Here is a 72,089-nt window from a genome sequence, read left to right on the forward strand (position 1 = left end):
AAGGAGAAATTTCCTGACAGTTAGAACAATTAATCAGTGGAACAACTTGACTCCAGAAGTTGTGAATGCTCCAGCACTGGAAGTTTTTAAGATGATGTTGGGTAACCATTTGTCTGAAATGGTATCCTGCCTAAGCAGGGGGTTGGACTAGAAGACCTTCCAACTCTGTTATTCTATTCTATTCTATGTGAGAGGACACAGGTTATTAGCACCAAGGTAGTTTCAACAACCCTCAGACTGTTGACCGGCTGTTTGAAGAGAGTATAAACGCCTTCCATGCCCCTCAAGTTAGTTAGAATTGAAGAAGCTTCTTGGATGGGAAGTGGAACGTCTTAAAGAGAAACCAGAAAGTCCAGTTGTCTTTAAAATAAAAGCATCTTTGAAGCTTCTCATTTGCTTTGGGTTTTCCTCACTTGTCTGTTGATTTTAGTACTTCTGCCATTCACCAGGTGATTGTTACTATAAATTCCACTGCAGAGAACACTGAATGGATATGGAATCATAGTCTCCCCTGCTTAAATGTTAAGTTAAATGAAGTCTGATAACATTCTTGACAGGAGCTCTTGAGGGGTGCTTCTGTCAAAAAATCAAGGTAGTGACAGGAGTGGTATGATCGAATCCCCATTTCTTTTTATACGCACTTTTTATACGCATTTTATATGCAGTGTGTGAAAAGCTACAGAGCTTCAATCACACAATCGTGGCCCTCCTCTTGACTTTTTTCACATTTACAGACAACCCCACTTTGTGTTTTCCACTGTCCTCAAAGCCAGCAGAGTGCATGTACTGAAATTTAGAATAGTTTTTTTTTTTAAAAAAGGCACACTTTATAAAGCCATGATCAACATTTACAGCATTACCTGTTCAGAAATTTAGTACTTAAAATATTACTGGCAGGATGACACATTGTACTGAGGCAGTCTGGTTTTGCTTTGTGCAATATAATCAACCCCTGGGGTTTGTAATCCTGTAATCCTCCAATTGGTTTATAATTTAGTGGTTATGTGTGAACCCAAACAATTGTACAGGAAATTGTACAGGGTTGTTCAGGAAATGATGCTACTTAAATAGAACATCCCCTTTTTTCTTTTCAGACATATCCAGGGTTCTGCTTCCTCCTCATTCCCAGAAAAAGGGGGGACAAAAAAGAAGTCAGACCAACAAGCATTGAATTTGTCTTAGGAGACTCTTTCCCCCATTTCTTTAATTGCTCAGAGTGGTTAAAAATAAAGCTATAAAAAGAATGGTCCTGTGCACGGACGGTACCCCGTGTGCTCGTTTGGCTTGTTTGTGTAGGCCCTGCAAGTACTTCAGCTCTTAAAACACACGCACAAACACACGGCGGTGGGGGGACGGAGTAAATAGGAGCGGGGTAAAATACTCCTTGCGGAGAAACAGCTTAAATTAGAACGAGGAGCTCCAGAACTTCGGCTGAGCTCCGCGTTCCTCCTCTTCGGGTTCTCAGCTATTTGTTCAAAGCGAAAACAATACGTCTGGAGAAGGGGGGGGGGGGACCGGAGAAGGGGGGGGGAAACCCTCCCTTTCGCGCCGCTGATAGGCTCAGCCAGAATAGCAACAGGCCGGGTCAACGAAAAGGGCAAAGCCTGCGGTAGCGGAAAGAAAAGTTACTCGCGGATCGCTGTAGTAACTTTCAGATTTCATCCTGCTGCCATGAGCAGGGAGGCGAGACTCATCGCGGTCTGGAGCGCCTGGCGAAGGCGGCCCTCCTGTAAAGGCGTCTGAGTCTCGAAGGGCCCCTGAGCTTTTTCAGGCTCCAGCCATGTTACTCGGGCAGAACAAGGAGGACCTCAGTCCGAAAAGCCAGAGCGAGACAGAAGAGGGTACCGCATGCACGAGCCTTCACGAACCTCCAGCTCAAACAGGTAAAACAGCCGAATCCGGATTGCGGTCATGTCTGCAGAACTGAACAGATGCAGATAAATGCGCGCCTGTAACTTTCCAGTTTCAAGAAACAGAACAACGAGGGGCAAAACAAAATATCTCGGAAACTTTGCAATCGTTTTGTCAACTCCACTTTCTCATTCCTGTTTTTCTTTAGAAAGGTGCTGGGCGTTTACACTATAGGTATATGTACATTTGGCGATCAGAGGAGGCAGAAGGAGAAGAATTCTGCTTGTTCTATTTTAGTTTGGTAGCATTTCTGTATGGTGTGTATAAAAACTAAGCAAAGAGAGGCAGGGTGTGCGCCTTGGAATCAGTCTTGATTTCTAATGATTTCCAGAAAAATCCCTGCGGTTTTCTTGGCATGATTTCAAAAGTAGTTTGCCATTGCCTCCTGCCTCTGGTTGAAGGAGAGTGACTGGCTGAAGTTCACCAGCTGGCTTAGTGCCTGAGGCAGCACTAGAACGCAAGCCCCCCAATTTCTAGCCTAAAGTCTTAATCGCTATGTATATCAACTCGCTCTCATTTAAACAATAGGTTTTAATACAGTTTTTTAATACAGTTTTAATACAGTTTTTCCTGGTCCAATTAAGTCTCCTTCTGCTACAGCACTTTGATCCTTGAACAATGAATCGCCTTTGCATCAGTTTACAAGTGAGGGGCGGGTTATTTTTTCTTGCACTTATTTTATTTCCTGGTTTAATTGAACAGGCAAGGTGCCCAAACTTATTGCAAGATTTATTATAACCTAGAATGACTGTTGTGCTCTTTGCAATACACCATGAAAACAACACCTGCCTCTCTTGGAGCTTCAATTCTTCATCTGACTATGGTTGTCTTTCCAAATGTTTGATGATGATTTTGGCTCTGATTTCAGAGCACAGCAAGACTGGTATTATGTGTGTTTTCAAAAACCCTTAAGATTGCAATGTCATTATTGTTCCATTTTGTTTATGCCTACTTGGGTCTTTTGCAGATTTCCAAAAGTAACACAAAAGAGCGACATGGGGTGGATTCACAATGTGCTGATGCTAAGGATTTAACTTTCACATGACAGCTGAGATACTTGGAATGGCTTGTGCAGATGACTGTTTTCAATACATAGACAAATCCTTTTAGGAAGCACTTCAGTTCTAGCCAGTGAATTCATCAAATGCCCTCTCTTAAAAGCCTGCAGCAAGGAATGTGGGAGGTTGGAAGAGAACTTGTGTTAGTATGAGATAAGGACTAATGGGTATGGTTGATTAACCTTGACCACTTGCTAGATTAGTTAATTAAGGAAAGAACATGGGCAGGATCAGCTCCCTCCTTTTAAGTAAGCAGGGAGTAGAATTTCATGGAAAATGGCATAGGAGATTAACAGAAGCAGCAAGTACACAGGTAGTCCTTGACATACGAGGACAATTGAGTTCCAGATTTCTACTGTTAAGCAAGACAGTTCTTAAGTGAGTTTTGCCCCATTTTACGACTTTTCTTGCCACTGTTGTTAAGTTAGTGACAATATTATTAAGTGAATCTGGCTCCCCCATTGACTTTCCTTGACAGAAGATCACAGAAAATGATCCCATGACCTCAGAATATAAATATGAGTCAGTTGTCCAGTATCTTAATTTTGATCGTATGATCATGGAGATGCTGCAACCGTCGTTAAGTGTGAGGAATAAGCCACTATTTTCAATGCCATTGTGACTTTGAACGGTCACTAAATGAATGGTTGTAAGTCGAGAACTAACTGTAATTAGCACCAAAAAACCCCCACCCCCAATCTCCCCCAACTGGATTCTGGGTTACGTCGGCTTAGAGGACAGAATGAGGTTGGAAGTAATAGTCGGAGGGGATTATTGGGAGCTAGAACAACTGCCCCATCAAGGCAGCCTCCTCAAAGAGGTCGAGGGGTGTTTACCTGCTTCCGTTGTAAACAACCCAGACACAGAGCTGCCGAATGTCCTATACCTCCTTTGATTGTTGCCAGACCAACACAGAAGTCACCTAACAGAGGGAGTACTCGCTCTAATCTTAAACAAAGTCAGGAACGTTCCAGGGGCGTGATTCAATTGGTGGCAAATATGGAACCAAAGCGCTCCCCTGAAGAAGTGCCACCTATTCCTGTGAAGCCTTTACTTTTGGTGTTAGTGACCATCTCCAGAGTTCAGGGATCCCTACCTGAAAAGGTCCCATGTCTTCATTGCCTCCATCTCTTAACATCTCTTAACGTACTTCCCATCCCACCTCAAACCCTGAAGCTGCCAAGCTCGCTTCCCTAGCAAGTGTTTTTGATGGGGGCCATGTCAGTCCTTTGCTTTGTTTGATAACAGCATTCTGGTAATGGGAGGGAATGGGACTCATATATTGAATGGGTCAGGTTTGTTGTGGCTTATGGTATTCTTTCATTAGACCAGTGTTTCTCAACCAGCTCGAGAGCCAGTTTGGCCTAGTGGTTAAGGAGACTGTAAGTACAAGTCCTGCCTTAGGCATAAATTAATGATCTTTTGGCCAGTCACATACTCTCAACCAAGCTCACTACCGCAGGGTGGTTGTTGTGAGGAAAATAGATGGAGGAAGGAATGTTGGATATGTTATCTGCCCTGAGGTATTTGTAAAAATAATAAAGGTGAGAAATAAGTAAAGCAAACCTTGGCGAACCTAGGCTGTGTGGACTTCAACTCCCAGAATTCCACAGCCAGCATATTGTTGCTAAGGTTGAGAAACATTGTATTAGACAACTGGCAGGTATCCGTTGCTCTCACTTAAAGAGACATCACACAGTCAACACAATGGATATTGACCGTTCTGAATTTGAGGGCCGCAGCATCTGTCCCAGAATGACATTCTCAGATGGTAGGTTTGGGTAGAGGTAAAAAATCTGTTGGTTGATAATGGTCTAAATGTGGCTTAGATTTAGATTATTCAGTACCTTATATCCTGTTATACGTAAAATAACTGGTTCCCCCCCCAAAAAAATCCCCCATTGATAATGTAATAAAATGATGTTCCGATAATGGCTTCTTTCATATATCTGCAACATTAATTGGCTAGATTTTGGATCATTTCAAAGGCTCCTCATCCCCAGTGACCATATATGGCTGCAGAAAGAAGCAATGTAGATATTAATTATGCAAATAGTTGGATGTACATACATACACACATATGCATACATAGATACATACACATACATATAATGCATGCACACATATGCACATATACACATGAATGTGAATATTTTGTAAAAACTATCTTTTAAATTTGCTGCATCTACTATAAAAAACACTGTTATGTTGTTCATAATTTATATTAGGAAAGAATGCCTAGAAAGGATTTACAGTGTAATTAAATCAGATTTTTTAGACTTTTCATCAATGACTTATATTTTGATTAAAAGAATGTCAATGTTTGTAGATCTTCAAAGTGAAAGTTGATTGGATTGGATTACATTGCATCCATTGCATTCCATTTCTTCCTAGTATTTCTTTTTGTGCTGTTTTCTACTTCTTCCTTCTCATTCATTTTGCTCTATTTCTGCTGTCTTCCTTTTGTCGACCATTAATTCAAATCTCTGAGTTCAAATGCACCTGTCTATACTGCCTGCCTGAGACTGCTAATATTATATTGATATGAGAAGACGTAATGTACACACAGTATATTGTTGATATATGTGTGCTATTCAGGTTAGCAAGTTAGAAGTTAATCAACATTAAAGTTCTGTAAATTTCCTTTATTTATGATATTTAAGAACCACCCAGCTCTCTCACAGAGGGACTTTGGGTGGTGTACAGTAAAATATTAAAAGCATAACATGGTATATAAAATTTAAAAGAGGCAAGGAATGTTAAAAGTTAGGGAGCACTTTCAGGGAGCTAACCCGCCCTATGGCTGAAGGTTCCTCTACACACCTGAAGCAAGGGCATAGAGCCATGTTTTTACACCTTTACGGAAGGTCAAGAAAGTGGGGGCCTGCATCACCTCTGGAGGGTGCGGGAGTGTTCCATAGGGTGAGGGCACAGCAGAGAAGGATTTCTTCCTAGACCCCACCAGTCAGAATTCTTTGGTTGACAAGATCCACAGAATACTTTCCCTGTCTGAGTGGGTGGGATAGGCTGATGTGACGAGATGAAGATGGTTCCATAGGTAACCCTGCCCCATACCATATACAGGTTTAAGGGCTATAACCAACACCTTGAATTGAACCTGGAAGCAGACTGGTACCCAGTGCATCTCAGGTAGCAGAGGGGTTATATATACCATTCTTTGGGAACTCAAGTTTGCCTGCAAATCAAATCAAACATTTGTTGCCAATGTACAACATGTGTACAATGAAATTGCAATGTAAAATGTACAAATTGACCACACTTTTTTTTACCAGTTGAAGCTCTTGGATACTTTTCATAGTAGCCCCATGTAGTTTTTTTTCTTCTTCTGAAAGCCATTTGTATAATGTAGTGAACAGGAGTAGGTAGGACAAAAACAAGAAGTAGATGCCACAGTTTATTGAGTTCTCCCTCTTCATTGGAATGTTGGAACAGCAGGTGGAGTAGAAGCATTCTAGCCTCACTGGGAAGTGAAGCAAGATGTTATCTTAGGAGCATGTTGTTCATTAACCTGAATTCATTGGCAGTAATGCAGCCGAGTAATTTAAGGTTGACGTCTCTACATCCCCCTCTTTCTTCATATGTTATATGCATTTCTTCACTGTGAAATATACAAGAAAAGCTTCTTCTCAGTGTCATTCATGTAGTGGTGAACATGTGGGACAGGCACTAAAGAGATCCAGTCTTCTGTCAGCCATGAAAGCTCATTGAGTGACATTGGTCAGCCAGGAATTGGGTACGTCTAGTTTAATGAAAAGAAGGACTAGGGGTGACGTGATAGCGGTGTTCCAGTATTTCATGGGTTGCCACAAAGAAGAGGGAGTCAAGCTATTCCACAAAGCACCTGAGGGCAGGACAAGAAGCAATGGATGGAAACTAATCAAGGAGAGAAGCAACCTAGAACTAAGAAGAAATTTAATTTGACAGAACAATTAATCAGTGGAACAACTTGCCTCCAGAAGTTATGAATGCTCCAAACTTTTTAAGAAGGGATTGGACAACCATTTATCTATTCTGTTCGTTTTGTTCTGTTCTGTTCTGTTCCATTCCGTTCTACTCCACTCCACTCTATTCTGTCTTTCTTAGCCCAACCAACCTCATAGGATTGTGGGGGGAAAGGAAAGGAGATGGCTCAGGTCCTTTATAATTAAGCTGTCCTAAGAACATGTGTCAAACAGTTCTTGTAATGTTAATTAGTACAGCACTTGGAGTCAGTGTTGAATTGGGCAGAAATTTAAATTATAAATAAATAATCAATTTTCTTTGCACTTACTTAATTTCTAAGTGCTTAATTCTGTAGTACCAGATAAGAAGTTATCATTTTGAGTAAAGTCTGCTGGAGTTGGCAGCTGTAATGCATTTAATGAAAGAAATAAAATGTGCTAATTGTAATGAACTAACATGTATGGGAAACTGGAACCATACCAGATTATGTTTTTCTTATTTGCATCGTAGCCTTTTAGACATCATCCCTTTCAGTTTCTTCTCCCATGAATTTCCAAAGTTTTGTCATTTGCCTATAACTCTCACACCTAAGAAGAACTACTGTTAGAACTACTTGCTGAGTAGTGTGCCCCAGATGCTATACATTCATTCTTTTTATGCTACTTTTATGCTACAAGAAATGCTTATTCTCAGTGTCATTCCTGTAGTCATTCCTGAACATGTTGGGACAGGCACTAAAGAAATCCAGTCTTTTGTCACCCATGAAAGCTCATTGAGTGACATTGACCAGTCAGTCTTTCTTAACCCAACCAATCTCACAGGTTTGTGGAGAAACATTGAGTGTTCTGTGACCATTGCTTTTCTCTCCTGCAGGGAGAAATAACAAACTACCCAAGTGCTTTTGTAGTTCTTATATAAAAATACATGGGTAAACAGCCCACAGCCCCTGAACCAAAGATAATATACCAGCTCTGATTTGTTAAAGAACATGTTTAATTCTACCTTTGAAACTTTCTTAAACTAACTCTTGAAAATACCTGTGTCCTGGGGAAGAGAGAGCAAAAAAGGGAGGAATAGTATTAATAGTGTAAGCAGCACAACAGTTGGGACAATTATGTTGTTGTGTGTTTAAGAAATTTAGATTTAGATCATGTCCAGGAAAACCTTTTCACACTTGGGTCTCTAAAGCAGTGGTCACCAACTGGTGGGCCGGGGACCACTGGTGGTCCATGAGAAAATTTTGGTGGTCCGCAGAGAAATGTCCCCCCCCCCAAAGCACCCCCCCAAAGCAATTAATCCAGGCTGCACCACCCACATGGCCCACCCACCCGCTGGCCCCCACCCTTTGGCCGAGCGCAAATCTTACCTTGAGTAGAGCCACGCGAGCTGGAACGGGAAGGTAAGACCAACAGCGGGGGAGGGAAATCTACCCCGGGATGGCTTGCTGATGTTGGTGGCAAAGTCAGTCCCATATTCCACAGCTGCAGTGGTCACGACTGGCCCTTTGGTCATCCCGGAGCAGTTCCTCCAGTCCATGGCAGGCCGGTGCACCCAGGTGGAGGAGCAGCTGCTCCAGGATGACCAAAGGGCCAGTCCTGTGACTACTGCAGTTCTGGAATATGGGACCGACTTTCCCATCAACGTCAGCAAGCCACCATCAGTCAAAATTCATATTAGTGGTCTGCGGGATTTAAAATTATGAGTTTGGTGGTCCCTCAAGTCAAAAAGATTGGCGACCCCTGGTCTAAAGTGTATATTTTCAGAAAGCTATTCAGTAAGTATAGGTGTATTGGGGAAGGTTAAGTTCTAAATGTAAAAGGTAAATCTAAATGTAAAATCCAAGCTAGTGCAAGTCAGCCTAGGCAACTAAACATGCTTGTGCAAGAACAAATTCAAGTGCCTTCATATTTAAATTTATTGTTTAGATGTTAGTAAACTGCTAAAAAATTTAGAAAAGCTTCCGCTTGTACAAAAGTTGGAAGAACCAGAATTCTACCTCTGATCATTCAAACCACAAATGTCCTTGAAATTACCTGTGTCCTGGAGAAAGAGAAAGCAAATAGGGGAGGAATAGTATAAACAGTGTAAGCAACACAATATTTGGGACAATTCTGTTGCTGTGCGTTTAAGACATTTAGATTTAGATCATGTCCTGGAGAACCTTTTGCCATTTTGGTCTCTAAAGTGCATACTTTTAGAAAGCTATGCAGTAGGTATTTGTGCGTTGGGGAAGGCCGAATTCTAAATGTAAAATGGAAATCTAAACGTAAAATCCAAGCCTGGGCATGTAAACATGCTTGTACAAGAACAAATGCATGTACCTTCATTTAAAATTTATTGCTTAGATATTAGTAAACTTCTAATAATGCTACTAAAAGAAGCAGGCATTAAATCTTGTGATGAATCATACAGTGGTAGGATTCAAAAATTTTTACTACTGGTTCTGTGGATGTGGCTTGGTCGGCATGGTGTGGATTGGTGGGCATGGCAGGGGAAGGATACTGCAAAATCTCCATTCCCACCCCGCTCCACTCCAGGGGAAGGATACTGTAAAATCCCCATTCTCTCCCCACCCCACTAACCTGCTTTCCAGCTCCGTTCTCCTGTGCAGGGCAACAAAAAAAGACCCAGCCAATCAGCTGGGACTCGGGAGGCAGAGAATAGATGGGGGCGGGGCTAGTCAGAGATTGCCGGTTCTCCGAACTACTCAAAATTTCTGCTACCGGTTCTCCAGAACTGGTCAGAACCTGCTGAATACCACCTCTGGAATCATAAGGCTTCATATAATTCTAAGAAGATGATGTTGTTTTCCATCAAGAATCTGCTTGTAAAGGAAAGGTCCTTTGTAACTCAGCTATCCTAAAAAAGAGCGACAAAGAGTATGAGTAGTGTGCTGGAAATGGCAGCTATAATGCATTTAATGAAAGAAATAAATTGCATTATGTGTGGATTTTAATAAAGTAACATGTATGGGAAACTGGAATCATGCCAGATTATGTTTTTCTTATTTTCATAGTAGCATTTGAGACATCATCACCTTCACTTTCTTCTCATATGAGTTTCCAAATGTTTGTCATTCGCCTATACTTCCCACTCCTAAATATTAGAATCACTTGGAGAATAGTATACTGCATGCCCTAATCTGGATGCTATAGATTGATTATTCTTATGCTACTTTGAAATATAAATTTAATTTCATTTTCTTGATTACCTTGACTGAAATATGTGCCAGTTATCCATCATTAATTTTTCATTTACCTGACTAAGCCAAAAAACAAAAGTCTCTGGTGATCTTGTTCTCCATTAGTTATTCACGGTCTCATTAGACTGAGTAGGCAATTACAATTAGCCACCCTGTTTCCTGATTGGTGGCTTTTCTTATCCCAGAGCATGATTCACCTAGCCAAATCATATGCTTTCCCATCTATGATGAAATAGTTGGCAGCAGCAAGCAGAGAGGTGAGAAAGAGCATCCAGACAATACATTGCTACACCAGCAACTTTTTCTTATACCATAGAACTTTTTAGAACTTCTAACAGAACTTCTGCTTTTTTTTTTTTCTTCCTGGTATTTTCCAGCAAGTGCAGGATCTACTTTTTTCAGTGGAATGTTGATCCATTGGTTGTAACAAGAATTGACTAACCAGCTTGTCACCTGAGCCTGATATCATGGGCTGAGAGAGAGGGATTGGCCCAAAGTTACCCTGCCTAAGATGGGTCTAGAACTTACAGTGTCTTGGTTTGTAGTCTGGGGCCATAAGTTCCAGATCAAACCAGAGATCTCTTGCTCATAGAATTTTGAATGCCATAGAGCAGGGCTGTCAAACTTGCAGTGCATGGTCCGGATGCGTCACATGCTGGCCATACCCATGCCTGGTTTTGCGAAGGGAAAATAGTCGTGACAATGCAGTGACGATGCAAGTGAGACACCCCTGCCATAGAGCATTGCTACACCAGCAACTTTTCTAATGTTGTAGTTCCATTAAGGACCATCTATGAAAAAGGTTTCATGCAGTGATTTGGCAGTTTTGGGTGTTTTGGAATATGCTCATTAAGAACCCCCAAAACTGTGTTGGCTTCCATTGGGTTTCTGAGTACAATTAAAAGGTGTTGTCATCACTTATATAGCTCTACATGGCACCAGGGTCATGTTATTTGCATGACAATCAGGTTCCATCTTTCTTTGTTCTACTAGGACCGGGGAGACATGATAGCAGTCTTCCAATATTTGAAGGGCTGCCACAGAGAGGAAGGGGTCAACCTGTTTTCTAAAGTGCCTGTAGGCCAGACAAGGCATAATGGATGGAAACTGAACAAGGAGAGATTTTACCTGGAAATAAGGGGAAACTTTCTGACAGTGAGAACAATCAACCAATGGAACAGCTTGCCCTCAGAAGTTGTGGGAGCGCCATCACTTGAGACTTTTAAGAAGAGATTGGACTGCCATTTGTCAGAAATGGTGTAGGACCTCCCGCTTGGGCTGGGGGTTGGATTAGATGACCTATAAGGTCTCTTCCAACTCTGATTATCTGTTATCTGTTCTTTATTTGACTGGAAAATGGAATGATTTTTAGATATTGGGCATGTGTTATATTATTGGGGTGTTATTTCTGTAAACTATTTTTTAATCACTATGAATCGCTATGGTGACATGAACAGCATATAACTTATTTAATAAATAAATAAGCCATTTCAGAATAGTGTCAAATGTTGAATTTATAGCTAATAAAATATGCAATTATAATAACAGGTAGCATAAGAAATAAAAAAGTAATTTGTTTTTAGTGTAATGGATACACACTTAAAAATGATTCGCAATATTAAGTAAAAATACTTTTTGCAATTACTGTTCAGGTTTATGTATTGACTGTTAGTTTTTTATGACTAACAAAAATAAAGTGAAATGTAGCATGAAATAATTTAAAAAGACCAAGTAAAAGGAAATCTAAGGAAATTAATCATTAAAATAGACTTGGGAGCCAATGTCTTTGTAACACATCTTAGCAAAGAATGCCTAGCAAAGAGTACAGACTCTGTCTTAAATAACTACCTACTTAAAAATAAATTGTAATGGTGCATGGAAAGCTAATCAACTTCTATTACCTGTTTTCAGCCATTATTTTGAAAATAATGAGTGTCTCAATCTCTTCCTTCTCCTTAATGATGAACATGGTGATCTGTATCTGTTCCTGGGCGCACTGTTAAATTATTAAATTATTAAATTATTAAATTTAAATTTACATTTTAAATTATTAAAATGTGGATATTAAAATGTGTCTTAGGGGAAACTTAAGGGAAAAATTTAAATCATAAATAATACAAACCTAAGACTTACAAGACAGTGCATGAGTTAAACTTTACACGTACACACACAGATACAATGTGTGTGTGTGTATAGATAGATATAGAATGAATGAATATATATATATATATATATATATATATATATATATATATATATATATATATATATATATATGGATCTTTGGTTATTCAGATTTTCTCCCGCGTAAAATTGGAAGTATCTAGGCGACGTATCTAGTATCTAGCCTGAAGATGATGAATGAGACTTCATCGAAACGTCGTCTAGATACTTCCAATTTTACGCGGGAGAAAACCCGAATAACCAAAGATCCACATACAAATACCCGCGAGAACCTCAGAAAACACACACACACACAGACACACAGACACAGACACACACACACACATATATATATAGACACACAGACACACACACAGAGAGAGAGAGAGAGAGAGAGAGAGATGGAATAATAATCTGCAATCTCTCGTGTGGATAGGTTTTATGCAATGTGTTTGTATGCCTCACCTATGATGTCTTTTCTGCGATATGTTGTGATTTCCTTGTTAAAAAACCAAAACCAAATGCAAATAAATAGTATGGGAGTTATTATCTGAACAATTTTACATTGCTACATTATTTCAATTGGAACTTCATGTGAATTCATGTTGCAGTTTAGCAATTCTAGTATAGTTAACCTAGGTTCTTTCCTAAATCTTAAATCTAAAGGATGAAAAAAACCTTGTGGAAAATTCTTTAAAAAAAATTAATTATGGAGATCAAAGATGTTATGTTGTGAATACTTCCTGTAGATACACCACTTCAACTCCTAACCAGCACATTCTGTCATGGAATTGTGACAAAATTATATGATACTTGGTAGGACTCCACTCATTTTGATGACAAAAATATATGATGCTTGGTAGGACTCCACTCATCAGCAGACCTTGGTTCCATTCGGGATTCAGAAAACTGCCACAGCTTGCCCATGACTAACTATTTCCTTAGTCAATTCTTAATTATCTGGGCTCCTACAGCAGCAGAGGTGGTATTCAGCAGATTCTGACCAGTTCTGGAGAACTGATAGCGGGAATTTTGAGTAGTTTGGAGAACCAGCAAATAACACCTCTGACTGGAGTTTACAGTATCCTTCCCACATAACCAGTAGTAAAAAAAAAATGAATCCCACCACTGTACAGCAGCATTCTGATTTTTGAAATAAAAATGGTTAATCTATTTAAAACTCTTTTTATATAATTCTCCATCTTAACTGCTGGAGCATCATAGAAAAGTATGGTTTCTAAGATATATTTACTGATGCAAAAAAACTAAATTGATTTTTCTCATATCCTTTAATTCCAGGTTGTGGAATGCTCACTCTCCTGTCAGCTATCATTGCTGCCATCAGTGGATTTTTGATGGGATATGAGCTTGCAGTTATCTCTGGAGCTCTTCTTCAGCTAACTAGCATCCTAACACTTTCGTGCCGACAACAAGAAATTATTGTAAGCATAGTTCTTGTTGGTGCCTTATTAGCTTCAGTAACTAGTGGAATCCTGATAGACAAATATGGGAGGCGATTTACCATTATGTTGTCATCTGCTTTACTAGTTGTGGGCAGTCTAATTCTGATCATTTTTGCCTCCTTCGGACTACTTATAGCAGGACGGATTGTGATAGGGGTTTCTGTTTCCCTTTCTTCAACTGCGACATGTGTGTATATCGCAGAGATTGCCCCGCAGCACAGAAGAGGTTTGCTTGTGTCTTTAAATGAATTCATGATTGTTATGGGCATTCTCTTTGCCTACATTTCCAATTATGCCTTTGCTAATGTTTCTCATGGCTGGAAGTACATGTTCGGCCTTGTTATTCCACTGGGGGTTTTACAGATAGTTGCTTTATATTTTCTTCTGCCCAGTCCTCGTTTTCTGGTTATGAAAGGTTTCGATGAAGCTGCTAGTAAAGTACTTGGAAAACTCAGGGCAACCGAAGACACTACAGAAGAACTCACCATGATCAAATCTTCCTTGAAAGATGAACACCAATATCATTTTCTGGATTTGTTTTATTCCAAAGACAACATGAGAACGCGGCTCCTGATAGGGGTCACTCTCGTTTTTTTTGTACAAGTAACTGGGCAACCCAACATCTTGTTTTATGCATCCACTGTTTTGAAATCAGTTGGATTCCAGAGCAATGCAGCGGCTACTTTGGCCTCAACCGGGGTTGGAGTAGTTAAAGTGATCAGTACGGTACCAGCTATTCTTTTTGTGGACCACTTAGGAAGCAAGACATTTCTCTGTATTGGCTCATCCCTCATGTCGGTGTCATTGATCACCTTAGGATTAGTGATGCAAAATATACATGTGAATGTCACCGCTGTCTGTAAAAACCAGTCTATGGAGGAGATTCTGTTTCAGGGAGCAGGAACCTTCACTAATGAAACTTTTAAGGAACGTTTTGCTGGCACGACTTTACCTGTTAAAAGTCCCTCGTGGTGGAAGGATGAAATTGCTGACCCCGAGGATCAGAACGGGACAACATTAGTAGGAGACAAAACGTTTGTCAGAATGCATACAGAATCCCAGGTTGCAGTTGAATCGGCCAAGGTGCAACCCTTTCTGAAATGGCTCTCCTTGGCTAGCTTGCTGGTTTATGTTGCAGCTTTCTCCATAGGACTTGGACCAAGTAAGTATTACATATATTGCTTTGTATATTTTTCTCTCATATTTTGGTGCAGTGTTAAGATGCTTGGGTTGAAGTCACTAGAATAGAACAGAACAGAACAGAATTCTTTATTGGCCAAGTGTGATTGGACACACAAGGAATTTGTCTTTGGTGCATATGCTCTGCCAAGACAGTATGATGTCTAGGACAGTGGTGATGCATAGACCCCGGGGTGTGTGTGCAATGTCATAGGGCTGTGATGGTGAACCTATGGCACAGGTGGCACGCAGAGCCATTTGTGCCGTCACGTGAGCCCCAGCCAAACTTACCTCACTGTGTATGCGTGCACCTCCCAGCTGATTTTCGGCCTGTTTGAAGCCTTTTTCAGCCTCCCAGAGGCTCGAGGGAAGCCTCCGCAGCCTTTGGAGGCTGAAAAACAGGCCCATTTCATCACTTTCTGTATTTCCGGAAATACTGGAAGTGATGAAATGGGCCTATTATTCAGCCTGAAGAGGCTTTCCTCAAGCTTCTGGGAGGCCGAAAAAGGCCTCAAACTGGCCCAAAATCAGCTGAAAGGCACAGTGCAGGTAAGGGAGTGGTGTGGTGGGAGGGATTGCTCAAGTGCGTGAGTAGCTTTTGGCACAGGAGCCCAAAAAGGTTAGCCACCACTGTCATAGAGGGTCTGCGAAGGTTTGAAAAAACGTTATGATGTAAGTCTTGAGTTAAGTCTAGGTTGTTCATGACTACAAAAGGTATTTAAAAGGGGTCTATGTTGAACAAAAGATTGAGAACCCCTGCTGTAGGAAATAGATTTGTTTGCAGGCAGTTGGATTCACCAGGTCAATGTTTCCCAGCCTGACTGGCTGGGGAATTCTGGGAGATGAAGTCACACATCTTAGAGTTGTCAAAGCTCCAAAGCTTATTCTACAGTGTCTGTCTCGTTAGTAAACAATACTTTTAGGTAGGAGGATACATTTTATTTTATAGTTTAAGAATATGTTTTGAGTGGTTACCTTGGATCAATTCAGAGAATGGTTGCCATCATGAACATAGCTGGTCACAAAACATCCATTTATTTGAAAACAGGCTGGTGATATCGTACCCCATTATTTCCTCTAACTCCTGGAGGATGTGCTTAACCTCAGTGTACCATTGCTTTGTCTCAGGTTAAGGAGATAAGCTTCTAATCAAAGATTGGGCTGCAGCCATTTACCTTTTATTGACCTAGGGATGGGCTATGTTGTGCCAAAGGCATTTTGGAAAAAAAGGCATCAAATGAATTGATGCTGTGTATTATATAGCATTATTATATTTTTTATTTAAAATATATCAACCAAAATAAATAGAATTTAGATAGGGCAGGGAACTAGGCTGACTTCAAGGAAGATTGTGGAGAACAAGGTGAAAAAATGATACCGGTGGCTAGTGCACACATCATAATAAGCCATTATGGGATCTATTTGAAAATAATGTAACACTAAAATATTGTGGTTTGTAGTTTATGGTTTATGATTCAGGGTTATGCATGAAGCCAACTAGGCTTTTAAAAAGACATTGACTGTTTGTAATAGAAAGCTCTTTTTGCCTTGTAAAAACCATGATAAACAAATGGGCAGCTGACCAGTTTTGTTCTTGTTTGTATTACGTAGAAAGTAAAAGGAATAAGAGGGCTTTTAAAATCGGTTTTGCATTCTTAAATGTGATTAAATTAAATCCAGCAGCTCTTTTCTGCTTTTTATTTTAGGCTAGGTTATTCTAAATTATTAGCAGCTAACAAATGCATACATCAGTACTCTCAAAAATGAAGAATTCCCTTTGTAATTGTTAGTAATTTTTTGGCCTCTGTGGCTCAGATTTCCTAAAATCCCAAGAAACCTTTTGCTTCATTTATCTTTTGATTCCATTGTAGTATTTCAGAGCTTCAGGTGGGATGAAAACTTAAATTGTCTGTCTGTTATTTCTTCAGAACCTTTAGCAGATTAGATGTAATGAATAGGATGGTAGCTTGAATATCCAACATTGATTAAACCCTTCCTTTCACTTTTTACATGAATTCTATTTTGAGAAATGCCTGAATCACAATTATTAATAATTCTATCAATGTGAAAGAAACAGTCTCCATCTCCAAGGAAGGCTGTTGAAAACCAGACAAGAACAGGCTTGCCCTATTCTGAATAATAGATGTGAAAAAGTGTACTAACATCAACTTTGCTGCTTTTAGTACGTGATGTTGGTAGGATTACTTGCTTCAAATGCTCAGTGACAATGAATCAAAGCCACAGAGCAGGATGGGCCATTGTTGTAGTCTACTTTCTTTTTATAATATTGCCTCATTCCAAACCAAAGCCATACTTGAATTTCTAGAGACCTGGACTGTGCTTATGGCTACTGTATGGGGCCTCTCACTTTTTCATGTCCCCTCTTTCTGCACAAGAACTTTTCCTCAGAACAGAGCAAGGAGGAGAAGCCTCAAAAGTGGTAGAACGGTATGGGAGCAAGAGCAAGTGAATGGATCTTGGCTGCCTTCTTAAGGTTGAGATCTTTATTTGGCAACTACCTATGTGTCAAGGCTCCGACTAATGAACCCAATCAAATCAGAACTCTGAGAGTTGGCTTCTTCTCAAATGTCCTGTTTATTGAATACATCATATCAGCACAGCTTCGATGGAAAACTAAGTCTTTCCCGCGGTTTCAGTATAATTAAAGTAGGAAATAACCTCATCCCCAAATGTCACATGTCACACTGGTCAGTTGGGTTAATTGGCGGGCTCTCCGGGCACCCCTTCCCCAACCTTATCGGTTGCCAGTAGAGATGACCTCACTTCTCATGAGAAAGCTCTTTGTTGTGTCTAGTAATGCATCCCAACCTCCTCCCCCCACTTCCCCACTGTGTGACAACTGAGGAAGAGAAAGATGGCTGTGGCCAGGTTCGGTTCGAAGTTGACATTATGCCATTTAGGAGCTTAACTTAAAGGTAGCTAATTTTGAGATGTTACTGTTCCTCAGTTAAGGAAAATTAGATAATAATGATTTCTAAAAATCTGGAGGACTATTTGAACACAATTGGCATTGACAAAATCACCATCAATTGCAGAAGGCAGCTTTACTTGGAACAGCTTGTGTCCTAAGTTTAATAAACAACAACATCTACCTATCCTGGTCCTTGGGAAGGACTTGATAGGTAGAAGTTAGGGAAGTAGGACTTGATAGGTAGAAGAAAATACCAGATCTAGTCTAAATATCTGGCCGACTATGTGACCAACCATATCAATTTGTTATGGCCACCCATCCCATCTAAGTGACCCTGGGTGACTCAAAACAGGTAAAAACAATGGAAATGGGGAAGAGGGTAATCATTTATTTAGATTGCAACTAAGCAACCAAGCATTATGATGGCAGTGTTTAACATCCGAAATAAAATTAAATGGGTGTCCCAGATACATGTTTAGAAAAGAATTATTGTTCCTAATCAGCAGATATAACTAATTCAGTTAAGTCAACAGAGACGATAAATCAGAATGCTTTCATTTGGTCTCCATGCCTACATGGGAAGTCCTTCAAGGTCATTTTATGTAAGTCAGCTTAGAATGGAGTTTCAAGGCCCAAACAGGAGAAAGTCAGGTTGTTGTTTAAGACCTAGAACAAAAAACCCATTGTTTATTACATGGAGGCTATAAGCTGCTTTATTTTTATATTTTAATCACATTATCCAAGCATTTTGTGTTTGGATGGAATGCTGTTTGTTTTTTGTAATGGATCATTTATGTGACTTTTTTATTTTATTTTTCTAAAATAAACCTTCCATTTTTATTATCTATGGGTCTCGTCCTTCTGCTGCTTCTAGAACCTCTGCTATAGTTGACAATCCAGAATTTAATGGAACTATGAAATGTGAAGTGTGAAACTTGACTAGCTAACTGATTTTTTTTTTATTTCAGTGTCGTGGTTGGTGTTAAGTGAAATATTTCCTGGAGGGATCAGAGGAAGAGCAATTGCTTTCACATCAAGCATCAATTGGGGGGTTAATCTCCTTATCTCATCAACATTTTTGACTATAACAAGTAAGTCCGCTGTGGCTGGGGAATTACATAATCAGCCCTTTTTCTCCTCTTGGTGTAATCCTTTAAACATATAGTGAATTGATGCATATTTGAGCAGAATTCCAGGAAACTGGGAAAGTCCAAACAGTTGTGGATGCTTCATTGCTGGAGGTTTTCAAGCAAAGTGTGGACAACCACTTGTCTGAGATAGGATGAGGATTCGTTGAAAATGAAACTTCTACAATGTTTGTTGAGCATTTTTCAATGTTGAGCTGGTTTCGTTGTTGCGCTTATTCTGTGTACTAAGATGTGTATGTTACAGCAAATTTTGAGTGACCTCAGATTGCTTGTCTAAGAATTTGTGTCCCTAAAGTATCTGAGTCAAACAATTTTTATTCTTTTTAGATTTACTTGGCTTACCCTGGATATGTTTCATTTATGCCCTGATGAGCCTAGCATCATTAGCTTTTTTCATTATCTGTATACCAGAGACAAAAGGATATTCTTTAGAGCAAATATCCATGGAACTGGCAAAACAGTAAGTACAAAGCAATCTGCACATATATTGCTTATATGCAAGTGTATTACAGGTAGTTCTTGACTTAATGATCACAATTGGCCCCAAAATTTCATTTGTTGAGTGTGCAGCAATAGGAAATAATGTCAGATTAAGAGTAACAGAGTTGCCAGCTACCCCCACAAGTTATGCAAGCATGCCGTCACTGCCCAAATTTCCAAACCTGGGAGTTCTCCATTGTGCTCATAACTTTTCTGTCCATGTTTATAAAACAATATGAGAGAAGGTGCCATTCAAATAGGCCTCTTTGAAAACCTAGGACAATGTCTTAATAGCAGCATTGATGCAAAGATATTATTATTATAGCTGCTATTTTTGATGGATTGTTTTTTTAGGTTTGTAGTTTTAACATTTGTAGAAAGCAGGGTTGCGTGAGACACTCTTAATTTCTTTCAACAGTGCAAGTTATGTTGTGGAAGCAGCATATTTGGCCTTCAGAGATAGCAGAAGTCATTTTGTTTGCAGGAAGCCTACTTCAATACTTTCAGAAAGCTTCTGTAGACATAATATTCAGTGTTTGAAAATTATGTGTACAGAAGCCTCGATTGGACATGTCATAAAAGATACTTAGATCAGCATATCACAAAACAATATGATTGCTTTAATTTCAACTGGAAGCTAGGGAAATAACAGCTGCAGTGGTGTGACTAGCCCTGCTTTAAGCAAGAAATATAAGCACTGAACTTAAAGAATTTGATGCTCTTCATCAGCCTGGCAGTGTGCATGGCAGTGAGTCCCTTACAAAAACTTAAATACAAAGTCTTCACAAGTTTAAAAGGAGTAGAGAGCAAACAGTTTTATGTTAGTCAAACAAAGCATGTGAATATGTATACTAGCGATTTTACAATTTACTTGCATAGATAAAAATGATTTTTTTAGATCTTCTATTTAAAATCTTAAACGTATCAAGAAGTATTCTGTACAAAGATGGTGCTAACTAGATATTTTGGAAATTGAAATACCCAATATCAACATGTACCAGCTTGAGGAAAGTTGTTGGGTATACAGTATATCAATATTCTTTTGAAAAGGAATGTGAAGCTTATCATGACAGAAATATTCCATTTAATAACTTCTGAGCTGTTGACATAGCATGGGAAAGAACAAAAAAACAAAGCTAATCCCAACTGCTACCCAACATTTTTGGCCCATTGAACACTTCTGGAATTTTGAAAGCCTGTTTGCACTTTTACAAAATAGTTGGCCTATATACCAGAAAGCAAGCAAAACTAGCCATCCATCATTTTATTTTCTAAGAATTTTTCTGAGATATACGTGGGGTTCAGAAACATTAATGGAAATAAAAGTATTGCTGGAAATTGATTCCTGATGCTTTGGTCCATTCTAGTTCCTGTTGATTTTTTTTTAATATAGAAGAGTCTTAAATAAAATCAGGTAGGACAGAGAGTTTGGTAATATGTACAGGTACATTTTTCCGTCCAAGTTGGAATGTAGGGTCTCAAGGCAAAGCTTCCCAAACTGGGGGTTGCAAGTGAGCTCAGTGTGTGTGTGTGTGTGTGTGTGTGTGTGTGTGTGTCATACTCCCACTCTGGCTGGACCAGACCATGCATGAGACCTCAGTGCTGGGCTCCTCTTCTTTGACTTCATACCAGCAGCTCTTGCAAGATCTGAACCTACTGTTGACCACTGCTCAAGGCAACTTGGCAGAGTCTTCATTTCTATCCTCTTCCAGGGACAGAATGGGACAACTTGCCACAGCCAACTCGCTGTGGCCAATTGGCCACTGCTAACTCACCATGGCCAACTCGCCACAGCCAACTTGCCATGGGACAACTCACTGTGGGACAATTTAACAATTTTATTTAATTATTTAAAGTAAATTAAAAAATATTTTAATTTTTGTCATTCACATTTCATTCAGCCCCTCCTTCTGCATCCTTTCTTTAATGATTCTATTCCACCATTTCTTTGGTATTAGTGTAACTCTTGTCCTGCAGCGAGATGGCCATGGTGAGTTGTCCTGTAGTGAGCCAGATGCGGCCAGTGGGTCATGGCAAGTAAGCTGTGGTGAGTTCGTTGTGGCAAGTTGGCCACAGCGAACTGCCATAGATCCTCCAGGGACAACTTTTCCTGGATTTGATGTTGTATCCTGGTAGTGAATGTATGTATTCACTCCAGGCAGCCTGGGCATTGAACTTCTTGCAGAAAACAACTTTGCAATGGGGAGCCAGTTTGACATCCCCTAGGAAAAAGCTGCTTTAGAACAAAGGGAAGGGAAGACTGTAAAAGAGTGTCACACAAATTCATTTAAGTATTTTAGAGGGTCACAATATCCCAAAGTTTGAGAACTTGCGTGTTTAGGAGTAAATGCCGAACCTTATGTTAAAGATTGTGCTGAAAATGTTTCCTCTTTTTCAGAAAGCATGCCAAGAATCCTTTTTGTTGGATGGGCCAGCGGCAAGACCAACTGATCGGTTCAGCTATAGAACTTTCTAATAAAGGCACCAATGAACAGTTCTTCTAGGCAGAAGCAGAGGCAGATGCTTGAGTCACTTAAGACCAGAAGAATTGGTTTTCGTAATGGGCAACATGGTAGAATTCATAGAAATCCTGCTGCTACATCTGAATCCTTTAGCATCTTACTCTAAATTAGCTTTCTCTGATTTTTGTTTTCGAGGACTTTTTGGTCAGTGAACGTTACAGAATAATGAATTTGCACATTTTAAACACAGAGCTGTCAAACTGTAAGGATATTTCTATGGAAATAAATAATAATAAAAAAACCATGAACACCATGCAGCCAATCATACAAACATGAGAAATGTGTGCAAACTTCTCTTTTAAGAGAGTAAAATATTTTAGTCATGTTCAGCATGTTTGTGCAATTGTAGTCATCCTTTCTAGGCCCAGTAGCTAAGCTCTTTAAAAGGTAGGACACTTGACTATTGCTTCATGCTAAGTCATGAACACACAAACTGCATCACAGGTAGTACTTCGGGTATGTCCGCTTGTTCAGCAACCATTCAAAGTTATGACGGCACGGAACTTGTGAAGTTGTGGCTGTTGCAGCATTTCCATGGTCATGTGATCTTGATTGCAACCAGCTTGCAATTAAATCAGTTGCAGCATCTTACAAGCTTGCAGCTTCCTACAAAGTCAACAGGGAAACCGACAGGGAAAATCACAAATTGCTCCCACAGCACCTGTGCAGCACCTTCCTACCCTCCTGTACCTGCCCAGGACACCCACCTGCCAATGCTCAATACTGTCTGCCCACGCTACCTATCCACCCGTAGCTCTCACCTGCCGGCCTGCTTGCCTCTCCTGTTCCTGTGTTGTAATCATGTGAGATCCTTGTTTAATAACCTGTGTCATTCTGGGGTTAAGACAGCAGTTGGGACTACAGAGATTGCCATTACTTAGCAATGCAGTCACATGACTTCACACTTTGACCACATTACTAGTGATAGAAATGCCAGTCCCATTGTTCTGAACAAGGCTTCACAAAAATCACAAAACAGACTACTTGTCCTGACAAAACCTCTTTTTATTAGGCTAATGTGAATTCCTATCATTCACATATAGCAAGTCCCGGCAAACAGTCTTTCAAGGGTGAATTACAACCACAGACCTTATCAGGCTTGGAGAGTTGATAGGCTGATAGCTTCCAAGTGCCACGTTGTCCAAGAAAATACTTGGCAAGGAGTCTCTTGAGTCACAAATAAATCTTCACACTAATTAAATGAACTAATTGTCTCCTGCAAACACCATTCCCCTTTTGCTCTTCTTTATTCTCTATGGGAGGGGCCATTCACCATCCACCTATGCCTTTACTTTCAAGTCAACCCTTGTTCCTTAACTGTTCCCTTCTCCTGGCAGCTCTGCGCATGCGCACATCAGGAACAGGCTCCAGCTGTTCTTCTGCCTCACTGATCTCTGACTCTGAAGGCAGCTGATAACTGTCGGACAGCCCTGGCCCCATCTCTGCCTGCAACACAGAGCACTCATCGGACTCCAGGACTGGCCCATGTTCCTCCCCAACCTCCTCACTGTCAGTCTTCCGCCAGCTCCACTGGCCACTGTCAGACACAACACCTATTGAGTTAGCATAACCTGAGGACTACCTGCTTGGCAATCTATAATGGCTGCCTAAGAGAATCTACCCTAAGGTCATTAAATCTGGGCAAATGGCAAGATCTGGATATAGGAAGCTATGGTTAAATTTGAATATAGCATTGAATTGTGGTTTAGAGTTACTGCACAAGCTTATCTGAAAACTTCCCTTTCTTTCTGGAGCTGGAAAAAAATCTGATTTTGTGGCTTAAATTAAACATTGTCCTTTATATTTCAAGTGGATTGACCTTATGTTATGGTATTTTTTTAAAGCAAATCACTATTCAAAACCAGATGGTTTAACTTTAAATCATGTTTTGTTGTGATTTGTCTGTTGTAGAACTCAAAAAATTACAGCGCAGGGCAACCAAAAGGAGAAAGGGCCCTGAATGATTCCCCTTAGAGAATCTTTTTACCATATCTTACAATAAAGAGGAGAAAAGATAAAAATCATGATAGATGTTGAGAATATGTTTGCCTGAACTGTGGTATTAGAAATCAAGGCCATCCAATGGAGTTAAATGGCGTGAAGCTTTGCGCTCACTGCTGTGGGTGGCCTTTCCATAGGCATTTGTTGGCTATTGTACAGGAACAGTGGCCTTGCAATGCCATTGATCTGAGTCAACACAGCTCTTCAGTGTTTTGACTAGCAATATGAAGGGCTAGTTTAAGCCAAGCAATAAGGACTTCCAGTTTCCTATTACACCACAGAATGAGCAGAACAGATAAGAACTTGAGGCTTTTCAAGACATATCCTAGTACTGTTGAATTATGGTTTGCTGTTATGCTTGAAAGCAACTTTTCTGTTTTAGATTGTACAGACTACAGGCTAATCAGCCTTTATGACCAGAACCTCTCAGTACTGCCTCACAATTTTAAGCAGATTCAAAGAAAAAGGATACTGTCTTGTTTTAATGGATGCTTAAATGTGGGATGAGTAGTCTTAGCAAGCTTGAAGCCTAGCTGTGACATAAGGCAATTGGAGGCTTTACCCAGTGATATGTACCCTCACACGTGAAAAGACAGCATGTTTTTCCCAGCTGCATTACAATCACCAGAGGGAAATCTGAAAACCTTGATTACTTATCTCCTCCTTTGGAAATGATCCTCTTCCTGAATGGCCCAGCAGTTCTCTGGGTGAACACATTTCTAGATATGGCAAGTGGCAATACGATGGAGGATGGGGGTTCAAGACTTACATTAGTCTACATCAAAGTACCTGCAGGGCTGGTGAATTGCCCACTTTTGTGTTGAGTCCATGAAGACTGAAGCTTTTTCTGCTATTAGATTTCAGATTAAGAAATGAAATTATGGCTATACTAGTCTTTTTTTTTTTTTTTGTAAATTTTATTTGAGTTTTCACAAAGAGAAAAAAAATACAAATAAAACATCTTTTTTGAAAGTAGCGTAATCCCGGGTTACATTTCTTCGTACAGACACAAATTCAGGTTCATGCTCATTTTTATATTCTATTCCATATCTTATTACTATTTTACATTTTCTGCATAGCTTCTCCCCTCTTTTAATTTTCTCAATTTTATTTTAATTATCTCATTTCAATTCAAATCATTGTATTTATATTTTTTGTCTGTCCTGTTTCAATTACCTATTATCTTTTCTCATTAAACAAAATTTCTCCTGTAGTTACTGATTGGAGTATGACGCCTTTATATCTTTTCCCTAAAGTTGTAACATTCAATATAATACATAACTTCCATTCGGATTCTGCTTGGTACATTCTCAAAATACACACTGTATTCTTAAAAAAATTATAAATGTATATAATTAAAACAACATTCCATTCCAATTCAATTCTATCATTAATATTAATATTCATTAAAGTCTTAACATCTTTAACATTACTTTTCAATTAAATATCATACTTCTATGGGAACAATTATAAGCTTTCCATAGTTAATTCCCCCCGTCTTCACTTATATTTTATAAAACATTAATTAAAATGTTCCCATTCCTTCCTAATTCAATTTTCTCATTTATTTTATTTCACTTATTTTATTCACAAACATTTCACTGTTACACTACCTATTTTATCCTTCATTTTAATCATACATTGTTTCCAATTTTCTAAAGTTATTTCTATTACTGATATAACAATACAATCTTATGTACCTTTACAGAATCCCTTTTTCAGTTAGATTTTCACCCATTATCTCTAAATAGGTCCTGTTTCTCTATATCTTGCTCCGGTCCTTTGTAACTTCTTTTCCTTCCCTTCTTCCCTCTCTTCTTCTCTCTCCCCTTTTTACCCCCTTGTCTCTCTACCTCTATTTCTCTCTTCTGTGTTCCCCTTTTCTGTTGCTTTCCAGTATTATACTTATTTTTCAAATTATGTTTTTCTTTGGTTGTTTTTTTAAGTCTTAAATTCTCCATTCTCTTTCCCCCCTTTCCTTTTTCTTCCCCACATAAAATTATTTGTTCATTAAAGATGGCTTCTTCTTTGTCCCAGTCTTCTTGTTTTGCAGACGTTTCTTGTTGTTTCTCATAGTTCCAAATCTCCATTTCTAAGAATTGAAAAACGAAGCCAAAGGAACCCTTCCCTTCTTGTGCATCTTCTTTGTACTTTTTAAGTTCCATTTTCAATTCATCCAGAAGTGGTGCCATCGTATAAATGTTTAAACAACCACCTGATTGATTTTAGTCGTTCAAATATAATAATCAAGAGTCCAAAGATCACCAAATAATCCAAATACACGCAAGCTGTTTCTTTTTTGCTCTTTTTTTTCACTTTCTCTTCCTGGGGTTACTGTTTAGTTACGAAGTTTCAGTTAAAATGTATCTTTTAGAAGTCTTGTTGAAGTTTTACTGTAGATTCTTTTTAATTCCAGGCAGTCTCCTCCCTCTTCCAGATCCTGCCCTTATTCTTTTTCTCTCCCTTCCTGCTTATGAAAAAGAAAAATTTTAATGTCCAGAAATCTTTATTATCCCTTTGGCATTTTGTTTTATTTTCAGCTTAATTGCCAATTGATGTCAAAGCGGATTTTTCCAATTTCTTATTTAAGTCTCTTAGTTGTCAGTATAGGGAAGGAGAGAGAAGAAAAAAAAAGCCAAGCCTTTCCCTTTTCACTTTCCTTTGCTGATTCCGACTCTTCTTTGGGAGCGATGTTATTTTTTGTAAGTTTAAATTCCAGGGTACCTTAGTTGTTGCTTTTACAATTTAACCTGGTCAGCCAAAACTTTCACTTCTTATCTTCCTCCTGCACATTCTTTTCCGGTCGAGTTCTTCTTTGTGGTGGCCATTTCTGACCACCGTTGCAACCGCCTTCAGGAAAGGGAGTAATGGCCAGCTGAGGAGGAGAGATGCGGCTCTCCTCAACCCTGCTGGCGGTCTCCCCCCTCTTCACCACCTCTACGGGGTGGCTTAGCCCCGAAACCAGCCGGCTCAGGGCGCTCCAGCGGCGAGCCCAGACAGAAACCGCGCACGATCGCGGATTTCTGTCTGTCGCCGAAGCCCTTCAAACCGGAAGTCGCTATGCTAGTCTTGAAATCTCTGATTTTAACTTGGGATAGGAAAAAACTGATGTTTTAACATTAGTATATAGGCACTATGAATCAGCTACTGGTAACCTAAAGCAGCTCATAGACCATTACTGCTGCATATCATCTTTGTCCCTTACTAAACTAATAAGCCTTTTCAAATCACTGGCTGCAATCACATATTTTATTGTAAAATTATGTAGTCCATCTTAATTTTTTCTTGGTGTATAACATGAATTGGACAACTGTGGTCTGTAAGAGTTGTATAAACCAGACTACTGTGATTTTAAAAAAAGATTAAAACAAATCATTGCTTAGTATAATGTGGAAGTCCAATCAATGGAGAAATGCTCCTGGTCTTCTGTAATTGTGGGCCAAAAACAATTCCTACCTCATTTTACAAGCCTTTAAATCGGGGGTCTTCTAACTTGACAGCTTTAAGACTTGTGGACTTCAACTCCCAGAATTCTCCTCCAGTCATGTTAGCTCAGGGATTCTGGGAGTTGAAGTCCACAAGTCTTAAACTTGCCAAGTTTGAAGACCCTTGCTTTAAGTGTTCTCTTCAAACTCCTGATTGCCAGCTATCTCGATTTGGACAAATACCAGCTATATTGATCTAGACTTCATTTGTATGGGAATGTTTTCTCTGCTTTTCTGAGTTTCTTTCCATATAGTTATGATGCCCACATGTAACAACTTTTCTGTTTAGCAAAATGCATCGTTGACAATTTTGAACAGCATAGTCCCACTGTCTCACTGCTGTATGAGTCACTTTTGTGCAAATGAATTCATATGAGAAACAGAATACTAATCGTGATTTCATTTTAAGCAATTTACTACATGTATGTAAAACCATGTTTCCTAATTGGAGTAAAAACTTTAAAGGTAGAGTAAAAAATTTAGAAAGCTACATTTTGAGATCGCAGATTAGGTGTTGTTGCTAGATTAATATGAAAATATTTGGGTAGACCAGTTTCCTGCACTTTATTCCTATTTCCTCTAGGTCACAGTTCTCAATCTTGACAACTTTAAAATCTGTGAACTTCAACTTCCAGAATTCCCCAGACAACATGCTTCTGGGAGTTGAAGTTCACAGATCTTAAAGTTGCTCTAGGCCAGGAGTGTCAAACTGGCGGCCCACGCAGGATGGATGCGTCACGCACAGACCACGCCCACCCCAGCTCCGTGAAGGAGAAAAACATCGTGAAACGTCACGTGGCAGCAACATGATGAGTTTGACACCCGTGCTCTAGGCAATCTAATCTCTTTCCCCTCAAGTCAGGTTGATAACATCTAATTTATACAATTTAACTATTTCAACAGTTGCTTCTCTTCTTTAATGGGGCAAAAAAAAAAAAACCTCAAAAATTTTGAGCATCACATACAAATGAATTGATTAATAAAGTGCACCAATAAACACCCAATATACAGTATGTCTGAATACAAAAGATAAATATGTAAATATTTAGTGCTTTTTAACTTGCTGTACTCATTGCAACTTCTATCAGGTCAACCTGAAATTTGGCAAAATTGCATGCCAGCTCATGAGTCTGAGAAGCGTCACTTTTATAAGCAATACACTTTTGAAAAGTAAATTATGACTAATTAAAAGTTCCCTATCATTCTTAAATTATTTATCTCCACACTTTTTCATACACACTACGCAGTTATCTTTCATAAGTTTCCAAAGAAGCAACTAACAAATTATGAACACTACACGATTAGGGGTGACAGCTTGGTGTAGCAGTTAGGAGACCATGACTTCTAGTTCTGCCTTAGACACAAAAACAGCTGGCTAACTTTGGGTGAGTCCTACCCTCTCAGCCCTAGGAAACAGACAATGGCAAACCATTTCCAAAATCTTGCCAAAGAACAAGAAAGGGAAAAGAGAATTTTCTATGCCCTGTAAGGACATGATGAAAGAATTAAACTTAATAGACTTATGGAGAAAACTAAACCCAGAAGAGAAACAGTTCACATATTATTCAAATCCACACAAAATCTGGACTAGAATAGATATGGCCTGGATGGATGGGGAATTGGCCAATGAAATAAAAGAAATTAAAATCCTACCAAATGAATGGGCCGACCACAACCCAATACAACTAATTTGGAGAGATAGGAGAAAAACAAAGAAAAGATGGACACTAAATACTCAGTTAATAAACGAAGAAGAGTACATTAAGAAGCTGAAAGAGGAATTAAATTATTTTCTAAAAGAAAATAATAATGAAGCAACCACGAAACAAAATATTTGGGATACAATGAAGGCAATTATAAGAGGAACAACAATCTCCTATAATGCCATGAGAAATAAAAGAATACATGCCCAACAAAATAAATTCCAACAACAAATTAAAGAATTAGAAATACAACTTCAAAAATCCCCTAAAAACCAGAGAACACAAAATCAGTTAATAACAATTAAACATAAATTGAACTTACTTGAACAAGATAAAATAGAAATTAACTTGAAAAGGTCCAAACAAAATTATTTTGAGCATGCAAATAAACCAGGAAGATGGCTATCCCATAAACTTAAAAAATGGAAGAAAAGAGATTGATACACCAACTAATGGATGAGAAAGATGTCTTACAACATGAGATAGAGAAGAAAAAGATATCATTTACAACTATTTTCAAAGATTATATAAAAAGGAGGAAGTTAATGAAGATAAAATAAGAACTTATTTAGAGGAGACGAATGACAAGGTAATTGGAGAGGAATGGATAGAGTTATTGAATAAAGATATTACATGGTCTGAATTGAAGTCAGCAATGGAGAATCAAAGTAATAACAAATCTCCAGGACCAGATGGGATTCCGGCAGAACTATATAAAGCAATATTGGAACTAGTAGGACCACTGATGCTGGAAGTGTTTAATGAGGTACTTCTGGCAGCCAAGATGCCGGACTCGTGGGGGGGCGCTGATTTCGCTAATCCCGAAGGAGGATGCAGATCATAGATACATCAACAACTATAGACCGATTTCACTTTTAAATGCCGATTATAAATTGTTTACTTCTATCATAGCTAATAGAGTAAAACAAGCTTTAAATCCACATATACATGAAGATCAAAATGGATTTCTTCCGTCCCGACAAATAAAGAACAATTTAAGAACCGTTATCGATGTCCTAGAATATTATGAAGCCCACCCGGAGAAACAATCCGCACTCATGTTTTTTAGATGCTGAGAAAGCATTTGATAACTTAAATTGGCACTTTTAATTCAAAAATTTACAATATGAGTCTTGGTACCAAATTTGAAAACATTATAACAACTATTTACAACACACAACAGGCTAATATACTAATCAATGGCGAACAAACAGATCCAATAAATATAGAAAAAAGGTGTCAGACAGGGCTGCCCTCTCTCACCTCTTCTTTTCATTTTTGCCCTAGAATCACTCTTAACACGGGTTAGACAAAACTCTGAAATTAGAGGAGTGAGGGTCAAATCAGAAGAATATAAACTACAAGCGTTTGCTGACGATATGGTTTTCTTTTTGGAGGAACCCATGGAAAAAGGTTATAATCTAATAAAAGAATTAGAACAATTTGGCACAGTGGCAGGATTAAAAATTAATAGAAAAAAGACGAAATTAATGACCAAAAATTTAACAGAAAACCAGAAGGAAGAATTAGAAACAATGATGGGGATACAGGTAACAAAAAGGGTCAAATATTTAGGAATATGGTTAACACCACAAGGTAAATCACTCAAAGAGAACAATTATGATAAACTACTTCAACAAACAAAGAAAGATTTAGAATCCTGGAATAAGTTGCAGCTTTCCTTATTGGGCAGGATTGCCTCGATTAAAATGAATATATTACCAAAATTTCTTTATTTATTCCAGACAATCCCAATTAAGTTGTCAAAAATTTTTTTGAAGAATTAAATAAGATCACACTTAAATTTATTTGGCAGGGAAAAAACCCAGGATCAATGTAAAGGCCTTACAAGATGCGAAAAGTAGAGGGGTCTAGCCCTTCCAAATTGGGAATTATATTATTCGGCAGCTATCTTATTATGGATAAAAGACTGGGTGAACTTACTTAACAAAAGAATTTTAGCATTAGAAGGGCATGACCTCCAGAGAGGGTGGCATGCCTTCTTATGGGAAGTGGGGAAACCCAAGCAGTCTTACTTTCATAGACACCTCATTAGGGACTCATTATTAATTAATTGGAAAAAATATGCAAAAAACACTATCTAAAAATTCCGATCTGGCTATCAACAATGGAGGCAATGGTACATCCCAATAATTTGGACATAACAAAAATGATTAAATATAAAGAATTATTAGATCCGCAAGGGAAATTAAAAACTCGACAAGAACTACAGGAACAGGGATTTAAAATTGATCAGTGGTTATATATACAAATCCATAGCAGATACAAACAAGATATAAAAGACTTTGGAATTTATAACAAACTGCAGTATTTAGATAAAATTTTTCTAGGATCAAACAAAAAGAACATATCCAAATTCTATAAATACTTACTGGAAGTAGAATTAGAACAAGAGATAGTCAAAGGGAACATGATAGCCTGGAGCAGGAATGTCGGAAGAAGTATTACATTATCAGAATGGGAAAAGATTTGGAACAGAAATATTAAGATTACAAAATCGGCAGCATATAAAGAAAATACATACAAAATGTTTTATAGATGGCACTTGCCCCCTTCGAGGTTGGCGAAAATGAACCCAAACACGAGTCCAAAATGCTGGAAATGTAAAAGCATAGAAGGAACCTACTTTCATATGTGGTGGTCTTGCAAAGAAACCCAGAAATATTGGCAAAAATCAGAAAATGGTTGGAGGAGATAACCAAAGAACAAATCGAATACAAACCAGAGTTCTTCCTACTAGGGATCTCTGATAAACATTTACCCAAAAAGATGAAATATGTAACAATTCATATCCTAACTGCAGCCAGATTAGCGTTTGCCCAGTGTTGGAAATCACCCTATGCACCTACAGAACAAATGGTCATCCAGAAAATATGTGATTGTGCAGAAATGGATAAATTAACTATAGCACTTAAAAACAAAGAGGCTTCAACATTTTACGATAATTGGAACTCTTGGTATAATTGGTTAGTCCAGAGATAAACTGCTTAATGGACAATGGGTAATTTAAGCATAGATTTCGATAAGATGTGTGTATTCAAATTAAGGTAGGAGAATTGGATCTTGCAGACTGTCAAAAAGGATATTGTCTGTTTTTAAACGCATCTTTTTTTTTTCTTTTTCTCTTTCTCTTCCTTTGTTTCTTTCTTTCTTTTACATCTCCTCTTCTCTTTTCTTTCCAGTTTGTAAGACCGAGTGTTCTTTTTTTGTTTTTTTCCTTTTGTGTATGTAATGTCGATATGTTTTTAATTGTAAATTTAATAAAATTTATTTAAAAAAAAAAAAAAAAAAAAAAAGTTCCCTATCATTCTTAAATTATTTATCTCCACACTTTTTCATACACACTACGCAGTTATCTTTCATAAGTTTCCAAAGAAGCAACTAACAAATTATGAACACTACACGATTAGGGGTGACAGCTTGGTGTAGCAGTTAGGAGACCATGACTTCTAGTTCTGCCTTAGACACAAAAACAGCTGGCTAACTTTGGGTGAGTCCTACCCTCTCAGCCCTAGGAAACAGACAATGGCAAACCATTTCCAAAATCTTGCCAAGGGAACTTGTCCAGACAGTCACTATGATTTGATGGCACACACATAACAAAAAGATGATAATCAACATCAGCTCTTCCTAGTTCCATTGTAATTATTATTAGGTATATGTATAATCATTGCTTCATGTTTTAATCTGTGTGAGTAGATGCCTCTCAAAAAGGTGAGCCTGCTTCCTGGATGAAAATGCTTTAGGAAGATATATTTAGCACACTTTCTGGTTGAAATAACACAATGTCTATTTATATCCAGTCCATTTGTATCTTCTCCCAAAGCACAATTTATATATCATTTTTCCAGCAGACCTCCAAAGTTCTCTCATGACATTTGAACAGTGTTTTAAAAATAGTTTGAAAAAATATGCCAATGGGATTTTTATCTGCAGGGCTCTGCTGAATTTATTTCAGTCTGAAGTGGAAGCTGAGAACTGAATACATGGTATTTGTAATATTCATATCAACATTTATTCATTTTTGAGGCTTAGATATGAAAAAGAGACATCTGCATTTTTACATATTTATTGTATATGATGAGAGTAGCATCTTCATTCCAATTAAAATTTAGTAATACCACTCATCTGTACCAATGCACATGTACTGAGAGATTCAACGTTGGCTTTTGAAGTCCCAAGATTACATGTCAAAACCAAGCTTTCTTACATGTTAGAATAAAAAACAAAAATGAAGTACTATAGCAGTATTTGGCAAGTGTGGACAATTTTTTTAGAAGTAGCTAAAGGTCTACATCAATTAACTTTTTCCTGAAAAATAACACTAGTCAATGGAAATAATTCACAGCATTTTTAAAAAAATCAACCAAAACTGTATCTGGATTATGGACACAGTAAGCTGATTTTACTAACATCAAGTGCTATAATGGTACTTCTATCTTTACTGAATACAATGTTCATTAAAATTTGTTATGATCCAGAATGTGCCCTTGCTGAGCAAAGCAAAAAATATATCAGCCAACCTCTGCATTTACTTACAAATACACTGCAGAAAAAACAGAGTCTGTCCTTTGTACACATACGTATCTGTCATTCACTTGAACCTAGTCTGCTATTGACCACTTTACACACGCACACTGAAACTGGAAGAAAAAAACTGAACAAAAGATTACATTAATAATGCTCTAATTACTTTGCCAATATACAATTGTTCATTGAAAAGGGAATAGGGATGTAACAGAACAGGTATGAAGGAAGGTTTTGCAGACTTTTATTTGTGCATGTTTGTCAGATGAAAAAGGTAATGTCTACAGCTTCTTTGGTGCCCAACAGTCAGCATACAAAAATGTAAAAGACTATTAACAAATAAAAACACAAGCTCAACCTAAAGAAGTATTTCCAAGGTTAGTGCATATCATGACAATTCTGCTTATGAACACAGAAATCACTGCAGAAATAAATAGAATGTCTTGTAAAAAGCAGCAATTTCATATTTTTTGTAAACTTTTGTTTTTACAATACAGCACTGTTCAAAATAAAATCCAAAAAGGACTGGAGTTTATCACTCTGGCCAAGAGTTTGTACCTCTTCAGCTGTCTTGGTCCAGTTAATCCTTTTTTCTTTACCCCTTTTTTTGCTTTAAGTCCAATATGCAGCAGTCTTATAAAAGGTGCTTGGTTAGTTCACCTAACCGTGAAGTGGCAAATTATAAAATTTCTTTCCTGCTCTCAAACACATACGGGTAGATCTGTTCCACTGCAGTTGCAACAGCTTTTACATTTGGCCCTAAGAATAAACAGGGGGGGAAAAAAGGATCAGAAGAGACACAGAAACAAACCTTTGAAACCCCTAAACTTTATTAGTGGAACTTAATACTTACGACAATTGTTTTCTTCAATATTCTAAAAGTGAACAATTCCAACACTACTGAAGCAGAAAATAAAACTAGCCTGAAAACTTTAATTGAATTATACATCACACACATTCATACATATCTTAGGTGGATCTCTGCTCTTCTCACATTGAAGACTAGCTATACCATAAACTCAAAGAAAAATTTGCAAATTCAGCAACTGAATTTTCTACTTGCACTTTATATTGTTATAAATTACCTGTTATCATCAATGGCCACCTAACACTCCAACTCAAATGAGACCTTAATATAACTATTTATCTTGTTTTTCTTCAATTATAAGTCCAGAAAATCTTCACTGGTATCCCAACATGTATGAATCAAAGTCTTATTTCTTCTCTCCTCAGCAAGACTGAACAAAATTGTTACTTCCCCAGAATTGCTAAAGTATAAACAGAAGAATGTTCCCATTGGTACAATGGGATATTTATTCTTAAAGTGAATAAGTCAGAAGCAGAAAGAAAGGGAGATGTAAACCTTCTTCCATCGTATGCTACATTCCTGATTTTTTAAATATATACTATATATCTATATCTATATAGTACGATATATTTATTTCCTCACATGCTCATAATTAAATTGGATGTGTAACTAAACTACTTCCTATGATATAAGAAGCCAGTTCTTTCTCAGTTATATTGATTTATGGATGGACTACTGAATTTAATATCTGAAACACCTAATGGTGACACAATAACTGATCTCACTCAGTTATGACTTAGTTCCTGTTTTTATCTATTAAATTTTCAAATTTCAATCTATTATACTTTCAGTCTAAATAAATTTAATTTGACTGATTTTTGTCACACAGAACTGACGATACCATTTTAATGGAAAAACACACCAAGTGTTATGTAATCTACAAAAGTAATCATAAGAATCCATACTTAAAAATAAATTGTTTAAAAACAAGAATATGGCACTCTTTTTTAGTACTGGGGCCAATCCTAAAGAAATATTGCCTTCTACGGATGTTCATATACCCTTGCAGATTAGAATAGCTATTTCTACATCTATTAATGCTATATGAGGTATTAAGAAGTCTATATGTCGCTATATGAGGTATTAAGGAGTCTAATCATAGTATTATTTTCTACCAATATTTTTATAGCTTAATTTCACAATACTTGAATGTGTAACTCTTTAGTTTTCTTTTTGCCAATTACAGAAACTATAAATAATCTACAGTTTTGCTTATATATAGTCTCTTTACTTTCTCTTTTTTATGTTCTCTACCTAGGCATAAACTGTTTTACTCAATGCAAGAGATCTGAATTTTAGCTAGACTGTACTGTCAAAGGTGAGAAAGAAGTAACTGGGGATTAATCCAAACTACAAACTACTGCCTTGGGATTAGAACTAGCATTCATAACATTTACCTGTTTTTATCTGTCATTCCTACCCTTCCACTCCAACACCAGCTATGTTTAACATCTTGCTGAGCAAAGAATTCTATTAAACTTGGATTTTTGCAAATTCTTTTGTAGCACATTGTCTGGTCTTAATAAAGGTAGTATCCACTAAGAAATGTTATTATTTTCATGGTTATACTGCTATCTTTAATTACCTCAGGTCCCATTGCTAAGATATTTATTCACAAAAATGAATGAGTACCTGTAACTGTGATACTTCCTGTTGAAAAAATCTGTAAAGTAGCTCTAAGTGTTTTTATTCTGTAGCAAACTGCAGGATGAAGTTCTGGTTCATAACTAGGAAATAAATAAACAAAACGTATTTCAAGAATAAATCCCAATATAAAAACAAAAATAATTTTAATTTGTTCTATTCAAAGTAACAATTTCAATTTGTATAGTATGATAATATTGTTAAATTGGATTGTACCTGGCATGGGGTCGGTTGTTTTTTGTAAATTCTGGCAATCTGACTTCAAACGGCATGTTGCATACTGCTAAAACATTGACAACTTTAAAATCTGTAAAAATCACCTTTTTGAAGGAAAAAGAACACGTGGAGATAGAAATATTAGAACACTTTTAAAACTTAATTAAAGGGATTGTATACATTTTTGTCTCATTTCAAAGAAGCCATCAGTCGTTTCCTACAACTATGGCCAGAATGTGCTTTTTTAGTGTAAGGCCTTATTGAGAAAAGAAGTTAACATATTTTAGTCAACAGAAAATTATTTCAGTAATCAATTTCATATAATTCAATTAAGTTGCTGCAATGGCAATCAATTACTAATGTTTCCCAAAACTGAGAAATATTCTGTAATTGTCCTTTTAATCATATTTCTATTTCACAGCAAACAAATCTTCGTTAGGAAGTACTGAACTTGCAGCTGCTCTCTTTTAAAAAAAGAGTGATTCTATTTTCCCATTTTGCTTTTAGAACTTTAATATTTAATTTACCTTGGCTAAAAAGAATTAAGAAACCAAGCTTTTTAAAAGATAGCGAAGTGGCATGAAACAAATCCCTAAAATCCACATCTATCAATTATTCTAATAATTTGTAGAAAGGACCATTCCAGAATGCTACAAACGCAAAATATAATGCCTATTCATTTATTCCTATATACAAAAGCATGACAATATATATAAACCAGCACTAACCAATTATTGGGACAGGATGGGGGAACGTCACATGTATGAGATACTGCATCTGCAAAGAGTATCATTTACATCAATGTTTTTCAGTCTCAGCAACCTTAAGTTGTGTGGACTTCTACTCCCAGAATTCCTTCAGCTAGCCTGGGAGTTGAAGGCCACACATCTTAAAAGTTGATGAGATTGAAAAACATTGATATAAGACAAGCTATATTGTCAGACGTGCCCCCAACATCCCACTGCGCTCTTTGGGAAATAATGCATTTTGCTTCTTAAAACATATGCACATGCACTCCTGTATCCACACATACAGTGCAACTGTGTCTGAATACTATAATTAAATTCTACTTACTAGCCAGGCCTTCACCTTCTTTGAATTATATAATGTCCAATTGAACACATTGTTATTTTATATGGCAATGGTATACTTTGTAAATAATAAATAAAAATAAATAAAGTATACATCCCTCTTTTCTTTTAATAAACTACTTATTTATATTGGGATTTATAATTGGCAAAGTCAGTATTGGTAGCTGACAAAACTTTTTATTATTGACGTGTTAGCAAAGTAATAACATGCAAACCAGCAGAGATAAAATGAAACTAGGAACATAAAGGTGGGAGATGACTTGCTTGTAGCACTGAGTTTTTGCAGGAAATGCATGTAGAGCCGTGATGTTACTTCAATTCTTTTTGCATCCTGTCCCTTACAAAAGAATCTGGTTTCTTTTTAGAGTAAAGGATCTAAGCATTTTTTGCAATGACTCAGCTGATGAAAGAAACTTTCCTTTTCAAAGAAATTGATAAAAAGAAAAAAATGTTTTTGACGCCATTTTGTTTTGCCTGGAATGCATAGGATTCAACAGAGAGGGAAAGGGTTATAATTTAATTTAATATAAATCTTTCTTAAATCTGCTCAACAGTGAGTATAGTATAAATCAAAATATATATATTTCAATAGAAAAATTACCTGAAAACCTAGTTTCTGCAGACTACGGGCTAGTCGTCTCGCACCAAATTTTGCTTCTTCTTCACTAGAGTTCAAAACAAACAAACATACAACTAGTTAAGGGATTATGCAATTAAGCATTACTAATACATAAATAATTTCATTAAAAAGCAATAAAAACATAATTAATTATACCTTGTAGCTCCTGTGCAAATTACTTTCCCTGAGGACCAAATTGTTGCTGTAATCCTGGGTTTCCTAAGCTTCATTAATACTTTCTGAAATCAATCAGGGAAAAATAGGTTGAAAAACAACTGAAAAAAGATCTAAATGCTATCATTTAGAAAGGTTCAACATGAAGTTTCACTTCTGAAATAGTCTACACTGGGGGGAAAACTAAAATATTTTTCACTACTGCAAAGTTTTTGTTTTTTTGAAACAATTAACTCCAATATAAAGGCAAGATTTTAAGCATTTATTTTACATTATAGCTGACAGAAGATAACTGCTGAAATCTAATGCATCAAAAGGATACTAGGCTAAGGAAGCCTACGATAAAGTGTTATCTTTATTTTCAACTTTTGGATAGGCAGTATGTAACAATACCACAGTAGAAACCAAGAAAACTCTGAACCTCAACATAGTAACAAAACCTCTCCCTTTCTGTAAATATTTTAATCAAAATTGTTTCAGCTCTTCCTCCAATTAATTCTGACTATATTACTGTAGTTGTTCAGGCATGACGTTTTACCAACAAAACAATATTTGCAAACTATTTACACATTATTGATTACTTGTGGACAGAATGCTAAGTATATAAGCAATTCATGCTGACATTTTGTTCCTCAGCTACTCACTTTAAAACAGTTACACAATTCAAAAGTTAAAAAAACACATTTCATAATACTAAAATCAACATCTGTTTCAACCAGAAGAGCAGCAAAACTCTTTTAGGGTATAAATAAATGCATCTATTAGCTTTTCAGAAAGCTCGCACTAATGGTGCTAATCTACCCCAGATACCAAGTTGGAGCTATTATAGAAAAAGTTCTCCCTCTCGTTTTAACCACTCAATTATCTCTCCAAGTATGGCCAAGAGAGCCTTCACTCTGGATCCTGAAGTGCAGACAGATTGATAAAATGAATACAATTGTTCAAGCAATTTGGTTCAACTACTGAATGTTTTAAGGGTAAGAACTAGCACAATGCTTCTTTTTTTACTATATACACTAGAAGTGTACAAAACACTTCAGATATTTAAGAGATATACTGCTGATTGAATGAAGCATCACCATTCCAGCTTATAGAAGTATTCCAATACTCTTCTGATTATGGCTGTTGGAACACTTTTGGTAAGACTGGCCTTTGAGCTTGAAATATTGCATAAGCACGTTTGTACACTTGTTATACATGCAATGCAACAATTAAAATATGAGAACCCATATCATGATAAACTAACTCAAACGAAAAAGACCTGCCTGTAGAGAAAAAAATATAATTACTTTAAAAGGCTTAGGAGCTCCCAATGGAGTTCCTTCCATAATTTGGGAATAACACTGAGGACACTCTTCCGTGTTGTTTGACAATTGAATTTTGGACAATTAGCGTGTTTTTAGAAAATCCTTGCCTATTGACTGTCATGTCTAGGCAGGCAGCTCTAAAACAATCAGTTTTAGGTAGTAAAGTAAAAAAACAAATGTTTCTAGTGAAAAAATAGGTTTTTCAGCTCTGGTGGAATAGCTTTAATACTAGGAACTGATTAGCAATTAAATCACTGCAAGTTTAATTGTAAATGTATTAATAAAGAATACACCTCAGACATCATTTATTCCAACTACCCTCTGATATTTGAATTTCTATATTCTACCAAAATTTTAAATCATTCTTTAAAAGTAATAGCAATAGCACTCAGACTTATATACTGCTTCACAGTGCTTTACAGCCCCCCCCCCCCCCCCCCCCCCCCCCCCCCCCCCCCCCCCCCCCCCCCCCCCCCCCCCCCCCCCCCCCCCCCCCCCCCCCCCCCCCCCCCCCCCCCCCCCCCCCCCCCCCCCCCCCCCCCCCCCCCCCCCCCCCCCCCCCCCCCCCCCCCCCCCCCCCCCCCCCCCCCCCCCCCCCCCCCCCCCCCCCCCCCCCCCCCCCCCCCCCCCCCCCCCCCCCCCCCCCCCCCCCCCCCCCCCCCCCCCCCTCTCTAAGCGATTTACAGAGTCAGCATATTGTCCCCAACAATCTGGGTTCTCTTTAAAAATAATAAAATTTAGTACATTCTAAATATATTAGCACTTCATGCTACTTTCTCAAAGTTGCTGAATCAGCAATACAATTTATGTCTTTACTACTGGCACATTGTAAAAAAATAACTCCATCTGTATTACCCAATAAATTATCCAAAATGTTTTGTTGTGTAGAGCTGTTTAGTTTCCATAAACACGTGAGAGAATTCTAAAATTAAAATGCTACTTACACCAACGTCACGCTTGTATATCACATTTGCTCCTTCCAAAGCAATCTTTCGCAAATTTAAATGACATCTTGTTCGGAAGACACAGACCACATTTGTGATTAAAATATCCAATGCAACATCACTCTCTGCATCCATTGGGGTGATTTAAAACACAGATTCCCAGCACCATACCATGAAAGATCACATCCTGAGGGTAAGATACGTTAGTTAAACAGATATCTATCAAAAAGTGTAACAGTAAGTTTTAATTCCCAAAATGAAGTCCTAATTTGAAAAATAGTATCTTCCCGACAAATTCAAAATAAATGTGAATGTTTAAGTTATAAACATTTCTCTGATTTGATTAGAATTTTTTTTACAAGTTTGATCTAAAGATATTGATATCCATTTAAAGATATTAATGTTAATGTATTTGATTTTTTAGCCAACCAAAACTGTTAAACATACTATCATCTGCAAAATGCAGTACACAGAATACTTTCAAACAAAGGGTTAGCCATGGAATTGTTTTATTTATAATTTAATTTTCCACAATTTTTTCTTTTTCAATCTTTTTGTTATTACAATGATTTGAAACTATTGCTTCACTAATGTTTTGTTTTGTTTCATTAGTTTAATACATTCCTGAAAACAATGTATTGAACTAATTTAAACAAATTTATTCCTAGTAAGACCTTGCTAAACATAAATCATGTTCATAATCAAATCATTTTCTGTATTAGCTAGTCATAAACCTATTTTCAACATTCTGGAAAAAGTTTTGTTTGCTTCAGATTCACCTTTTATTTATACCCATACATTTTTTTTCAAGGTGTATCATCACCAGTCTTAAAAAAAACTTTCCCTGCATAAGACAAACACAATCCTTAGTCATTAAACTAAGGAAATTACAATCCTGAATTTATACTGTTTCCATGTCATAAGAATCTGAGACACAGAAACCTAACTGAATTATTAATGTTTTTCTGCCTCCTGTGATCATGATGGCAGAGAGAAATACTGTGAAATTCAGTTTTTCTATGCAATATGATCTTTTAAATTATAAAATATAATTTATCAAAGTATAAAATGTGCATTTTTGTTCTTTTATGCAGAAGAAATTATGCCACTGCATTTGGACTCAACTGGAGCTTGTTCATAATTTATCATATCATGTTCATAAGTTATCTTAAATTATTGAAAAATCTAAAAGCATTCCAAAATAAACACAAATTAACAGTGTAATCTGCATTCTTTAGTTATCCTACTTCAATTGAATTTATAACAATTATTTTTCAGCCATAAAGATCTGTCTAAACGAAGTCTGAAGTATCTGAATTAGGGAAATCTTTAACCATTCCTTAACTAGCTGACCTTAAATTACAAACAAGTGTGAAAAATGAGTATTATATAAATTTTTGAAACCCAATACCTGTCACCCTTAGCCAATACTAAGGAAGGACAGGAGTTGCAATTCAGTAACAACTGATGGCTCTCACATTAATCATTCACATCTTTGTTTCAGTTCAAAATTTTTTATTTCAAATTCAAAACTAAGAGACCATCTGGTAGTTCAAGATAGCAGCTGGGGAACTGAGAGGAAAAAAAATAATATAAATCTTTTATTGGAGGAAAGGATAATACAGGAAACCTACACAAGTTCTGGATACCATTTCCTGAAAGTGCTTTCTGTAAGTTAGCTAGCAGCTGTCCACTAAAAATATTTCATTTCCCACCAATTACAGTGATCAATTCTTGAGCTCAGGAACATGTGTGAACATATACAAAACGTTCCTCTTAATTATACACTCACTGATTCATAAAAAATAATTCTGCATTTTTTTCTCTAGGATGCTATTATAACTTTCAGAATTGCAGGTGGAAAAAGAAGCATATAACAAGATCCAGTAAGAATCAAAGGGCTGGATGCTCTGAAATAAATTCTAAGTTCATCTACAATATTATCCCCAACCTCCAATTAAAAATATTCATCACAGTTACTCTTTAATAATTTTCAAGGCTTGCATATTAGTTATATATTCTAAAGGAACCAATTCCTTCTTTTGATAATTGCATGCATTTCAGCTTAAGAACAGATTCTAAATTTCACTCCATTAGAGTGTTTCAAATGGGTTCATAGTGGCAAAATAGAATTCACTTGTTTTGTCCTTTTGTCATTACTGCAAGGTCCAATACAAAAGGAGTACAGGACAGAAACAGCTGTGTAAACTCCTTTCCACATAGTACAATAGCTCAGGCTGACAAGATTAATCTAGCTCTAAATTTTAATATTGCATTACAGTTTAATTGCTGTAGAGAGATGATAAGAGTTCAAGACAATGTGAACAAACTGCAAATCACCTAAAGAGAGGCATTTATTTCAGTTTTACAGTGTTATTTGAGGGGGAAATTATTTGAATGAAAGATATAAACTTGACTGTACACATTCCAATTCCAGAATACCTCAAGCCTTGCTTTTTTACAATAGAAAGTGTATGGGGGAAGATGACTGATATTGGAGAAAAAGTTTCTTGCATTCTAAGAGATTCCAGTGATAATTAAAGAAAATAGAGCTCCTAAAAATGGAAATCCTAGATTTGTGAAGGAGGGTAAATAGATGTATCACAGAGCAGCTCTACTACAGTATACCTGTGTGTCTTCTAGAATATTACAACATTTATCAACCTGAAACTTTTTAATTCATTCTATTTTTCTCATCCTGTTCTATAGACTCCAGATTCAATTGTTGGTGGGTTTTCTGAGATATGGGGTGAGGCTAGAGATGGGGAGATGCTCTTTTGCATTTTAATTTCAATTATGCTTTTCTGAGTGACCAAGATTATTTGAGCATTATTTATAATGCAATTAATAATCTGCTTGTCAATATACTTTCTCAGAAACAAAGGAGTTAAAAACAAGTAAACAATAAAACCGGGCAGGCAGATAGCTACAGTGGCCTACTAAACATGGCTAAAATACAAAACAGGAATTGAAATTCACTAATTCAGGCTTCTGAAATGTTACAGCAAACAAGAGGAAAAACAATAATTCAAAATGCAACAAATATCTGGTTTCACAGTCAAAAGGACTTGTCTCGGGTTACCCATCCATGTAACTTCAGATGGCAATGGGACTCCAAAGGCAACCAATGAAAATTACAAGATGCAAGAAATTCTACCTATTGAACATTGTGTTGGTACAGAATAAATGTAGCTACTTAAGTGATGAGATGTTTTCTATCCATCCAGGTTACCTAACAGCTGTATTTTCTATAAACTGGAGTTTCTTTAGCAGAAGTCCTGCATATGTCACATTACAATAGAGAGCAGTCTAGAGAATTTACTGCAACGTGGATATAGCTATATCCAGGCTCTATTTAAGGGCGTTATTTTAAAAAAGCCTCCGGTCGAAATAGGACGCATAGCATTATGAAACCATTCGTCCCCAAGTAGCAAGATATAAATCCGAGCCTCCGTAGAGGCAACCAACCCTATGGGCAACCGAACTGGATCTCTACGCGGATCCATTTCACTTTCTGCCTCCAGGAGAGGTCACAGAGCGCAGCCCTGGATTACGAGAAAGAAGAGTAATGGGTGAATGAAAAGGAGGGCCTTCAGCTTATTTACTTTTTATAAACGTGAGTCACTGAGGTTGCCAGGAAACGGAGAAGTGCCTGCGGAGGAGGTTGTTTCCTCCGCCTCCTACTGCTTGGCTGTTTCCCAGGGAGGACGGATAAGGCAGCCATTCCCAACCCCGTTAAACGCTACAGCTCTCTCCTCATCGCCCTTGCCAGCATGGCTGTTCCTCTATAACCCACCCCACCGTCCCCCAAAGGGCACAAGTGCGTTGAGGGAAGGCTGGCTTATGGCGTTGGCATTCCCGTTCCCCGCAGCAGAAACGGGAAGGAAGATGGGAGAAAAGCCCTGAAGCGGATACGGAGGGAGGAGAAGAAGAAGAAACGGAGCAGTCTCCGCTTTTGCACCCAAACCAACTCTTCGGCCCTTCCTGGGCGCAGAAGCCTCCCTCCCCTCCCCTCCCCCGCACCACTTCAGCTCTTCCTCCATCACAAGATGCCAGACGGAAAGGGAGGGGGGAGGGAAAAAAAACCCACCCCGGCACTTCTGACCCCGCTTCCCCGTAGGTTCGCGTGCAACGGTTCGCGGCACGAAGACCGTTACTGACGTACAGCCCGCGACGGCCTTCCCGCCTCTCCTCTTGCTCAACGGCTCCCGACCAGAACCGGCCGCTAAGGGACCCGCAGTCGTTCGGCAACCGCCGCCGCTTCCCCTGATGGTTCCGGGTTTCCAGGCCGCCGAATCTCCGCGACACAATAAAACATCACAAAGCGCGCGAACACCATAGACGACGCCCCCATCTCCTCTGCCTAGAGCGGCAACCGGATGTTCTCCGCGTGCACAATCTTTCCGGTTTTTGGTCTCTGCGTTTTGTTCGATTCATCTTTCTTCGAGAGTCCGAAGCTTCCGATGCAACTCGAGAAGGGGGGAGGCGTGGTCAGGGAAGAGCAACCGCGTTTTCTCCCGCCCTCGGGGCTTTCCTGGCTGATTTCCTCAGCAAGCGGGTGTAGCTGAAGGCTAATAGTAATGTAAAAAGTGGCTGTCGCTAGATGACAGTAGAATTCAGAGTTTTAGGTTTGCTGACTGCCGTCTAGCACAGGAGTCTCCAACGTTGGCAACTTTAAGACTTGTGGACTTCAACGCCCAGAGGTCCTCAGCCAACTTTAACTGGCTGAGGACCTCTGGGCGTTGAAGTCCACAAGTCTTAAAGTTGCCAACGTTGGAGACCCCTGGTCTAGCATTTATCCAAGTGTTTAATATAGCTCCGCTTCTGGAAATAGGGAGCTTCCTTCCTTTCTTTTTCTTTCCTTCCTTTTTTCCCCTTCCTTTCTTTTTCTTTCCTTCCTCTTTTTTTCCTTCCCTCCCAAACTGACCTTTTATATACATAACTCAACATGCCTCCTATTTTCCACACAGCAACCCTGCAAAGGGGGCTGGGCTGGGAGAGTGACTGGCCCAAAGTTACCGAGCTGGGTCTCTAAGACGGTGCTTTTCAAACCTGGGTAAATTGGGGGAAAGTATGTTTTTTCCCTTTGGTTAATGACACACAACCCCATTACCTAATCACAACACAGGCATTTAAATAAGGACTTCCTGATATGAAAAGGACTTTCTGATAAGCTGTTCCGAGTAACGAAGGTAAATGTTTGGGAAGCACTGCCTAAGAGGTAGTGCGTAGCTGAGCTTGAAAAAGCTACCTAGATAAAACCTGAGTGAGAGAACCCCAAGACATTCTAACACTGTAAGCCAAATTTAAGACTTGAAAAAAACACCATGTCTGGAGGTCAGGAAAAGGAACTGAGCCCATAACTTGTGACAGAAGATCTGTTTTTATTGTTCTGTTATTTTATGTATATTGGGAGGGGGGTAGGTTTGCTTTTCTGTTTCTTAGCTTTTATATTATTTTTGATATAGTTAGCCATGAATTTGAAATGGGTGGAATGAATGACTGAATGAATGAATGAATGGGTGGAATGACTGAGTGGATGGATGAATGAATGAGACAAGCATGCAAGCAGTAGTAGCCACTTCATGTTAATATGATAAAAGTTGGTGGGTTTTTAAAGAAAATGACTTCATCTCAAGGAAGAGATGCTTTCCCCTCCTCTTTGGTAATAATCCCACCAACCTTGGTGCTAGTTGTAGATGTTATTCTAATCATGCATAACTTTTCTTCACCTGGTCTCTTTGGCATACTCCATCTGCAAGAACTTTGTGTTGGCTGAAGGTGACCAGGCCTATTCTGGACAATGCAAATTTAGGAAAGCTGAGAGTTTAAGATAATTTATAAGAACTATTGTTGTTAGGAGGGGGCCTTCCCCCAAAAGCTACAATTCTTAAAATTTCAAATGTCATGGAAGCCATTAATCCGTGACTGCCTCTGAAGGTCATCTGTGAAATTAGTGGGCTTCCTTGTTCAGTTGCTTGGCCAGTGTGAGAACAGACTGCTGAACTAGATGGGGCAGGGGTCTGATCCAGCAGGGAAATACTTAAATTTTTGTAGTTCAAGATGATGTATTTCCTAGTAAAGATTAACCTGTTTCACATTTCTCCCTCAGTGTAGTAGAAATTGAATGTTCCCTCCACACAAAGTTTCAGACAAGCTAAATTTCCAAAAGGATCATAGATCAAAAGAGAAAGTATGTGAAAATGGAGAACCTTCCTGAAAAATACTTAGGTTCTTTCCCAGTACTTCTCCTGCTCTTATGTCTATTTTTCTCAGATTTTAGGAACTTCCAGAGAGGACATTTATTTTACAATCACTGTGTCAAACATAAGAGTTTTACAGGAGATTTGGACTCATTGCTTCATTTCAGTAATGATTATGATAATATCAATATCTTAAAGGAACTGGACAGTGTCAGCATTAAGAGTTATCCATAAAAGATGATTTGCAAGCAGCAAATATTGTCATTTGAATATTTGCTTTCCTCCAAATGTCTCTGTATGGACAACTTGCTGTATGACAAACACTTCATCTAGAAACATTACTTTCTAAGAACATGGATACAGGTACTTAAAGTTTTCAAAAAGTGAAATTTTTACATCTGTTGTTAATAATTTTGATCCAGAACACAGCACCATTTAAACCAAGACAAAACCAGGAATCTAATGCTAGGTGAGAGTATGCATTTTACTTATGAGAGCAGAAAACAAATGCATTTATCAAAGGGTATTGTGGATTGCATTGTACTAAATATAGAATCTGGAGAGTAGTTTTTCATTCTTAGAAAGCAAGCATTTTCTACCTAATGTGATTGCAGATCTGATTGAAAACATTTTGTATACATATAAATTTAGAAAATACCATACAATGTTAGAGAAAGCTAATTTTAATTTCCCTCCATGGGTTTGTTTGTTTATGTGGTATAAAAATATACCAAACATGAGTGCCACCTTGTGGCATATAAAAAGAAAACAATTGAGGAAATGTTTATCCTTTTAAATTCACCACATGGTATAGAATAGATCCTAAAGTTGGTACAATTTTTTGAATTTTTTTCCCAAGCAAGTTAGAATATTTTTCTGCATTTTTCTTTATAATACCTCTGTTAGGCTTTGATATCATATATTGAAATACTAACATAAAAAGAAAGGGAATGGCAAAATGTATTAAAAGTGATAAAAAATATATACATCAAACAAATTTAACAAAGGTGACTTCTGGCTTCCTTTTAAGACAGAGATATTAGCAATACAACCACCTCTCTAAGTTTTGCCCTTTTTCATAAAAGAAAATTGCTTTTAGATATTCTGTTAAACATTTTAGTAAATATTTGATTATAGCAGTGAGTATAAAAAGAAATCTATTTTCAACTCATATGAAAAAAAGTTTTGTTGCATTTGTCGGTGGAATCTCTGTAGATAAAATTGTGTCTCTTAAATGTCTGTGTGGAAAAAGTATAATTAGTAATAATGTTTGCATGTTTCTTCATTTCTAACTCAGCAGTTGTTAGACAAACAAGCCTTTAAAGGGTGAAGATTGGCTTTCTGCTTCAGCTGTGAAATTTACAAGGATTTCTGCAGATCAGCCACACTTCTATGCCCTTTAGAACTTGCATGTTTTTTTTTCCTTGTGCCCTACTGTATCCTGACCCTAAAGCAGAGAGGGAAAATTATTTTTCTGTTGAAGTTGTATTCTCTGTGAGGGGATGATAAAGCCTGTACCAAAATTAGATTAGGTGTCCTTCCCCTCTTTCTTTTTTTCTACTTTTTCCTCTATGCAAGCAGACTTTGGGGGAAAGTATAAATTATTCTTGCCAAAAGTTTGAAACAAACATTACCAGACAATTTTCCCATCCCATCCATCATTCTGCCTGTTTTAGTCCACCCCCATCTCTCTGCTTCAGTCTCTGCTCCCAACCCCCAGTAAATTGAAAGTCAGTTTCCCACTCCATTTCAGCTATAGCTGCTAAAGATTGTAATACTGTGATTTCTCCTTCTAGCTTATTGAATTTTGACTATCAAAATCTTAGCTGTTGAACATGGAGAGACAATGTACACGCTTCTGGTATTATTAGATTGTAACTCTTAGTAGCTAGATAGATAGGACTGATTGGGGCTTGGAAGGAAACTCTAACATAAGGATCTTGCTGTATACTCAAAATTTATTTATTAATTTAAAACATTTATATAGCCATCCATCTTATAACAAATTCTTGGCAGCTCTTAATTAAAAATTAAAATAATAAAAAAACCATATTAAAACCTTTAAAATCAAGTACACTAAAAAAAAAATCTGGTGGAAGTCAAGCTTCTGTTGTGCAATCACCTCATCTTATCAGAGTGCCTGGGGGAAAAGTCAGGTCTCCAGCACTTTATGGAAGTTAAGGACAGTAGAGGCCTGCCGAACTTTAGGGGGGTGTTTAGAAGGATGTTCCATGGGGCAGGGGCTGCCAAGGAAAAGGAACACTTTCTACTGTAACTCCCACAAAATAGCAGTGTTGAAAGAAAGTTTAAAACGTTTTGGCAGAGGTCTGTTCTTTGACCTTGCTGTTTATCTCCCAGACATTTTGTTACCAAACTAGGTAACATCTTCAGCGGGATTTTTGGGTAAAGTGTCTCTATATTATCGAATAAGACAGTTCACCCCCAAATCCTGCTGAAGATGTTACCTAGTTTGGTAATGAAACGTCTGGAGTTGAAACAGCAAGTTCAGAGAACAGACCCCTGCCAAAACCTACAACCCAAACTATGAATATTCTCAACAATTTCTAATGTTTAAAACATGTTTGAGAACCATATTTATAGGGTTCTTTTTCTTGTATCAAGACAACTACACCAAGACAAACATAGTTTGCTTAACCAACATAAATTTCTATAAACACTGGCTACCATTATGGTATTAAACTAAACTATTAAATTAAATACTGTGGCTTATCATATCAGAAACTAGATTCCTGCAGTGTGTTAAGCTGAACCAAGGAAAGCTCATAATTTAGTGCCATGCATGAATGTGGCGTTTGTGTATTTGTGTGCAGATAGATGGGGACTTCTTTGGAATCAGTTGTAAAGCCCAAGCCCTGATAAAAGGAAGTGCAAAGAGTAATAGCATGCTAGAGGCACTTTTTGACATATTGGGCATAGGTATTGATCTCCAATACTCTACTCACAAAATTGACTCTTAAATTCTCTTAATCATAATGAGATGCAATGAAAGAAGGGAGAGGGCAGTTGGTTGCAAATGCAAGCCACGGGTTGATGTTTTTTATTTGAAGGGCTGTGCCCCTGGTGTTGGTCACATCCAAGCAATATTTTCCTCATGACAGCTGTTGGAGCCAATCTGCCAGATGTTGCAGTGCTTATTGGGTACAAAGAAAATTAGGACATCTTAGTTGCACTAATACAGAAGGTGACATTCTTATTAGTCTTTTATTAATGAATTTTCAGGTAATAGGATGCACACCATTCCATTTCATCAGGTTCAGAGGTGTTTTTTTTTTTTTAAAAAAAGCTTTTGAGTCAGCATCCCTTAAAACACAGCATTCTAAAATACATACCATATAAAAAGTAATACCATTTCCAGGGAATAAAAATATCTCTGCGTAGCTGGCATTAAAAGATAATAAATTACTGTAGGTGCTAAGCATGCCTTACTAGGGAGGGCTTTCCAGAAAGGCACTTGGAGAGGGCCAGGTGGCCATTCAATCAGAGATATTATTCTACTGATTTGACCCAATTCATGAGAACTAGTTCTTAAATATTCACACACTAGAGCTCAAACCAAACTCCCATTTTCCTACTCTTCCTGACGTCAGATTGCTCTAATTTAGTGTTTTTCAAAGTTTTTAACTTTTAAAGTGTGTGGACTTCAACTCCCAGAATTCTAGTTTCCAAGTTTGAAAAGCACTGTTGTTCACACACAGAAAATACCGTGAAGTTCATTAGTCACTTAGTGAAACATCTTTATGTAATGTTCATGTTGTATTATCTCTTTTAGTAACACTCGATAAAGCTCTCACATAGGGAATTGGTAAAGCCACAAGATGATAACATGCTGGATGCACTTTATTTTCTACTATGACTGTTACCACAAAGAGTGGCCATATATTCAGGTATCTTAAGTTTCAGGTACCTTAAACATGGCTAGAGTCATGATCCTTGAAGAATAGATGACAATAGAATAGATGAGGCAGTAACAGGAAAGAAATTAAAAGAAAGTCTGGGTTTCGGCAGAATTCCATATATATGACATGGAAGATGGGGAACAATGTAGATTCAGGAACATTTTAAATTTAGGTTTGTTTGATTTACTTCAGGTGAAATACTAGCTATGAATAAATTTCTGTTATTCTCAAAGAATATAGAACAGAAAATATTCCAATTAAAATATATATAATTCAGGGAAAGTAATCCTGAAGAGGAAACATAGGAGCACTTTGCTAACAGAATTCTGGTTCTCCAGGGACAGCTCTATTTTTAAGGATGACAGACAACAGAAGGTTGGACATCACAAAAAGACAGCAAATGATTCATTGTTATGCTCTTGTATTGTCAGGCTGTAGGAAAGGCATCAGTGATTTTTCTGCCCTTAAAATATGAAATTCTAATACAGTGTACTATTTGCTTCTTAGCCTCAGGAATGAAATGCCTGGCTTGAACCAACCCCATGGATGTCTTTTAGGTCAATAAAATCATACATATCCCACACGCATTTGAACTGGGGATCAACTTTGTTGAAAAATTATTCTTAGATCACTCAACAATAAAGCTCTGAATATTAATTCATTTTAGGTCAGGATTTTTCATACTTGGCAACTTTGATATTTGTGGATTTCTACTATAGGAATTCCCCAACTACCTGGGGGAATTCTAAAAGTTGATATCCACATGTCTTAAAGTTGCCACATTTGAAAAACACTACTTTAGAGGAATTCTGAGCATAATGTTAGATGGGTTCAAACCTAACCAATAACAAGACCAGCCTTTTTCTTTGTTTGATATAAAAAGATAGTCCATTCAAATGATTCAATTCAATCATAGTTCTTGTCTTTTTCAAACTTTGGGCAGGCTCTCTGTACATGTTTGTTTATTCAATGTAAATTTCTTAATTATTTACCTAATTAAATAACCATACACCGTACTTTTTAAGTGGAAAAACAAGAGAGAGGACTAGATTTATTATATTATGTTATATATTCATTATATTGCAGGCAGAAGCCAATTAGTATTAAAGGAAAAAAGTCAGAAATATGCACAACTGTCTTTTGCTATAAATTCATTATCTCTTGTCTTACCTTCAGCGTATTTAAAGAACATCATATAAACATAAGATGCAAACATTTCTCAGGCCAGAATGCTAAGAATCAAATTACATATGTTGTTAACAAGAGTTTCCTTCCTGACACAAAAAGCTTGGGTAATAGGAAAATACTTTGGGTTAATCCTCTTCCATATGCCTTGGTCCCAATTCTACTGAGGTTCAGGGTTTTATTTAAAACATGATAGATTAAAAATGGCATCAACTGAGTAATTAGGCCCTAAGACTGCAGAGAGACCCCTCAGTTCAATGTTGTTGTTTTTAAATTTAAGACTGAATATCTTCATGTTGTAGATTTTTTACAGCTGAAATGTCACGTACCTTATATAAATGAATGTGGGGGCCTGTACAATTATTCATTTAAATTTCATTGAAGATGGGGAAAGAATGACACTGTGTCTTTAGCATATATCTTGCACATACTTCAGATAAGCTAATTACCTCTTGGCATTCTTTAATGCTGCCTTATTCTCTCTCTTTATACTTATAAAATATAGCAGGGATGACTGAGGCCTTAGGGCTCATACGGCTCACTCAGGCCCTGTACATGAGCCACAAGTTTTAACAAAATTGGAGAAGAAACATAGTAAACATAGGAAGAGTTATATATAATTATTTTGGCTTAAATTCAGTTTAATTGGGATGCCTCTGAATTATTTTTAACAAGCTGAAAAGAGAATCATTAAATACATAAAAAGGGAGATATATTCTAGTTAATATAATCTAGTTAAATTCAGTTAAAATGCTGCCGAATATTGGTAACATGACAGACAAAAAAATACAAAATACATGGAGAGTTATTGATACTGCATTTAATTATTTGGTGTACATTTCAGTTCCATTATCCTGGATCTGTCCACATTCTTGGCCTGTTTCTATCCATATTTTGGAGTCTGGTGTTAGCCACTTGCCATAAAAACCTAATGGCAGCTCTCTCCTGAAAAGACTGTTTACTCATTGAGGTGAAGTAAGTATTCTTAATTATTTTAATATTAAAAGAAGATACTTGTAGTTATTTAGGTTAATTAAAACCAAATATATATTCATGCTGTTTTAGACATATGCTTCTTACATCACCTTTTACAGTCATAATCTATGTAAGAATAACTTAAGATATCTTGATACCCCTAGCCACAATGCCCCTTATAATTATGAAGCATGGATACACTGGATATTAGAACCTAATTAATTCTGATGTCATGACGTCACAGAGAAATTAATGATCAAATCTGTCTCTCTGAAATTTGGTTGCAGAAAAATCCTGGGGATTTCTAACTTATTACAAAAGAGCATTAACTGTCTTTAGGTGTGTATTTTTTTTTAACTAAGCCTGCAACTTAGAAATTAGTACTCTTGTGGGTCACACACCCAAGCTAATAGAAAAAATATTTATTTTCTTGTGTCTGATATATATGTGAGGTTTGTGTAATTTGCACGATATCCACATAGATGCATTGTGTGTTGCATGGAGTTTTGTAAAGAGAAATCTGGAAAATTTGTCAACTTCCGCCTTCTTAAGCTATCTTTATATCACGCCATTAAGAAAAGTATTTCATGCACGTGATAAGATGGTCCATTAAAACTTCTACAATAAACATGATTTTTAAGCTTACGCAAGACAGTTACATCTTGGATAAGGGATCTTAATCACATCTTCCCAAACTGCCCTGTTCCTTCTACATGTTTATATACCTTTTAGTTAGGGGTTTGGGTTGTTGTTTTTTTGCAAATTTTGCAAAACATCAGGCTTGACTTTAGTGAAACTTTCCCCCATGAGAATGTTACTGTTCTGAAGAGGAATCCAGATATCAAATTAAACAGAATATTACACACATATATATGTATGAACGAAACTGTGGAAATTTAAAGCCCCTCTGCTGGAAATAACAGTATAAATAACTGAAGACATTTTGTAAACAGTGCGGTCATAACCTTGAAACGTTAAACAGTTCTCTGGGATCTGGCGCATCAGCTGCCTCTAGACTGAGCTGCCTCAGAGGAAAGAGCCCAGCACTTTCTGTTTATCTCTTCGCTTAATCTCTCACAGAGTAACAGATCAGATCAATAGAAAGAATGATGTTTAAATTAAAGCCAGGGCACCATGAGAGTGTACAAGGCAAGAGTATCTTCCCATCCAAATTATTCCATCAGTATTATTTAATTTTCCTTAAAATACTTGCCTGTAGGGATGTGGTGGCTCAGTGTCTAAGACACTGAGCTTGTCAAGCAGAAAGGTTGGCAGTTCAGCGGTTCGAATCCCTAGCGCCATGTAATGGAGTGAGCTCCCATTACTTGTCCCAGCTTCTGCCAACCTAGCAGTTCAAAAGCATGTAAAAATGAAAGTAGAAAAATAGGGACCACTTTTGTGGGAAGGTAATAGCGTTCCGTGCGCCTTTGGCGTTTAGTCATGCCAGCCACGACGTCTTTGGACAGCACTGGGTCTTCAGCTTTGTAACAGAGATGAGTACCGATCACTAGAACCAGAAATGGCTAGCACATATGTGTGAGGGGAACCTTTACCTTTAAAATACTCGCCTGGGTCCACCATCTTACTTGTTGGGAGGCTCTGGAGGGTTGATGAAAAGAGGAATTCTCTTTGCAACAAGACTGTTTTCAAAGTTAGGTACCCTATACTAAAGAAAGGAACTTATTTGAAAATATTCTTTTATCTTCCAGTAATATAAATTATTGATGATTAATAACAAATTCCAGGCAATTTGTTATCCAAATAGGGATGAGCAGTTAAAGATTATCCTATCCTATGCCAAAGTATAATGTACACGCATAACAAGTGCTTCCATAATACTTCCATACTACTATATAAAATGTATACAGTGGGCCTGGGGAACACGGAGCAGGATGGAGCCCATTAAATGGCTCATATGATGTGTTATTGCCGTGGCGGGGTGGGTGGGGGGTGGAGGGTTATTTTATTTTATTATATATGATTCTTTTATTAGTTTTATTGTTTTTATATGCTTTTATATTTTTGTCAGCCTTGAGTTGCCATGTGTGAATAGGTGGCAATATAAATCACATAAATACATAACATACATACATTTAGCATACATGTAGCCTTGCACCATCCAATCGATAAAACATTTGGAAATATGGCAAACCTTATAATTTTATTCGTTCCAGCAGATGACAAGCTGAGACACCACTGTGACTAAATGCAAAGGCACCAGATGTTCTCATTATAAAGTTCACCAATCCACAAATTGGAGAGATAAAAGTTTGTAGTAGGAACTTGGTTTGTAATGTTCCATGGTTTGTATGGCTGCATGTACATGTGCATGTGGAGATTGTCAATATAGCCCAGCCAGCCCAAATTAGATGGTTAACAAAGACAATACATTATTTTTAGTAAAACAGAAGTGTGGACTTCCCTTCAGTTTAAACGATGTAGACCTGTAAAGAGGTAACGCTTAAACTTGTGGTCCTACAAAGAAATAATCTTCCCTTGACTGCTTGGTTAAACCAGATAAATATAAAGGTAGTTTCATCTAAAGAGTATTCTGATTTACCAAGAAATCATATTTGTAAAATACAGACTAGAAATAAAAATTAAAATAAGCAAGAAAATGGTAAGTCAACACCTGTCTGACTTTGATGAATATAAATCATCAGGACCTGATGGATTACATCCCAGAGTTCTGAAGGAAATGGCAGGTGTTCTCTTAGAACCATTGTATCATATCTTTAAAAAATCTTGAAGCACTGGGGAAGTACCAGAGATTGGAAAAGAACTGATGTGGTTCCTATCTTCAAAAAAGGAGGGGAAAAAAAACAGATCCAGGAAACTACAGACCAATTAGTCTAACATCAATATCCGGGAAGACACTGGAAAATATAATCAAAAAATAATGTGTGAACATCTAGAAACAAAGTTATAACTAGCAGCCAGCATGGGTTTGTTAGAAACAGATCATGCATAACCAATCTTATTTCATTCTTTGACAAAGTGACTAAATTAGTAGCCCAGCAAAATGCTGTGGATATAGTATATTTAGACTTCAGGAAGGCATTTGACAAAGTAGACCACAATCTACTTTTTGATAAGCTAGAAAAATGTGGGATAGACAGCATCATCACCAGATGGATTTGTAACTGGCTGACAAACCGTACTTAACAAATAGTCCTTAATGGTACTACATCTACATGGAAGTAAGCAATGGGGTACCACAAGGTTCTGTCTTAGGCCCAGTACTCTTCCATATCTTCATAAATGACTTAGATGAGGGTATAGGAGAACTCATCTGGCTGGCAAGAATAGTCAACACCCCAGAAGACAAGCTTACGATCCAAAAAGATCTTGACAGACTTGAACAATGGGCTCTATCCAACAAAATGAAATTTAATGTGGAGAAAAGCAAGATTTTACACCTGGTCAGGAAAAACCAAAGGTACAAGTACAGATTAGGCAAAACCTGGCTCAAAAACAGTAACTGAGAGGGACTTTGGAGTCCTAGTGGATGATCACTAAAATATGAGTCAACAGTGTGTGGCAGCAGACAAAAAATCTGCAATCCTTGGTTGTATAAACATGAGGCATAGAATCAAAATCATGTGGTGTATATTAGTACCGATTTATAAAGCCTTAGTAAAACCACACCCGGAATACGGCATCCAATTTTGGTCACTTTACAAAAAAGATATTGAAAATTTTGAAAAAGTGCAAAGAAGAGCAAGATGATTAAAGACCCGGAGACTAAAACATATGAAGAATGGTTGTAGGATTTGGGTTTGGCTAGTCTAGATAAAAAAAGACGGGGGGGGGGACACACGACAGCAGTATTCCAGTATTTGAGAGATTGCCACAAAGAGGAGAGGGTCAGGACAAGAAACAATGTGAAAACTAATCAAGGAAAAAAGCAACCTGGAATTGAGGATAAACTTCCTAACAGTGAGGACAATTAACCAGTGGAACAGCTTTGCCCTCAGAAGTTGTGGGTGCTTCATCACTAAAGGTTTTTAAGAAGAGACTGGACAGTCACTTGTCTGAAATGATATAGGATCTTCTCCTTGAGCAGGGCGCTGGACTGAAAGACCTCTAAGGTCCCTTTCAGCTTAGTTTTGATTCCGATTCATTTCTGGATATATAAAGGTTTAATTGATATTGAAGATAAAGGTGGTGTCATTTAAAGAGTATTCTGAGTTACCAAGAAATCACTTCTGGGTTTCTTAATAAGCATAGGATATTGAAGACAATGTGTTACCTATCTTTATGAAATCATTATTTAATTAACATTATATATTTATTCAATTTTTATAGCTGTCCAACTCAACCAAGTGATTGCCCCCAACACTGCTGTTGGTAGCTTGGGTCTGCCTATCTCTCTAATACTATATTACTATATTAGAGTGTTTGACAAAAAAGGAATGAAAAAACCTTAAAGCAAAATATTTCAGCTTTTGCTTTATTTGGTTATTTTGAAAGGATATGGACAACAGTCTGAATGGCAGAACAAAGCAAAAGTTCAAATGTTTTACTGTGAAATTATTTACATTTTTGCTCTCATCTAATTCATATATAATTTAAATTATTAACTGCATCCTTGTGAGATTCAGAAAAAAAATTGTTTGATCTGCTTGATACTTTTCAAATAATTCCTTTCTACACAATTTTTAGTTTTACAAAAAAGCAACTTGAATTATATACAGATCTTCAAGCTGCTTAGCTAAAAACAAATATGATGGGATGTAATCTGGAAGTATTTTTTTCTCTGCTATTTAGGGATGTATAATTTAGAGCTGATGCTAATTTCCAAATAGTTATTTAGGATTATCATATAAATCCCTTGGAAAAAAATGAAGTTAACAGGAAAATGCTCTGAACTTATCTGGGATTTATTTCAAAGTATAAATCAAATCACTTTAATCCTTCAAACACCCTGCTTCAAATTTATTCTATTGAAAAAAATTGTACCTACCTTCATTCAGCATTTTTCTGTTTTCAGCCTTACATTGGCAGTGTTTAGAAAAGACACATTCCACGCTAACGCTTAATTAGTATGACTTGTAAAAAATTATATAAACTTAGATTGTTTGGTGTGCAAAGACAATATAAAACTCTCTGCTTTCCATCCTTATCTTCTTTGCAAACAACTCATTCTAAATTAAGACAGGAATAGTAATGACAATGCAAATGTATGGATTGAGCTACAAATTTGCATTAAACTTTGTTGTTAATTTCACAATGTCCCTAATTCTTAGTTAAATTATTGGAAATGTGACAAATAGGTTCCTTCCTTCCTTTTTGAGTGAGACAGCCATTGCATGCTGTTTTTCTAGCCATTTAAACCTCCTCCAAAGGATACGGTCTACCTCTTCTTAATTAGGAAAATAAACATTTCATAATCTGAGGTCAATGGTTTTTGCATTGTGTCACTTTAAGATTTGTAAAATCTGCTCACCCAAAATAAAATAAATAGTAATCCTTTCTCTTTTCTTTGAAAACAAACAAAAAACCCTGCACCACAGTGCACTATTTTTGTTTTGTTGAGAACTTTTTAAAAAAATATTACACAAATTATAGCAAAATTTGTTTGAAGAAAATATATTCATAGAATATCTTTAATGTGTATTCTTTTTAGAGATGTGATTTCAGAATTGATTCTAGGAATCGCCGTCTTTCACAAAGTGGAGTACACAAAGATAGAAAGTTGCAAATTTTGGTTGGATCCAGAGAACAGCACTTGGACCAGCAAGGTGTTGCTGCAGGATACTCAATATATATATATATGTGTGTGTATATATATATATATATATATACATATACAAGTTAATAAAGTTAAATATATGTTCTTTGTGATTGTTTCACTATCCTTTGGCATAGTACATTTGGTCTTCTTTTCAGTTTTAGGATTTGTTTGTTCCATGAGAAAACAGTTTGTTGCCTCCTTGAAAGGCTTCCCCCACAAGTCCGTATACACAATGCACAAATGCATTCATCCAGAGGTGCTTTTCTCATGCTTGAAAATCCTGGGTCAGGAGGCAGTAGGGCCACACAACCGAGTTGTGTTCACTGCTTCTTTCAGCTCATTCTCTGGTTTGCCAGCAATCATAAAAGGCCATGTCTGTAGCCAAGGAGCAAAAAGGGGTGGGGGGTGGGGGCAATGGAGAGGAAGAAAAAGAAAGGGCGAGGAAAGGAAGAGAGAGAATGAGAAATCAGTGCAGTTCTTGAACTGTAATAAACAAAGCCATAGACAACCCAGGTGTTCTTTCCAAACAATGGGAAGAAGTGGTTAGGCTAGACAAGTCTCAGCTGCTGAGCGTAACTAGGTTCGTAAGATGGCTCCACTGTATTGCCCCATGCAACTGCAGTCATAATATGTTTTGCGCCACAAAAAATGTTTTTTACTCTTTATGTTCCTCATAATTCTTAGAAATCTTTGAGGGTGAAAGGTCATGCTTTATTGGTTCTAGATACCAGCATTGGTTACAGTTGATAGAAATGATATTTCTCTCAAATATATGTATGTATGTATGTATGTATGTATGTATGTATGTATGTATGTATGTATGTATATGTATATGTATATATAATGAATGCAACCCAAAAAGGCATATTGGGGCAGACATCTTTTTTTTAAGCCCCTGTCTATTCTTGACTGGGTAATGTCAAAGCACGGCTCCCCCTTCACTTTTGCTTTGTTTTGAAAAAGATAAGAGTACTATCTTCCCTAAAAGCATTTTAGAGTTGGAGGTGGGGGTTTCTTCTTGACTGTATGCTTTGGTTTGCAACTGCCAAAGTTCTGCTGAGGTCAGAAACTTCATAAGGAAAGTATAATTCTAGAACAGTAAAATTACAATTCCATCCATTTCTTGTGGGAAACAAAGACAATAGCTACAAATCACCTTTTTTTAAAAATGTCATGAATGCAAACTCGCTAGTAAAATAAAATCTGTATGTATGTACTACGGTGGCAGGAAATATTCATTGTCATGCTATTGTAGTAACTAATCTCAGTGTCTTTTTAAAATGAAGTAAGCATATGCATGCAATAGTGATATCAGCAAAAACAACAAGGTCAACCATATCTCACCCCTTCTCCCAAATCCATCAGTCAAAGTAGTTTGGGATTCTGAGTTTGTTTTGCTTTCAGTAATAGAGTAATAAATAAAGCCTCAGCCCTTTATTATGAACTAATTAACCATGAATACGAGTATGAAATTAACACAAGTATGAAAATAATTGTTTTACATATAGGACCACAATAAAAGTAAACTATCAATGAGATAAATTAGGAAACACAGGGAAGGAATATAATGTCCTTTCCAATAAGGAAGGTTCAATCCTGAATGGATTTTTTTAACCGAATTTCCTCCCTCTAGAAACGTTTACGTTCGTTTCAGCCATAAACGGGCGCTAAAACGTTTCCCTCTTTATAATTAACTCAGTTGCTAGAAATAACGGGGCCTCCAAATATCCGAATCGTTATCTATATTTTTTTCTCTTATCCCAGCTCGCATCTACTAAAGAGGCCGGAGAAGCTTAGAAGTATTCGAAGCCACTTCCTAATAGCCCCGTCCGTCTTCTTTCTTCGTCCTTCGTGACCTACAAACGGATTGTGGCCCCCTTCGTGACGGAAGTCGAGAAGGTGGTTGTAAAATTGAAGGTGTGCGGTCCACATACACACAGACCCTTCCAGTTCCGAAAAACCCATAATTTACGGGGGGGGGGGGGGGGAAGGGAAGGATCCTGACGACGGGGCGTGCGAAAAGAGACACGGGGGAAGAAAAGAGGCTTTTCGTTAAAAAATTCCATTGTTGTTATTCGGTTTTTCGGAAAAGCGGTTCGGATGGCGATTTAAATAGCGCTAACGGTCGCAGTCGTTCGCGGTTCCGATAGTACTACTCGTAATAATCTCCAGCCCTCGGCAGATAAAACGCGCCGAAATCAGATCCCGCCGACTGCCGCCGTTAAATCAATAAATCGAGCTATTTTTCCCCTCCCTTATTCTGATCAATTAGTGGACTTGGTGAGCGAAGGTTATTGCGAAGCGGCCGGGTGGGCTGAAAGAGTTCTGTGGCGCAATCCGATTAAGAGGACGGTTAAAAAAATGGGGGAGGGCTTCCTTTAAAGAATTATTTGGAACATTTATTATTATTATTATTATTATTATTATTATTATTATTATTATTATTATTATTATTATTATTATTATTATTATTATTATTATTATTATTATTATTATTATTATTATTATTATTATTATTATTAATTATGCCCGTCACTCCCTGCGCCTTTTCGTCACCGCTCGGGACAAACAGACCGCCGAGTCGTCGAAGGGCGCGGAGAAGTGCCGAGCGCGCCAAGCCGGCGAGGACTTTTTGCCCCCGTCCTCCACAGCTCACACAGTTGCTTCAGACGACTTCGGAGACAGACTTCCCCGCGAGACGGGCAGGCTGGAGGATTGGGGGGCGGTTGGGGGGTGGAGGACGGGCGAAGCGAAAGGGAGCTGAGGGCGCCGGAAAGGCGCGGAGCCAGGTGCGAGCGTCGCGGTGCGCGTGTCCTTTCAGCCGCCGCCTCCCCCCCCCCGCCCCCGGCAGCGCGTTTCCCGCCTCCCGAGAGCCCCACTCACCAAATTGACGGGGTGAAGGTAGCCGTTCTCGTACTTGTCGCTGGCCAGGATCTGCCTCAGGTGGGCGATGTAGCTGGAGGCCAGGCGGAGCGTGTCGAGCTTGGAGAGTTTGGTGTCCGGAGGCACCCAGGGCAGGGTGGTCTTGAGGCGGGAGAAGGCTTTGCTCAGCACCCGCATGCGAGCCCGCTCGCGGGCGTTGGCCGCGTTCCGCTGGACCTGCTTGCCCTCCTGGCCCGCCGTTCCCGGAGGGCTCTTCTTGCCCGGCGTTTTCTTACGTGCCTTGCCCGCCGCCGCGCCCCGGCCTTTGCCCGGGGAGCCCCGCTCGCCGGCCGAGCCTTCGGCGGGGCTCTGACGTGGAGCGGACGGCGAACGGCAGCGGTCCATTTTCAGGCTGCCGGAGCAGCCCAGTATCTCCGCCTCGGGAAGGTCTTCGGCATCGCTCAGCGAGCCCGTGGACATGGCCTCGGGCCGGGGGGCAGGAAAAGGGAGCCCGCCGCCTGGGGACCCCCGCTCAGCCTTCTTCGCCTGACTCGGCGAGGGCGAGAGGGAAGGAGAAGCGCAAGTTGATGCGGAGCGCCCGGGAGGCATTTATCCGGGGGGTGGTGGGGGTGATGAATAGGCGGTCCGGGGCAGCCCGTGGGAGGGGCTTTTCTCCGAAGGGTCGCCGCGCTGCGTGGACTGCTTGCACTCACCCCGGGTCAGTCGGGGGAGAGGCCAGTCCAGGATCTGGGCTTTCCTTGAAACGGGGAGATCTGTCTTCTTTATTTTCTTTTTCTTTCTTCCGTCCAGATGTAGCTGCTTCCCCTTTTGCTGCTGAGCCCTTTAGACCAGGAGTCTCCACCCTTGGCAACTTTAAGCCTGGAGGACTTCAACTCCCAAATTCCCCAGACAGCAAAGCTGGGAGTCGAAGTCCACCAGGCTTAAAAGTTGCCAAGGTTGGAGACCCCTGCTCTAGACTAGGATGCCTCCAGAGATGGGCCTCCTTCCCTGGATTCGTCCCAGAGCTTGCTTAGGAACCTCTGGGATATCCCTGCTCAGATGACACAGTGGGATTTGCTTTTCCTAGTTGTTCAATACTAGGCCTTGTCTTCCTTCCTTCCTTCCTAACTCACTCATTCACATTATTGTCTTCCTCCTTTCCTCCCTCCCTCCTCCCTCCCTTCTTTCCGATTGCTATTACTGATGATATTTCTCCTGTGAAGTCTTAAATGCTGGCTCATTTTTTTTTCAAGAATTGCAGAAATCTAGGCATTTACTCCTGAATTCCTGGAATATGAATGGGCTGACCAATGACGTCTGTGTCTGAGACCTCTCAGTTATTGATGGAGATGACGTAGCTTAAGCCTGTCAGAATTTATATACATTCATCCCATCACGCTGGACTCTGTTAGGCAAAGGAGGGCAGCCATCTCAGCAGCTGATTCTGGCTGTTATGAAAAGGCAGCAAGCTGCTATTTAATTTGTTGTTTATTGTGTCTTTACTGCCAAGGTTGGGAAGAGGTGCTTATTGGATTTTCTGCCATATGTGAGAATAATTTGTTTTAGGATATAGTAGTTTGTGTTTTTTTTGTTTTTTTTTTTTGCTTTTGATGCCTTTGAGTCAGTATTAACTTCTGATGACTGGGCAAATCCCTGCAGTTTTCTGGGAAAGGATTTGAAAGTGGTTTGCCATTTCCTGCTTCTTGTGGGAATGCTGTAGATGTAATATATCTTGATTCTAGAAAACCCATGGCATTCAGTTTAGCATTGCAGTTGAGTAGGGGGTTGAACAGCATGGCAATTAAGTAGATATCAAAGGAGCTGAAACACTGTATTCAGAGTGTTCATCAATGGTTAAATGTCTATGGAATTCTCAGTCATCCAGGGTCATAGTTGTCATGGCAAAACATCTTCAAGATAAAACACAAGAGAAAAACTGGACACAGAAAGTCCAGTTGCCTTTGTAGAAAGCATCTTCGGACACTCATCAATGGTTCCTTATCAACCTGAATCAAGATATCAAATGGGCTGCTACCAGGTTCCGACTCAGAGCCTGTTTTCTTCAATTTTATTAATTAATGACTTCAATTTTATTAATTGAAGAAGTGAATAGAATGTTATGGATCATCAGCTATTTTAGATCTGATAGAACTATGTTTTGTTTTTTGTATGCTCTTATTTTCCCAGTAAACTTTTCTTTTTAAGTTTTGGTTAAGATCTATACTTTGAAGTCAAGAGATCTGAATTCTGTTCATTTCTGGTATCACAGTAAATGTATGTTATAAAAATATATCTTAATTGTGAGCCACTTTCTATTATTCTGTGCACAAGATCTCCCTAGGGAGAGCATTGCAGTAAAGAAGCTCAGTTCAATATATTGTCTGTACAGTGTGCACATGCTCCCTCTCCTCAGATCATTTGTAACATCACAATAATGTATATTTGTTGTTGAATCAAATTATTAAAATATTTGAAAAAGTGGCTGTGACTTGTTTTGACTAGTTTTGACTAGTTAGAACAATTAATCAGTGGAACAACTAGCTTCCAGAAGTTGTGAATGCTCCAACAATGGAAATTTTAAAGAAGAAATTAGACAACCATTTGTCTGAAAAGGTATAGGGTTTCCTGCCTGAACTGGTGGTTGGACCTCAAAGGTCCCTTCCAAATCTATTATTCTGAGACTATTTCTTACATAGCCATGTTTTATTTGCATCTTGTTCAATTACTCTTTATTCCTATATCTGTTCTTGGTAAATATCTTAGTCTGGACTTTAGAGGATCTAGCCTGAATTTCATCAATGGACCAGCTGAATCTGTAGAACTGTTTATTTCCCAATGAGGATCTTGATTCACTTGAAGAGGAGATCAAATGGCAAGATGGTGCCCCAATATGCCACAACATGAATTCCAAAGCATTTTCAATCTCAGTATAAACTTCAGTTGTACATCCTCTCCAATAATTAAAAGAGTGCAAAGTACATATTTAGAAATATTGATCAAGATTTTCACCTCTTGGTAAAAAGTTCGTAATTGGCAGTTTTTCTGTATAGCCAACCCTGTTAACAAATAGCAAATACAAGTGAATTAACATGATTTATTATAAGAAATCAGTACAATATTTTTATGCACTGTGAAATATTGCAATAATTCTGTAGGAACTTTTTAAGTAAATATATATAATGAAGTGTACGTGGCATTAAAATTACAATATCCTTCATTAAGATAATATATAATAATATAAAATAGCATTAGTACCATCACTGTACCTATAATAGAATAATATAGTGTACAATACACTATAATAGAAAATATTACATTTACATATGTTTTGTAAGCTTTTATCTAAAATACAATTTCCCAAGTTCAGTGGGAGCTAGTTCAGGGTTGATATATGTAGGACTGAATTCTACTGTTATTTAAATACTTGATTCTATACATCCTCTGTCATAACCTTCCCCAATCTAGTATACACAGATAAATTTAACTACAAAATTCAAAATTTCCAGTCACTTAGGTTTGGGCTATGGTATCTGGGATCAATGGAGTTTAATACATTTGGAGGATATCAGGTTTGGGAAGGTAATTCTAAAATTTTATAACATGTAAATACAGAATTCTGAGAGGCCTAATAATTCAAAAAATGCAGAAGGATTTTAGAATGCTGTTGACTTTTCAGAACAGGAATATCTAGCCTGAGATTGCAGGGTTACATATGGCTCCCAAAGCAGCTTTGAATGTCCATCCAAAATTGCTAGAAATTTAGTTACTTGTAAAGAGTTATTTTTGAATATAACCAAAATGGAAATATATTAAACATACAGGAATGGCATCAATTATATTTAATTTAACCTATATGTAAAATTTGATCTATAGTAGATTATATTTTGTCCTAGCTCTACTTCTTTATGCTTGCAAAAGCCTGAATTAGAATCTATTCTGTGACACACCAACCGATACTTGTATAGGCTTTGACAGCTGATATCTTAACGGGCAATTTTGAGTTTCAGGGTTTAATGTTCATGGTCTAAACAACAGATTCCCTGATGTTTCACTAGCAACTCTGGCTGGCATCTTCAAAAGCACTGTGGTCTTCTGTGAAGCTCACAAAATTGAGCAAGGACTGACTGGGGCTCCTGTCCTTATAGCTGGGTGACCTGACTTCTGATTGTTTGCAGGGATGATAAATCCGGGCTCCAACACTGAGCTGGAATGCAGACAATTTCCTCTTAAGTCAGACAATCTGAATTTCACCCAAATTGTGATGTACCCCTGGGTTTTTCCTTTATCTTCTGCCTGTTCTTCAGTGAAGGCAATGTACAAGTTGGAAAGTGCCTAGGAAGTGACACAATGCCAGATTCGGGACCAAAGGACTATCCTAAAAGCTCTTGTTTTTCAGAAAGAAAATGGACTAACCCCAAAGGAAAGATCAATGATCCAGGATGAAGTCCAACTTCATTGGAGAAAATGGCTGTTTGGAACTCTCCGAGGTTCTGCAACTCCAGCATCTTGAATCTGGCTCAGTAAACTACCAGTTGGTGTCCATTATGCCCTGTAGGCTCCTGTTTTTACATTTTAAAAATCCTGCCTTTCTTATTTGTATAAGTAACCCAAGGTGGCAAACATACCCAATAGTCTCCTCCTACTATTTTCCCCACAACAATAACCCTATGAGGTGAGTTGGGCTGAGAGAGAGAGCAAGTGACTGGCCCAAAGTCACCCAGCTGGTTTTCATGCCCGGACTAGATTATCTAATTAAAAATATGCCAAATAAGCATGATTTAAATGGGTCAATTATGAGAACCCCAAGTTAAAGGACACAATGCCAGATTCAGGACCAAAGGACTATCCTAAAAATCCCTTTTTTTTTTTTTTCAGAAAGAAAAGCCTGTTTTTCAGGCTTTTGGTACATAAAGAAGTAGAGCGAAGACAAAATATAAACTACTATAGATTAAATTTTTCATTGATGCCATTCCTGTATGTTTTAAAGTCACACATTGAAAAACATCAACTTGATTGAGAGTGAATATGGACATCTTTGTAACTAATACTGCATTTCATTAAGCTTTACATGGACTCATTGTTTTCATTTATCTTGGAATTGGCTACTTTACAGACTACTCCCCCAATCCAATATCCATCAGATATGCTGAATTCAAATCCGATCAGCTGATGTGATCTTTGGGAGGGCTGCAGGTGAATTCTACCTCAATAGTTCCAAAGAATCTTGGAATGTCATTTTGCCCTTTTACACTCCAAAATGGCTTTCCATTTTATTAAGGATGTTTAGAGTAACTTTCTTCAGGAACCCAAGTTATAAATGGGAATTATGAGAGCTATATTTCCACCGCAACTGGAAGGCAGCAGATTCCCGTCTTTTTCAAATCAAAGATGCACTTGGATAAGTGTTACAACATTCATATTAGAAAAAAAAAGAGATAATTTTCTGAGTGATTCTTACAGAAAGTTCTATGAAGAATCTTAAAACTGCAGTACTTAACAGCATGTTATGAATGACCAAATGATCCAGTCATATCCACTGCAGATATATTTCTTCAAGTGATATTAATTGGAAGAGGCCAAACCAAGAGCAACTAATTTCCAGCAAGGGATGAAAATAGAGTGGTAGACATATTTACAACTTAAGATGAGGTATAAAAAAGACATAGAAGATTTGGAATTGAGGTAAAACCGAACCAATTAGACAAAATATTAGAGGGAACGGATGAAAAACTAATTTCTAAAATGTACGATTACCTATTAGAATTTGAAATGGCAGAAGAAATAGTTAAAGGCCCAATGATTGCATGGGCAAGGAATGTAGGGCACAACATTAATTTGGAAGATTGGGAAAAAGTCTGGAAACAAAATTACAAAATAACAAAATCAGTTGTCTATAAAGAAAACCAATATAAAATGTGTTACCAGTGGTACCTGGCATCCTCAAGGTTAGCAAACGTATCAAAACTCAAGTCTGACTTGCTGGAAATGTAAGCAAACGAGGGGTACCTTCTTTCACGCTTGGTGGCTTTGCCCAAAAAGTAAAAAGTACTGGAAAAAAATTAGAATTTGGATAAAGGAAATCACAAATATACAACTAGAATTTAAGGCTGAAATTTTTTTGTTGGGAATGTTACAAGGGGACTATGCCAGAGGTGGTATTTAGCAGGTTCTGACCAGTTCTGGGGAACTGGTAGCGGAAATTTTGAGTAGTTCGGAGAACCAGCAAACACCACCTCTGACTGGAGATTTTACAGTATCCTTCCCCTGCCAGGCACACCAAGCCATGGCCACAGAACCAGTAGTAAAAATTTTTGAATCCCATCACTGGACTATGCAAAAGAAATGAAATATTTAATTCTCCATATAATTACGGCAGCAAGAATTTCGTTAGCACAATGCTGGAAGGGTGATCAAATGCCAACAAATAATTTGATAATTCAGAAGGTTCTTGACTGCGCTGAAATGAACTTACTAACCCAAAAACTTAGGGATAAGGTAGACTCAAAATATAGTACAGCTTGGGAAAAATAGTACAATTGGATCAGGAAGAAAAACCAGGGAATTAAAAGATAAAGATTTGGAAAATGAAGTGGTTAGATTAAGAGCATTTACCAAAAATAGGGAATGAATATTAGTAAAATTGTTTTCAGTAAAAGATCACACCGTCTTAGCTGATTAGAAATATATATGTTTTATGTTTATATATTATGTATTTGTATATTGATTTCAAAATGTTGTATTCTATACATTGTATATACAGTATATCTTTTTAATCTTTAATAAAGTTTATTTTATATTTTTTTTAAAAAGCAACTAATTTCCACACAGACAAGTAGAGAGACAACATCTTATGACATTTATGCCAGGTTTAAACTTATATTTGTTTATATTTAAAAGTAAACTTATATTTGTCTTTTGCTCCAAGGGAGGTTATAAAGTAAAGTGGCCTTGTTAGAAGGGCTAACATTACTATTGAGAGTTGTCACATGTGGCTGCCAGTGAATGAGGTTATTGCTTGCTGTATGGATCTGTCATGCTCATTTGGGTTTAAAATGAGGCCTCATAACCTGTTCTTAGGGGGGAAAGACACACCATGCCAATTGAATTTGATGGTGCCAACATTTGGTTCCATTTAACTTATAATAGAGTGGTTCAACCCTAATTTAATCCTGGAAAAGGATCACTTCATAATGATCGTGCTCCACAATTAAAAACAAAACAAAAAACATCTTAGTATATGTATACGTATATGTGTGTACACACATACACACATATCTATATCTATCTATCAAACTCTCTATATATATACGTACACACACACACACACACACACACACACATATACACACACGTATGTATGTCAAGGAATTAAATAGAACTATCTATTGCTACCGGTATTTATATGCAAAGTAATAGATACAACCATGGTGTAGAATAGGAGGAGCATAATTAGAGTACATCAATTTAAACACTGCTTCATCTAGGAATTCAGTACCCTTACTTTTATGTAAGCTAACACTAGGTTAGTATTGTTTTTAATGAACTATTAACTAAACACATTGTCAGCTTAATTGATTATTGTACCTAGTTGTTTTAGACATGCATTCTTACTGATTTCAAAAATTACTCATCAACAAGTCTGAGATTTATGGCCTTTTTTGTTTTATGTTCCTGATCATTGTTTGTGCAGGTGGATCCCTACATGGTTGGTTTCCCCAGCCGTGATTTATTGCTCAAGTGATTGATACTATAAACTTCTCCCAGGATTCTTTTCCAGCTTTAAGATAAGAGAAATATCAAATTGAAGTTGTTCATATAAAAAAAATCCAGACAACTGAAATTGTGCACAAAATTAGTTAGAACTTAAGACAGTACAAAATTAAGAGAAAATGGACTCACTGAGGTTCAGGGGAAGATATTTCTGAGCTGAACTCAAGGTACATCAGAATCTTGATTAGATACAAGAATAAGCAAATAAGTTTTCTTACTTCCCTTACTTATGTGATGCTCAAGCAAAAGAAGGGGAAGATAATTGAAGAAGCCAAACTTTTGGGTGGCAGAGTCCCAACTTTTTCCACTGAGAACAGTTCCTACAACAGCTAAAGTAGTCAAATATAGAGAAATCAACTGAGGTAGTGCATGGCTATCCCAATCTTGCTGTAAGTGTGCTTTGAGTATTGCTTAGATCAGCCCTTTGTGGGTCCATGGACCAGTAATGGTGGTGGCAGTGGCGACAGCGGGGTGTGGGGAGCAATGGTTGCACATATGCAACCTAATCCCACACCTGCACAAATAAAACTGTGCACTTGCCCACTGCTTGCATGGACTGGTTCCCAATGGACTCTGGATTGGTACCAGTCTGTGGACTGGGATTGGAGATGCCTGGCTTAGATTGATTATACCATTTGTTTCGGAAACCAAACCTACCAAACCCAACACTTATGAGTATAATAATAAATAGTATCTTATATGTAGAAAGTTTGTAATTTAGTTCAGACCCTCTGGTAAATAGATGTTTTTCAAGTTCTGTCAACAGGCAGAATTTTAAAGAAATTCAACAATCTTCACTAATTTGCAATTCTGATACATACATACATACATACATACATACATACATACAATGTTTAAACTAATTGTTTAAATATATACAGCTCTTTTAGAACAGCATTGACAACCTTTCTTAGTCTGTAGCAGGTTTATTTTTTTTCTATTTGGCATCTTTGGAATGAATTGTTTTCTATTTAAAAATTTCATATTTTTACAACATTGGGATTTCACCCAAATGATGAAATTAAACATTTTGGATCCTTTCTCTATTTTAGAAGTTTGGGGAGTAGTTTTAAGCAGCAAACATAGTGCATTAAACTTTGCAGTCTGACATCCCTTCAGATCAGTCTGAATCAGAGCAATGTGGACTTTTTAAAAAAGTTAGTCTGGATACCTTAAGATACTTAAGATACTTATTTAAGATACTTAGGAGGCTTAAGATACTTATTTCACTCTTTAATCTTTTAAACCTCCTTGACCACAGGAAAAAAAAAGTATCAAAATATTTGGCCCCACACAGTCTGGGGAGGCTCTGGGGACAATAAATGGGGTGTTGGGTTGGATTGCATATAGTAGTGGCCACCCATGGTTAAAAGCTCAACATTGGTAGCAGTTATAATGGAAGAGAACCACTAAAACTGAAAACAGCACTTTATATGAGAATATAAATCAACAGGAATTAAATATTAGCAGCAAAATCAATTAAAATAGAAAAAAACATTTAAAAATCAGTGGCTGACAGCATTGGAAGAAGCATACGTTGTCCTGGAGCACCACCTCACCAAGAAGTTCTCTGGTTAGGATCTTGTATCACAGAGTCGTCACTGTTCAAAACTTCCTCTCTCTATGCTTTCCTGCTAGCCTTGTGTGGTACTGGGGAGATTAGATCCCACTTAGAGTGACATGGAAGATAAGGTTTGCTTTAGAGGTACACACAAGGCCGGTTTAATCTTAGAAAATACAAGTTTTATTTTCTAATGAACAGAATAGCATTTGCTGCTATAAGGCAGGAAATGTTGAAGCAGGCAGAGACTTAAAAAAAGCATATTGTGGGTGGTAAGTAGATTCTAGGTGTGGAATGATTCCTTGAACCACAAAACAACTGCAGTCCTTTTTTATGCATAGTTAAATCCATTTATATGCTTTGTGAATAGTTATGTCTATATAGAAAAAGTACAGAGAAGAGCAACCAGGATGATTAGGGGACTGGAGACTAAAACATATGAAGAACGGTTACAGGAACTGGGCATGGCTAGTCTAGTGAAGAGAAAGACCAGGGGAGATATGATAGCAGTCTTCCAATATTTGAGGGGCTGCCACAGAGCCAAAGGAGTCAAGCTATTTTCTAAAGCACCCAAAAGCCAGACAATTAATAATGGATGGAATCTGAACAAGGAGAGATTTAAGCTGGAAATAAGGAGAAACTTTCTGACAGTGAGAACAATCAATCAATGGAACAGCTTGCCCTCGGAAGTTGTGGAAGCACCATCGCTTGAGACTTTCAAGAAGAGATTGGACTCCCATCTGTCAGAAACGGTGTAGGGTCTCCCCCTTGGGCGAGGGGTTGGACTAGATGACCTAAAAGGTCCCTTCCAACTCTGATGATCTCTTATCTGTTATCTATTGGGCATGGATTCTATGACCTACTTTTTCTTTCCTAGAATAGGTAAAATATATCAACATTCTGCATAATGACAATAGCTTCCATTTTTAAAAATTCCTTTTTGTTTGAGAATGCAAAGGCAGTTTGGGAATTATAAAATATTCCAATTTCATAGATAATTATGAAGTTTCCCTGATATAAGAAGATTCAGATTGTCTTTTTCTGACCAGATAAAATAAAAATGAAATTGGGCATGAAGCATACTGTGCAATATCATTGGTTTTACAGCTGACACTTCGGTTTCACCATACCTAAAAAGATGATAATCCCTTGCCTTATGCAAGGGAAATGTAGCTATTGATAGCTGTGATGGATACTAAAAGATATGCAGCAGAAGAGAAAGTTCTAGCCATGCAAAAGTGCAATCAAGGTAGAACAA

General features: G+C 37.8%; 3 protein-coding genes across 5 annotated transcripts; 1 reads left to right on the forward strand and 2 right to left on the reverse strand.

Annotated features, from left to right (window-relative positions):
• The first annotated feature begins 1,549 nt into the window (after positions 1 to 1,549).
• SLC2A12 (solute carrier family 2 member 12) lies at positions 1,550 to 22,350 on the forward strand. The gene is made up of 5 exons (XM_026666135.2): positions 1,550 to 1,883; positions 13,597 to 14,922; positions 18,840 to 18,962; positions 19,347 to 19,479; positions 21,898 to 22,350. Exons 1-5 carry the CDS (start codon positions 1,781 to 1,783, stop codon positions 22,001 to 22,003), a joined length of 1,791 nt encoding a protein of 596 aa, XP_026521920.1. The 5' UTR covers positions 1,550 to 1,780; the 3' UTR covers positions 22,004 to 22,350.
• Positions 22,351 to 33,284: 10,934 nt separating this feature from the next.
• Positions 33,285 to 45,014, reverse strand: TBPL1 (TATA-box binding protein like 1). 3 transcript variants are annotated; one of them, XM_026666133.2, is made up of 7 exons: positions 44,787 to 45,014; positions 40,622 to 40,808; positions 38,353 to 38,435; positions 38,179 to 38,242; positions 36,487 to 36,590; positions 36,259 to 36,353; positions 33,285 to 34,517 (listed from the first exon to the last, which is right to left on the reverse strand). In XM_026666133.2, exons 2-7 carry the CDS (start codon positions 40,754 to 40,756, stop codon positions 34,438 to 34,440), a joined length of 561 nt encoding a protein of 186 aa, XP_026521918.1. In that variant the 5' UTR covers positions 40,757 to 40,808; positions 44,787 to 45,014; the 3' UTR covers positions 33,285 to 34,437. The 3 variants fall into 3 exon arrangements, with proteins under 3 accessions (XP_026521918.1, XP_026521917.1, XP_026521919.1); XM_026666132.2 differs by having other exon boundaries at positions 44,712 to 44,979; XM_026666134.2 differs by lacking the exon at positions 44,787 to 45,014 and adding an exon at positions 42,033 to 42,193.
• Positions 45,015 to 58,496: 13,482 nt separating this feature from the next.
• On the reverse strand, positions 58,497 to 62,075 carry TCF21 (transcription factor 21). The gene is made up of 2 exons (XM_026666022.2): positions 61,522 to 62,075; positions 58,497 to 59,013 (listed from the first exon to the last, which is right to left on the reverse strand). Exons 1-2 carry the CDS (start codon positions 61,978 to 61,980, stop codon positions 58,924 to 58,926), a joined length of 549 nt encoding a protein of 182 aa, XP_026521807.2. The 5' UTR covers positions 61,981 to 62,075; the 3' UTR covers positions 58,497 to 58,923.
• Positions 62,076 to 72,089: the final 10,014 nt, after the last annotated feature.

This window comes from Notechis scutatus, chromosome 1 (genome assembly GCF_049901735.1).
Source record: "Notechis scutatus isolate UNSWTSFEM ecotype Mainland chromosome 1, rNotScu1.2, whole genome shotgun sequence".
In the NCBI taxonomy this organism is placed as follows: Eukaryota; Metazoa; Chordata; class Lepidosauria; order Squamata; family Elapidae; genus Notechis; species Notechis scutatus.

Coding starts and splice junctions, on each gene's coding strand:
- SLC2A12 (XM_026666135.2), top strand. CDS start 1,781: ATGTTACTCGGGCAGAACAAGGAGGACCTCAGTCCGAAAAGCCAGAGC. Junction 18,963..19,346: donor AACATTTTTGACTATAACAA/GTAAGTCCGCTG, acceptor TATTCTTTTTAG/ATTTACTTGGCTTACCCTGG. Junction 19,480..21,897: donor TCCATGGAACTGGCAAAACA/GTAAGTACAAAG, acceptor CCTCTTTTTCAG/AAAGCATGCCAAGAATCCTT.
- TBPL1 (XM_026666133.2), bottom strand. CDS start 40,756: ATGGATGCAGAGAGTGATGTTGCATTGGATATTTTAATCACAAATGTG. Junction 38,436..40,621: donor TATACAAGCGTGACGTTGGT/GTAAGTAGCATT, acceptor GATTGATTTCAG/AAAGTATTAATGAAGCTTAG. Junction 36,354..36,486: donor AACAACCGACCCCATGCCAG/GTACAATCCAAT, acceptor TTTATTTCCTAG/TTATGAACCAGAACTTCATC.
- TCF21 (XM_026666022.2), bottom strand. CDS start 61,980: ATGTCCACGGGCTCGCTGAGCGATGCCGAAGACCTTCCCGAGGCGGAG. Junction 59,014..61,521: donor ACCTTCACCCCGTCAATTTG/GTGAGTGGGGCT, acceptor CCTTGGCTACAG/ACATGGCCTTTTATGATTGC.